This window comes from Salvia miltiorrhiza, unplaced genomic scaffold, assembly GCF_028751815.1.
Source record: "Salvia miltiorrhiza cultivar Shanhuang (shh) unplaced genomic scaffold, IMPLAD_Smil_shh original_scaffold_287_1, whole genome shotgun sequence".
NCBI lineage: Eukaryota > Viridiplantae > Streptophyta > Magnoliopsida > Lamiales > Lamiaceae > Salvia > Salvia miltiorrhiza.
Genome location: NW_026651520.1, coordinates 185,851 through 257,939, shown reverse-complemented (window position 1 = coordinate 257,939; position 72,089 = coordinate 185,851). Strand labels below are relative to the sequence as shown.

At 36.2% G+C, this 72,089-nt stretch overlaps 1 protein-coding gene and 1 long non-coding RNA gene across 4 annotated transcripts; both read left to right on the top strand.

Moving 5' to 3' along the window:
- The first annotated feature begins 24,596 nt into the window (after positions 1-24,596).
- On the top strand, positions 24,597-57,478 carry LOC131003884 (acyl-acyl carrier protein thioesterase TE3, chloroplastic-like). The gene is made up of 5 exons (XM_057930454.1): positions 24,597-24,742; positions 25,061-25,161; positions 40,818-40,912; positions 51,138-51,233; positions 57,368-57,478. The coding sequence occupies exons 1-5, from the start codon at positions 24,600-24,602 to the stop codon at positions 57,464-57,466; spliced, it is 534 nt and encodes a 177-aa protein (XP_057786437.1). The 5' UTR covers positions 24,597-24,599; the 3' UTR covers positions 57,467-57,478.
- A 1,993-nt stretch (positions 57,479-59,471) lies between these two features.
- LOC131003892 (uncharacterized) lies at positions 59,472-61,654 on the top strand. Of its 3 annotated transcripts, none has more exons than XR_009094842.1 (2): positions 59,472-60,044; positions 60,832-61,654. It is a non-coding gene; the product is annotated as an uncharacterized LOC131003892 (long non-coding RNA). The 3 variants fall into 3 exon arrangements; XR_009094843.1 differs by having other exon boundaries at positions 60,533-61,654; XR_009094844.1 differs by having other exon boundaries at positions 59,472-60,622.
- The last annotated feature ends 10,435 nt before the right edge of the window (positions 61,655-72,089 follow it).

Below are 72,089 nucleotides of genomic sequence, written 5' to 3'. Positions count from 1 at the left end.
CGGTTGCCATGCTTAAGTCTATCCGAATACTCCTTGCCATAGCAGCCCACATGAACCTTGAGATTTGGCAAATGGATGTCAAGACCGCTTTCCTAAACGGTTTCCTTGAAGAAGGAAGGGACATCTATATGCAGCAACCTGAAGGGTTTGTGAAGAAGGGCGAAGAGCATCTTGTGTGGAAGCTTAAGAAGTCCATTTATGGACTTAAGCAAGCTTCGAGGTCATGGAACAAACGTTTTGACGAGGTCATTAAATCCTATGGATTTACTCGTTGTGAGAACGAGAGTTGCGTGTACCGTTTAGATGCCAATGGTGACGTGGTTTTCCTTGCACTTTATGTAGATGATATCCTCCTCATTGGCAACAATGTTGAGCTATTATCGGACATAAAGAAGTGGTTATCCGAACAGTTTCAAATGAAAGACTTAGGAGATGCAGCGTACATCCTGGGGATCAAGGTCGTTCGTGATCGCCAGAAAAGGATGTTGAGCTTATCTCAAGCGTCTTACATTGATACTGTGATTGCTCGTTTTAGCATGCAGAATGCCAAGAAAGGCTTGCTACCTTTTAGACATGGCATTCCTCTGTCTAAGGACATGTGTCCTAAGACGCCTAGTGAGGTTGAGGAGATGAGGAAGATACCCTATGCTTCCGCCGTAGGTAGCCTCATGTATGCGATGCTCTGCACGAGACCTGATATTTGCTATGTCGTTGGCATGGTTGCAAGATATCAGTCGAACCCTGGACCAGGACACTGGACTGCGGTAAAGCATATTCTCAAGTACCTGAAGAGGACTCGAGATTATAAGCTAGTTTACCAGTCAGACAGTCTATTTCCTTTGGGTTACACCGATTCGGATTTCCAGGCTGACCGGGATGAGAAGAGATCTACCTCTGGTTATGTGTTTACCTTGGGAGGTGGAGCCGTATCATGGCGGAGTGCAAAGCAGAAGTGCATTGCAGACTCCACCATGGAAGCCGAGTATGTAGCTGCTTCGGAAGCTGCTAAGGAGGCTGTATGGTTCCGGAACTACCTCTTGGATCTAGGAGTGGTCCCTAATTTGCCTAAGAGTATCATAATTTATTGTGATAACTCGGGTGCAGTGGCAAATTCTAAGGAACCCAGGAGCCACAAGGCGTCAAAACACATAGAGAGAAAGTACCACATCATACGAGAAATCGTAAACAGAGGAGATGTGCTAGTAGAGAAGATTGATACATTGGAGAACCTAGCTGATCCTTTCACGAAAAGCTTACCGCAAAAGACCTATGAGAAGCATGCTCGAGGGATGGGATTGCGGTTGATGCCACCCACTTAGAGAAAAACTTTCAGTATAAGTGGGAGAGATGAAGTGAAGTTTTGTAATAGCTAGTATTTAGACACATTGTATACTAAAAGTTTTGCTTTAGTATAAGTGGGAGATTGTTGGATTTGTATACTGAAAGCAAGAACTTTATGCTTGTATACAATGATTCCTGTTATTCACTATTCTTATCTCCTATCTGATTGTGTTCATGATTGCATATGTATGTTCTTTATCTCTGTATAAGTAGATTATATGGTGTGTTGTAGATCACAGAAGACCATATAATTGGAATAACCTTAAGAGATATAATTTGATCACAGCCGAAATAACTCTAGGACAAGTTATTGTTTTAGGCTGCAGTATAGATGGAAGTAGTTTGTCTTGGCTACTTGTCTATACTGGTACGTCATTACGTATTGATAGGACCACAGTTTGAGATGTATTCTTCTATCTGACTTAAGTGAAGAATCAAGATCTCGGTGACTTATAAATCTTAATACTAATAAGTATTCAGATATATATGTTAATTTGTATATCACTTTGACTTACTATGAGCGAGAGTTAAATACTAACTCGAGTACTCTGTATCTTGGGTGATAGCAGTTAATATATGATATTTGATTATCTGTATTAGTACCCGTATCCGGTATAGGATAATGACATCCCCTTAAGGAGCTCAATAAGGTTTATTACGCTAAACCCTGCAGGTTGATTAAGTTCAGGCGTAATAATAAAGATTGAGTGGTACTGCTTAAGGAATTATTAAGAGATTAATTAATTTAAGCTGTCAGAGCTCTAATTAATTAATGGATGTCGGATATTTTAAATACGGAGATTTAATAAGTCTAAATACAAGCCCCGACTCATCACCGGCAATAAAGGGGTAAGTCAGTATCGGTTCTCTAGTGGAATGAACTGATATTTATAAATTAATTATGGTCTGGGCTGACCATGGATGAATTAATTTATTTGAGGCCCATCTTTATTCCTTGTATCTGGTCCCTGGGCTGGCCCAATGTCTCCTAGCCCATGAAGACAGAATTTTCGGCCCTAGCACTGTAATTGGCGCCTCCTCCTTATTTCTGTATTTTTAAATACAGCTGTCAGCTCTCAGGAAAATACACTGATAAAATATTAGGGTTTGAGAGCAGAGGGAGGCGCAGAAAATCGTGAGGTGCCATTCTGTCTTGGGAGTTCTCATAGCTCGTTGTCCATCCAACGTTGGGAATTGAGCGGGATACAGTCGAGAAGATCAGAGCTGGAGTCTGAATCATTCGACGCGATCATCAACCATCTGTGCATCCGTTTCTCAAGTAAGTTTTCCTAACACCTGTGTGCAGCTGTTAAATTCATAGGAGCATGTTAGGAATTAATCGTTGTATGGCAAATTAATAATAACCAAGAAACGATCATCGGGCAATCGGAACGTTAATTCAATTTAATATTCCTTCATATCTATCCCAGTATGTTGAGAAAGCTAGATCCAAAGTTGCATTCGGAGACAACTCGATTGGAGAAACAAAAGGTATGGTGTGCTCAACATGGGTAACGCCAGTATTAGTAATGTTAGCTTTGTTTCTGGTCTTAAACATAATCTGTTGTCTGTGAGTCAATTTTGTGACAGTGGTTTCACAGTGAAAATCAAAAAGGATGAATTCACTGTTAGAAACAATCAGAAGAAGGTGGTTCTGAAGGGATTCAGACAAGGAAGTCTCTACGTCGTTTCTTGGGAAGACAGCCCACCAGAAATGTGCCTCATCAGTAAAAGCAGCTCAGAGCTCAATTGGCTATGGCACAAGAGACTCAACCATCTCAACTTCAAGACGATCAACAAACTTGCTAAACATCAACTGGTAGAAGGACTCCCTTCTATTGTATTCCAGAAGAAGCAAGAATGTGAAGCATGCCTCAGAGGAAAGCAGACGCGGACATCATTCAAGTCAAAGACAGGACACTCCTCTGAAAGGATTCTGCATCTACTTCACATGGATCTGTTTGGCCCGATCACTCCAAGAAGCTACAACGGTAGGAAGTACACCTTGGTAGTTATGGATGATTATTCACGATATACCTGGGTTATCTTTCTTTTCAAAAAGAAGGAGACACTGGAGGAACTGCCAAAGCTGTTGAAGAGACTGAGCGTTGAAAAGGAAGTCAACATCATCAGCATCAGATCAGATCGTGGGACTGAGTTCCTCAATACTGTCATTCGTGAGTATTGTGATGAACAAGGAATCAGTCATCAAACTTCTGCAGCAAGAACTCCACAGCAGAATGGAGTTGCAGAGAGAAGAAACCGGTCTCTAAAGGAAGCAGCAAGGACGATGCTAGCCGAGTCAAAACTCCCCTTGAAGTTTTGGGCCGAAGCAGTCAACAACGCATGCTACACGCAGAATCGCTCCTTCCTCACTCAGAGACATGGAAGAACTCCATACGAGTTATGGAAGAACAGAAAGCCATCGATTGCCCATTTTCATGCTTTCGGTTCTAAGTGTTTCATACACAACAACGATAAGAAGAGGCTGAACACCTTCGATTGCAAGGCTAATCCAGGAGTCTTCCTTGGATACTCCGGAACAGAACGTTCAAGCAAAGCCTATCGAGTGTTCAATACTCAAACTCTATGTGTAGAGGAAACACCTCATGTGATCTTTGATGAGTCTACAGATGGTTTCAGTGAACAAGATGCTGAAAAGAATGTTCAGATCACTGAAGATTCCAAAGCTGAAATCCATACTGACGAACCCTCTACTGTCTTGGTATGGGGACCTGGCAAGGATGAAGATACTGAGATGATTCAGTATCAGAAGATCAACCAACGGTCTGAAGTTCAAACTGGAGCCAATACAGATGGCAATAGTCAAGGGGGAACTCCAGTTGCTGAAGTTCAAGTTGAACACGCAGAAGCCGCCCCAGCTCAACTCTCCCCTGCTCTAGAAAGTGCTCAACATCCCAGAGCTATTCTAACTGAAGAAGCTCCACCATCTCCTGAAGAAATCAAGAAATATCGAAGATGGTTTGAACTCCACTCTAAGGAGAACATCATTGGAGAACCATCAGATGGCGTCAAGACTCGGAGATCTATGTGCAACCTCGTCTTCGACATCAATCAGAACTGCATCAACGAAGATAAGAATTTTAGCTGTTTCTTATCAACTACAGAGCCGAAGGATATTGAAGAAGCTCTGAAGTCCACAGAATGGGTCATCGCAATGCTAGAAGAACTCAATGAATTCAACCGGAATTCTGTTTGGGAGCTTGTGGATCGACCAGACGATGCAAAGGTGATTGGCTTGAAATGGATTTTCAAGAACAAGAAAGACGAAGAAGGAAACGTTGTGAGAAATAAAGCAAGGCTTGTGGCTAAAGGATACAGTCAAGAAGAAGGAATCGACTACGACGAGACATTTGCCCCAGTTGCCAGATTGGAAGCAGTCAGACTCTTCTTAGCTTTTGCAGCTCACAAAGGTTTCAAGGTACACCAAATGGATGTCAAGTGTGCATTTCTCAATGGAGTGCTCACAGATGAAGTCTATGTAGAACAACCTCCAGGATTTGAGGCTGCTGGACCAGAAAAGGTGTACAAGCTGAAGAAAGCGCTCTATGGGTTGAAGCAAGCACCAAGAGCGTGGTATGATACTCTCTCGGAGTATCTAGTTGAACAAGGCTTCAAAAAGGGATCTGTGGACAGAACGTTGTTCACTCTCAAAGAAGGAGAAGATCTCTTGCTTGTTCAAATTTATGTCGATGACATAATCTTCGGATCCAAATCCGAACACATGTGCAATAAGTTTGCTGACATCATGAAGAACAAATTCCAAATGTCCATGATGGGAGAAATGAATTTCTTTCTCGGATTGCAAGTCAAGCAGACTAAAGCAGGAATACTGATCAGCCAGTCCAAGTATGCCAAGGAACTGATAGCTAAGTTCGGTATTCAGCACATGAAGTCAGTCAAGATCCCAATGAACACAAACTGGAAAGTTGATCCAGGTTCAGAAGGAAGCTCTGTCTCTTCGAAGAAGTACAGAGAAATCATTGGATCTTTGCTGTATTTGACTGCGAGCAGACCAGATATCGCATTTGCAGTCGGGGTTTGTGCAATATATCAATCAGATCCTAAGGAAGCTCATTTAGATGCAGCTAAGCGGATTCTGAGATATCTCAAGGGCACACCCAATTTAGGATTGTGGTACCCAGCAGAGGACGACATCAAGCTCACTGGATTTTCAGACTCCGACTTTGGTGGATGCAAGCTTGATCGCAAATCAACCTCCGGAACATGTCAATTCCTAGGCAACAAGCTCATCTCTTGGTTTTCTAAGAAACAGACTTCAGTCGCCACCTCTACAACTGAAGCTGAATATGTTGCTGCCGGAAGCTGCTGCTCACAAATCCTGTGGTTAGTCCATCAACTAAAGGACTATGGGATCGAGGAAAAGGAAGTTCCTATCTATTGCGATAGCTCCAGTGCTATTGCAATCTCCCAGAATCCAGTTCATCACACCAGAGTCAAACATATTGAGATTCGACATCACTTCATTCGTGATCATGTCGAAAAGAAGAATGTCTCTGTGGAATGGATTCCCACTGCTATTCAGAGAGCGGACCTGCTGACCAAGGCTCTTCCAGAAGAGAGGTTCAACGATCTTTGTGCAAAGATTGGCCTCATCAACCCTGAAGAGTGATGCTGTGTTTGAAGATTTTCTCAAACAGTCATGCTGACTGGTGGTCAACCAACTGCTGCTTCTACGATCGTCGACGTAAAAAGCAATGAAGTCCGAGTGCTCATCTGAAGAGGAAGTCATCCTGATGAATCATCCAGGATCACGTGGTATCAACTGACTACTATGTTCAGTTGATCAGTAAGTATTTTAAAATGCTTACCTTTTCAAAATCAGTTATTTCAGTTTAGAGCTTTAAGTTTTTAGTTCAAAATCTTTTCTCTAACTGATCAGTTTCTTTCAAAAACTTTAACTGATTATTGGAATTGTTGGAATTGGAATATCCGAAATAGGACAAGATTTTTATAAAGTGAAAATCTGTTTTGATTGAACTTGTCCTGATCTTTTTGCCAAAAATCCTTCCAACCTTTTTGCCTCTGCAATAAAATTTCTTGAAACGCTCATTGACATGACATATGTAATGATGCCTTTTGAAGTCCCTCGCAGTGACGGCGGACGCGAATTTTTTCTTCAATTGCATTTAAGGCACAGTTTTCGAAAAACCTTTTCATCTTCTACATGGTTCACATCTTGTCTATTTATACCATGTTGTCTTCATAGTGTTTCTGCATCAACTAACAACTCTCCACAGCTTTCACTGTGAGAAAAAGTTTCAATTGTTTCCAAAGTTGCAGAAAAATTGTTCCGACTAAAGGAGAAATCTATGACTGCAAAGTCATGGAGTGGAAGAATGACGCTCATAGTCTTGGTCTTCACCGGACCCTTCCACTGGATCACAACGTCTCTCCGGCGTCAAAGTTTGCTCTACCCTCACTTGTATCCAGCGAAGCGAGCGTCTTCCATTCTCATGCCTGGCGCCAAGAAGCTTCACCGCTTCTGGAGGAGATATACCGTATCGCATATCTCGTGCTCCTCCCTGGCTTGCAACAAACAACGAGATCACTCTTGTTGTTGGCCGGCATCTTCAGCCGCACCGGGTCTATTCTTCACAGACCCTGGGTCGGCGAATCGACGGTGTTAGTCTTCTCAGCTGCCACCGCTTCGATTCTTCCTTCTCACACCCTTCTTCTTCTAATCTTTCTTTCCAATTCACCAACCTGATCCTTCTCCTCATAAGGCAGCCCTCTCCTTTCTTCCAAGGCAGCCTTCTTCTATCTTCCGCCTTCTACGTTTTCTTGTCCTCTTCCACTTCTCCGTCTCCCTCATCTCCTCACCCCACCACTGACGTCCTCCTCTTCTGTTTATCCGGACTCACTCTGTTCTCAAATCTTCTCACGAGGTTCTGAGACTAGGAGTTGGGTACCGTCTGATCATAGCCTCCATCGTCATCTCTCTTTTTGATGTTGCCAAAAAGGGGGAAAGTTGGGAAAGTCAGAAGTCAGAGAGAAACCTTTTCTTGAGGTTGCTCCTGTCCTCTAACTCTTGACTGATGATGGAACAGCAAAGGATCACCAGAAGTTAGAAGGATGACGTTTCAGAAGAGACCTCAATTCAACGGAAAACAAGTGAGAGTGGAACAAACTTAGGAACATTGAAGACACGAAGACAGAAGATGAAGATCAAGAAGTTCAAGGCGCAGCCAAGCAGACTGCTGGAGTCCATGGTTTATCCATGATGTTTTTGTTTTTCTTTTTACTCCAATGTAAGTCTTGCTCTGTACCTAGACTGATGGCTTATCAGTCCGTTTAATGAAATGAACTTCTTATTGATCTCACCCTGAAGACAATGACTCTTTGTCCAGGCTCTGATTTATGGTTTTTCTGTCTTCTTGCTGTTCTGTGTTTAGAACTGTTTTCGTTCTTGCTCTGAGTACAAGTTATTTAGGTTCTGTTGTTAAGGGGGAACAACTTTCACCCCTTGTCTAGAACTTGTACTGTGAGCTCAGTCTTTTTGCTGTCTAGAACTGCTGTGTGGTTTTGGCATCATCAAAAAGGGGGAAATTGTTGGGAACCTTGTGGAATATCCTAATCCTTGTTTTGATGATACCAAAATTCATAGGACTTAAATGTAATAGACTAGAATCGTTTTTGAACTCAAGTGTTAGAGTTCGTTTCTAGTTTAGTTGCGGTGTCAAAGACTGAAGACTGAAGAACGAAGACTGAAGACTGAAGACTGAAGACTGAAGACTGCAGTTACCAACTGAAGTATCAGTTGAAGACTGATTATTTAATACGCGCCATGGACTGATACTAAAGTCAAGTATCAGTTGAACATTCCTCATAGGACTGGTCTTCCAACGTTCAGAGGAAGCCACGTACGCTCAAGTACAGCCGCATTAAATGCAAAGATATCTCAATATCTTATCTCTGCAGAGGTCATTCCTATCTGGTGGTTACTTTTCAGAGATGTCACATCTCCTGTCCATCAAAGAGAGCCGTTTCCACACAGACAAGGAACCTCGAAGATTGAAGCCTCAACCCAAATTCGAATTGCTCTCCAACGGAAGAAATCTTGAGGACGATTTACGCCAACGGATCTATTCAAGAGTTCTCCTACAAATAGCGCTCGAGGATCACTTCAACCTTCACCGATTCAACGACATAAGCTGAAGCTCTGCCGAAATAGCTACTCAGCCTAAAGCTTAAACCGCCCAAAGCTTGAATCGAAGAAGAGAATTCCAAAGCCAAAATCAGTCACTGCTGATTACATACATTCTCTTAGACCCTAGGCATATATTCTGTGTACCCAGAAGCCAAAGGTCAAACTTGCTTCAAAGAACTCGTTCTTTGTAAGTATAGTTGGCACTCGTTTAAACCTCTCCCCCATAAGAGTGTTTGAGTGACTCGGAGTTTCAGAAGGTGTTCTGAACTCTGATAGGGAAGTCTGAGCACGAGGTGTGCTTAGCAAGGAAATCCTGCGCGAGCTGTGTAGGTGCTGAAATCCTGCGCGAGGTGTGTAGGTAGGGAAACCCTACGCGAGGTGTGTAGGTGCTGAAGAGAGAGTTTATCTTCAGTTCACGGTTTGCAGTGCACCAGGGAAGCACTTGCGGAGTGGATTGTTGGTCTGATCAACCAGTCGTGGATGTAGGAAAGAGTTTTTCCGAACCACGTAAAAGTCTCTGTGTTATTTACAGCTTTCAGTTTTACATTCATAACTGTGTTATTTCAATTGATAAAACTGAATGCTGACTAACTGAAAAGAGAAACCTTAATCCAACTATCTGCTCCACCGAGGCTATTCGAAACTAAGTTTAATTTCCGCTGCGTATGATATCAATCTGACTCACTATCCTCTGATAGTAAGGAAGAGAGATATCATCTTCATCTTTGCAAACACGACTAAAGCCCTTACGTGGATCAGTTAAGTTCCAGTAACTTAACTGATAACTCTTTACTGAAGAGCTTTCAGTATCAGTCGTCAACCCTGTTGGTCAATACTTATTTCGGTTAAACAGGTGTCTTGTTTGCTTGTAAAGTTTCGCTTCTATCTCTGACTGAGATCCCTCTGATTGAGGTTTGTAGATAGTCACAAAAATAGCCTATAGGTGTATTCCCCCCCCCCCCCCATACACCTATTCGAGACCCCCCGGACCTAACAATAATTATATTTTATTTTAAATGAATTTATTTTAACTGAATATTGCAAAATAAAAAGAATAAAGAACAATTCATAATAATAAAATTGATATTGTGAAAATCTAAAAAAAATATAAATGAAAAAGAAATAAAAAATAGATTTATTTTCAAAACAATGATGAGAGAGGAGAGAGATTTTTTTTTAATGTAAGTTTTAAATAAATATATTTTTTGCATTCAAAATCAAATATTTACATTAAATATATCAAATTAAAGATTTATCATGATATTTAATTTGATATACATATTAAATATTTTATAGTTAGTCGAAAATTTCACAATTTTAGAAAAACATAAAATAAAAAAAATAAGAATTTAAAAAAGGAAAATAAAAGCAAAATATACTTCCTCCGTCCCACAATTAATGGCCCGTTTCTTTTCGGCATGGGAATTAAGGAGACTTATATTAATAGATAAGTTGTATGGCTCACCTCTTTAATGCTATGGTTAATTAATATTAAATATTGTTAATAAAAGAAAATCTTTTCATCTAAAATTATGCTGCTGCCGTCGGCGCTCTCATCACCGGCGAGGCCGGCGGCGCCGCCGACTTTCCTTCACCTCGTCGTCTCTCCCTACCCCCAAATCCATCTACAAATATTTCAAATAACAATGGATCCATCCACATATCCGAACAAAAATGAATCGATTCACAGAAGACAAATCAAAAAAAAAAAAAATCAACAGAGCCAGAGGTGGTAGAGCCTCTGTTCTTCAATTGATTCAAGACATCCATCTTTCACACAATAAAAAAATCAAAAAATCAACAAAAGAGGGTGAAGGCGGTAGAGGCTCTGTTCTTCGATTTTTCACAGAGCCGGAGGAGGTGGAAGAGGCGGCGAAGATCTGACGGAATTGGAGGAGATGTCGCAGATCCGGAGGCGAGCGAACTGGAGTAGCCCTAATTTTCGTCCTGGTTTCTCTCCCTCCCCCTGCTCTGTCAAGCAACCCAATTTCTGAAGATTAAAGGGGAGAGTGGAGGCGAGCGTGGATCTCGACGCAGAGTGCAGCGTTTGCTTGGCCGACGGAGGGGATTTTCAGTGAAGGCGGCGCAAGAGAAGACAATGGAGACGAGCGAGGGTTGAGGATGGCGGAGGCGTTGGAGCGGCGCTAGAGTTTATGAACGGTGAAGGCGGCAGCGCTAGAGTTTCTGGGTTTGAGGGATCTAGGGTTTTGCGGTTGAAGGAGAGGTTCAGTGATTGTTGGTGGAAGAAGGCGGCGGAGGAGAGAACTCCGGTGACCAGCGGAGGGAAGGTTAATGGAGGAGAAGCTGGCGGAGGAGAAGGCGGTTCAGGTGAAGAAGGTGAGGGTGGAGGCGGGTAGAGAGAAAAGAGGCGCTGCCGCCTTAGCCTTCGCTGCTGCTACTGCTACAAGTCCGGCGAGTCGCGCCTTCGCCGGAGGGTTGAGGTGAGCGAACCGATGAAGGGCGACGGCGGTGGGTGGAACCGGCGAGCTGAGAGATGGTGGAATTGAAAAGATGGAGGCGGTAGCGTGAGATGAATTATAATTTTTAATTAAGTGTTAATTATAACCTAAAAATGAAACAAGCCATTATTTGTAGGACAACCCAAAAAGGAAAACAGGCCATTATTTATGGGACGGAGGAAATATTTACAGATAAACATTTAATTTTATTATAATTACAAAATTATCATTTAATTTTGAAATTAATTTTAAATTAAAAATTATCTTTTGAATATACTAGTGTATCACCCGCGCATTGCGCGGTGATTATAATTTTAGACTCAGGTGGTTAGTTCTCATTCGAGGAGGAATTTTGTTTTTCCGGTGAGCAGTTTGATCGATCTGCCGCTCGCGGTTATGTTGCTGGTTTGCAGCGTTTGGTGGCACGTTCACGGGAAAGGGGTTACGGATAGGTGGCGGATTGGTCTTCGTCAGTTAGACATCTTCATGACGTGCGATACTTTAGTTTGGACTTCAGCTTCTTCCGTCTTTGATGAGCTGAATTCAGGAGTGCTATCTCCTTGCGATTGGGAAGGGTAGGACTATGGGATGAGGCTGAGCAATGGCTTTCCGATGACTGAAGGTTTGAGAAGTCGAGACGCTAACAACTTCAGTGAGATTACAAGAAAGGCGAGTAAGGTTGATCGTGAGCTGTTATGCACGACTGGCTCTAACAGTGGCTTTTTTACGAACAGCTGGGGGGCTTTTTTGGGGCGGTTTTTAGTGGACTTCTGGTTGGAGTTTAGTTCTTGGTTTTCGTGTAGGTTTGTTAGCTGGCGTTGGGATGGAAAGGTCTGCGGCGACGGCATCTCACCGGCCGTTTTGACTATCTCTCCTGACTTCTTGTTGGATTTTTGCGATAGGGTGAGAGAGCTCGGCGACGGCGTCTTACCGGCTGAAACTCTCTTAAGCCGCATCACCTGGATTTTGGGGCAGTTGCAGGTTTTGAGTCTTCATAAAGGACAACTGGTAGCGGGTTGTTTGGAGACGATGAATCCTGCTGAGGCTTTTTGTTTGGTTGGTGCCTCTTCTCTGTTGGATCAATGTCTGGAGGAGGGCCTCGGCGACGGCGTATTACCGGCCGGGGCTCTTTCTATGACAGACGTCGATATGGTTGGTTCGTTTTTTTATCCTTTAGTTGTTTCTTGGGTCTCTCTTGTTTTTGTTTTTTCTTGTGTTGTGAAGCCGGGTTTTTCTAGGGGCGATGGTACGGCCGGAGCTTCTGAGATGATCCTATTTCAGCTTCTTAACACTTTGTTTGTAGACGAGTACTCTTTTTCCTCTCGCTGAGGTTTTAACGAGGCTCGGCCCTTAGTTTGCTCTCTGTGCTTTCAAGGGTTTAGGTTTTTTTCTCTCTTTCTTTTTAATATAATCCTATTTTAATAATATACTTTCTCCGTAAGTACGACACTTTTGATGGGCACAATTTTTAATAAAAAAAGGATCCTACCATTATAAGAAATAAAAGGTTGAGATTAAATTAAGGATGATATTTTTGTAAATAAATGATATTAGTAAGGATAAAAGATAAAGAAAAGATGTGAGACCATGTCTTAAAATGGAAAGTGCTGTAATTTTTGGGGAAAAGTAGCAATTAAACATCTTACATGAGACCTCTACGATGTTTAGCCCTCTATACTCGACAATGCATCAATCAAGCCTCCCTATGTCCAATTTCGTTGCAATTAAACCCCTCCCCCAAACGTCCGTAAAACACCTCATGTACAATGCGCGAAGAATATTATGTGTTGTAAACTTAAATATTTTATTAATAAATACAAAGATTTTCAAATATAATACTTTTATTAAATAATAATGAAAATGTGAAAAATTTTAAAATATCATATATATATTTTTGGATCTTTATATTTAATTTTGGCAAACTCGCGCCCACACTGGGCCCAACCCTCCCCCTCTCCCCCCCCCCCCCCCACCCCCAATCGGACACAGTATAATTTTTTTGTTTTTAAAAGTGTTATATGTATGCATTAAAATTATCATTTCTAATGTATTATCATTTTCTATATAAAATATTATTTGCTTTTATAAAAGAATATCACATGCGAAGAATCATTTGCATCTAAGAAAATTATCCTTTTTTATAATTAGATGTGTCATTTGCATGTATTAAAAATATAATTTGTAATGTATCATTTATTTTTATACAAAATGTCATTTAGTTTTATAAAAAAATAAAAATGCATAGGCATTATCACGATACATCACACAATATATATGAAACACTTTATAATTATTAATATAATACTATTGAATTTTAAATTTAATATTTATAGATATAAAATAATAGCAAATAACAAAATATAAACTTATATAGATTAAAAAAATTAGTTAGATAAATCAAGATAATTTTGAAATATTAATAATCAAAAGATATAGAAACTTATTTTTATACCCGTAAAGATAATTGTTATGATATACTACTAAAAGACATGCATTAGAAAATAAAATTATTTTATTTAACAAATGTAATTCTGAACAAATCAATGGTAATAGAATAGTTAATTGTGAAATAAATCACCAACTTATGCATATTTTGCAAATTCAACTTAATTTTTTTAAATTTTATGTGGTAACTTAATTATGCATATAAAGTATTTGCAAATTCAACTTAATTTTTAAATTTTATGTGGTAACTTATGCATAATCATCTATATTTGACTTTTAATTTCATTATTTTTTTAACATATGTTAAAATTTTAATTACATAATAATTATTACTATTTTTTTTCTATATTGGTTAGTTAACTCTATGTAATTTTAGGAATATTTTAGTAATTTATCATATATAGGCTTATATATTATATATACAAAATGGTGAAGCGAGTCACTATATACAAAAGTAGGGATATTATATATAAATATATGTACTTTAATTATTTTGAATTTAATAATCAGTATGTCCATATATATAATTTAATATTAATATTGAAATAGTAGAATACGGGCACTAACAATTTTCGACGATATATAATTCATAATTGATTTGATTTTGGTATTATTTATTGGATAAAAATGATTTTATAAACTTATGTATAATAAGTAGATGTACTTTAAATTTATAAGTAAATGACTATGCTTGATAACGTGTACGTATATACTCCCTCCGTCCCAATAAAAGTGGCCACTTTTTTTTGGGCACGGAGATTAAGAAAGGGATTGTTATGTTTTAATTGAATGTGACCCACCAAAATTAGTGAGTAATTTTTAGAAAGTGGCCTACAATTGTTGACCAAATTAGTGAGTAATTTTGACATTTTTAGAAAGTGGCCTACAATTGTTGACCAAATTAGTGAGTAATTGTTGACTTAATTAAAGTAAACTTTTGTCATTTTTAGAAAGTAACCACTTTTAATGGGACACCCAAAAAGGAAATGTGGCCACTTTTATTGGGACGAAGGGAGTATATTAAATACTTAATATTCAATTAATTGATTAAAAATATTATTTTAATGTTGAATTAGTTCAACATGTATAGAGAGAGAGAGAGAGAGGCTGACTCTATGTATGTGGTTCACCTTTTGTACTCTCGCTCGAGTGATGTTCCTTGGAGATTTAGGGCGTTTTGGCAGCATACTCTTCGCCTGCTTCGGGATTTTTCTTTGATGGTCTCGCATATTTACCGTGAGGGTAATCAACCGGCAGATATTATGGCCAATGATGATCGGCAGGAAGGCTGGTGGCCTTTTGCAATTGAGGAGATTAGGATTGCGGTTGCAAGGGATATGTCGACGCATAGTCATATCCGTATGGTTATATAAGCAGGTTCGTTGGTTCCCTTAGGCTTTGGTTGGGTTGTTTTCTTTTGTTGTTGGTCTCCTGTTTTCTTTCTTGGTTCTTCTTCTTTCGGTTTTCTTGAGCCGAGCTTCTTAGGGGTGATGGTTAGGCCTGAACTCCTGAAGTTGTCTCTTCCCGCTCCTGAACCGAATGTGAGTCTTTCACAAGTACTCTTTTTCCTTCTAAGGTCTCTTCTTCTTAGAAGGTTTTAATGAGGCTCGGTCTTTTGTTTGCTCTCTTTTGCGCTTTCTTGGATGTTTTGTTCTCTTTTAATTTTCCATTAATACAAGCCTTATTCTCATCAGAGAGAGAGAGAGAGAACACTTTGGGGCGTAATAAAAATGTTCAATTATGTAATATATATATATATATATATATATATATGGTTGAGTTCATCAGAGAATTATCTTTTTATTCATCATGAACAAATCTATATATTTTACGAACAGATCAACATAACTAATGAACAGACGTATTTAGTAAAAATATAGAAAAACTCGCCACCAGCAGGATTCGAACCCGGGGCAAATTACTGTTCATGCGGTACATTGATCTGTTCATTAAAATTATAGATCTGTTCGTTTTTATTCTACGAATTCTCTATTCTCCACAATATTTAGCTTCTCTGTTGAACCCTTCTCTATATATATATATACATATATTACCTTTTTGAAAAAGGAAAACATTTAATATTGATAATATTGAATTACTTTTATGAAATTGAATTAGTTTTGTTGTATGAGATATTGAACTACCTTATTTTGTTTAGAGGAATTAAACTGCCGGCAGTTTTGCAATCAACTAATTTTAAGTGGTTTAGTGGTGATTGTAATTTTTTTCTCATAAATTCCAATTATATCCTTGCAATTGAAATTATTTACATTTACTTTGCTTTTTATATATATAAAGATTATAGATTTTTGCTTTAATCTAATTGGGAATACGACTGCGGTATTAATTGCATTTTTAGTCCTTGAATCATTTAAATTTCCAACGAAAAAATGGAATTAGGACAAAATTTGTAATATTATATGGTTATAATGCATTAATGCTACACATGAGATTATCCACCCTAATATGATATGACATACTTTAGGCTACTAGCAGGATAACTAAAATAGTACTCCAAAAAAGATTGAAAAGTTTTCTAAAATAAATAATAAAAAAAAAAAGTAGCACTTATTAGGATTTCAGTAGCACCTATTAGTACTCCAAAAAAATACTCCCTCCGTCCACCAATCAACTACCCATTTGCCTCTAAAATTTTGTCCACCAATTAACTACCTACTCTGCTTTTTGGACATATATACCCTCCCTTACTTTTTAAATTACTACACTTTACCAATTGGACCCACCACACTCTACCATTACTTGTCTACTTAATCCAATTTTGATGTTAATTAAATGGAGTAGGATATTTTAAATTTCCAGTTTATTTATTTTCTAGAAAATTTTATTTCCAATTTATTTATTTTCGGAATTTTCAGTATATTTATTTATTTATTTTTGAATTTTCAGTTTATTTATTTTCTAAAAAAATTATTTTCCAATTTTCAGTTTATTTATTTATTTATTTTCTGAAAATTTTAATTCTAGTTTATTTATTTTCTGAATTTTCAATTTATTTATTTTTGAATTTTCAGTTTATTTATTTATTTATTTTCTGAAAATTTTAATTCCAGTTTATTTATTCATTTATTTATTTCCAGTTTATTTATTTTCTGAATTTTCAGTTTATTTATTTTCGAATTTTCAGTTTATTTATTTATTTATTTCCAGTTTATTTATTTTTCAGTTTTCAATTTATTTATTTATTTATTTATTTATCTTCTGAAAATTTTAATTCCAGTTTATTTATTCATTTATTTATTTCCAATTTTTTTTTTGAATTTTCAGTTGTATTTATTTATTTCCAGTTTATTTATTTTCCAGTTTATTTATTTTCGAATTTTAAGTTTATTTATTTATTTCCAGTTTATTTATTTTCTGAATTTTTAGTTTATTTATTTATTTAATTCCATTTTATTTATTTTCTGAATTTTCAGTTTATTTATTTATTTATTTTTGAATTTTCAGTTTATTTATTTATTTATTTTGAAATTTTCAGTTTATTTATTTATTTCCAGTTTATTTATTTTCTGAATTTTCAGTTTATTTATTTATTTTCGAACTGTAAGTTTATTTATTTTCTAAAAAAATAATTTTCAAGATTTTAATTAATTAATTTATTTATTTTTGAATTTTAAGTTTATTTATTTATTTAATTCCAGTTTATTTATTTTCTAAAAAAATAATTACCAGATTTTATTTTATTTATTTATTTTCGAATTTTCAGTTTATTTATTTATTTAATTCCAGATTATTTATTTTTGAATTTCCAGTTTATTTATTTATTTCCAGATTATTTATTTTCCATTTTATTTATTTTTGAATTTTAAGTTTATTTATTTATTTTATTTATTTCCAGTTTATTTATTTTCTGAATTTCAGTTTATTTATTTATTTTTCGAACTTTAAGTTTATTTATTTTCTAAAAAAATTATTTTCCAGTTTTAAATTTATTTATTTTTTTATTTTCGAATTTTCAGTTTATTTATTTATTTATTTATTTATTTTCAGTTTATTTATTTTCTGAATTTTCAGTTTATTTATTTGTTTATTTTTCGAATTTTCCAGTTTTCAGTTTATTTAATTAAATAGAGGTTTTTTATAAAAAGAAAAAGAAAAAAGCCTTTGAAAGCACAGTAATGCAGACTAGAGGCACGAGACTCGGAAAGGAGCTCGTCAAACAGGAAACAAAGCAATAACCAATTTAAAAACCATTCAAAAAATCGTCCACCTCCATTTCGTCCGACCAACGGCCTGTGGCGATATTATTCATAACACGCAAACTAGCACTTCCGCTATGATCAATGACGAAGTCCCTCGGCTTCTGACCCATTTCCTCCGCATTTCTGAGGCGGCTTTTAATGCTATCTTCCTGATTCTGTGGAACGCGCGGACGTTCCATACCTTTTGGAGGACGTCCCCGTCGCTTAGGCGGTGCTTGCTCAACAAGCATTTGCATTCCTTGGCTAACCTGCGCCTCTAACCGACTGATACGACTATCAATATCTTCTGGAGCAGTAGTGTGCGAGTCTTTGCTTTGCCCACCTAAATCACCATCCAGTTTTTTAGCCTGGTGACCAACCAACTCTCCAGCTTGCTTAGAATTGCGAGCTTCATCCAAATCAACAACAGCCGTAACAATCTCAGTTGGATCCCCAGCCGGCGTCTCCATCTCAATTTCCTCGTCCACCTCGTCCTCACTACCAGTCGTCTTATGAAGCTCCTGATCAACCGAAACCAACACCGCTGCCTCCGGCTCGTATAACGCTCTCTCCTCAGAGCCATGATCGTCAACCCTCTTGGAATCCAGAACTGGGTTACTGCCAGCCATCTCATGGCCTTCATTCTGGAAATAATGCTGCTGCACCCCCGTCGTCAAATGGCCAAAACTATAAGTGTTCTGTTGTTCCCCCGCTGTTTGCACGATTGGGACAACAACCTTCTTGCCCTGCTCCACAATGTGCCATTGTTTATGAGTCACCACACCAGACTGATTGTTAGGAGCAGCCGTCAGATTTTCCTGAATAGCTACCGGCTCCACACGTCGCTTTTTTTCGACATGTTTCTTGAGAATGCCCAGTTATTTTGCAACGACGACAGTAAAGAGGCAAATTTTCAAAGACAAATTCAACATGGAATGATGTATCCTCACCATCAATTAAAAGAGTAGAAGGTAGATTTTGCGACATATCGATTTCCACAAGGATTCTAGCGAATTGTCCGAAGTCACGTCGTGCCGATGCTCCATCGATCTTTAAGGGGTGACCCAAATATCTGCCAATTCCAGAAATAACCTGTGGGTTCCAGTATTCTATCGGCAGATAGTGTATGCGAACCCAAACGTCCGCCAAAGGGGAATTCTCTTTGAAAGGATCAAAATTTCGAGTCCATTCACGGAGTCGGAGGAGCCCTTTTGAGAGCTCCCAAACTGCCTTTCCCTTTGCTGTAGCCTTATCTTCAGCCGTAGTAAATCGGAGAGTGAAATAACCTTTTCCCAAAGGAATTAGTTGCCAATCAGAGGCTAAACTCCATAATCTCTGAAGCTCCCACTTTAGTTCCATAGTTGATCTTGGTTTGTCTCCTTTCTGAAGAAACAAACGTCCAGTCAAAGCAAATTCAAAGGCCTTAATCTCCTTAAGATATAGATCCTTCGGTATTTTGAGGGAGAACTGATCGCCCTCCTTAGTAGGCCGCAGATCATGAAAAATGTGAGCAGCCAAATCCTGTATTTTCACCGGCTTTTTGCCAGTAGCCTCCGCATAAGAAACTCTATCGTCATTCTTAGGGGTGCTAACGATGTCGGAATAAGTGAGAATCTGGGTGGATTGCTTATCTGTCAGATTTGAAGAATTACCAGAAGATCGCATTCCGACGGTAACCGCGTCGGAATCAGTACCCGACCCCCTGGGATGCAGACGCATACCATGGGAGAGATCAGGTTTAGTTCGAACAGCAAAGTTGGAAGAAACCGGTGGAAGGTTAAGACCCCCCTTGTCTCGACCGATGATCGGCGAACTGGTGGCCATCCGCCGGAAGGGTGGGGCGGCGCGGTGCAGATGCAGGCGGCGAGAGTCTTCCTTTGCGGTGGGCAGGTGACGGCTTCGCCGTTGCTGGGTGCGGTGGCCGTGAGATTGAGAGCTGGGACCCGCGGTGCAGTCGCGCAGCTGAGGGTCGGCGATAGACGGAAGTGCGAGATCCGAGATCTGGGGCAGGCGGCAGCGCGTCTCAGCGGCTGTCGCTGGTCCTCCGGCGCGGTACGACCGGTGCAGATCTGGAATCGCCTCTCTCCTCTCTTCTGCTCTCACGCCAGCTGCTGCTCACGGAACGCGTCTGCTGCTCACGGAGGAGGTCGGAACCTGCTGCACCGGAGGTCTGGAGCTCTACCTGGTCGAAGCCACCGAGATGGAGACGGCGTCGGCAACGGAGGCTGTGCCGGTCAACGTGAGTTAAAGTTTGCCGGTCAATGGAGGCTGGGAGGCGCGCTGCTGCTGCCTGCTTGGCTTGCAGGTTGCAGCGCTTGACGGGGAGGTCCGAGGCGGCGAGGCCGTGGCCACGAGCTACCTGAGAAGGCGCGTGTGGCGTCGGCGGCGACGGCCGAGAGAAGTCAAGTCTGGCGGCCAGCGTGCAGTTAAGGCATTTGAATTTGTTTTCGCTTTTCTCAGCGTGCCAGTTTTCAGTTTATTTAATTAAAGAGTAAAAAAAGAAAGAAAGAAATAGCTTATAAAAAAAAAAGAACACTTTAATAAGTCAAGGCATTAAAATAATGTCAAATAGCTAATGAAAGATTAGTAAAAATAATCAAAATATATTAACACTACCCTTTTAGTCTTTTACACCACTTTTACACCACCTTTTTCAGCTTTCTTAGTTTCCGTGCCGACCATCAAATGGGTAGTTGATTGGTGGACGGAGGGAGTATTAATAGTACTGAAATAGCACCTTTACCTTTATGCTTCAGTTGCACCTAAAATATTATCCCTCATTTGTAGTGTAAATAAGGAATGATTAAGGGTGGGTCAAGTAGGTAATGTGAAAAAGGAAATGAAGGATTTAAAGGGTTAAATTTTGTTTATCTTTTCTTTTCTCATGATAAATTTACAACCAAAGATAACGCACCCTTAAAGAAATAGTGGGAATTAGAAACAGAACATGAAAACAAACCAGATATTGATCTAATTTTAAAAATAATCCACAAAGTGATATACACAACAAAACCAAAAAATTAGAAATAGAACATGAAAACAAAAAAAGATAAATCAAAGAAGTAAAACGGAAAAACCAAAAATTTAAACGAACCCCCATGAATTAGAAATTGATAAATAACTCTGAAAATTTAAAAACAAATGTAGAAAAATAAATTAAAAAACTAATTAAATCTTCAAGGAATCAAGGAATGCAAGAAGACTGAAATTGTTAATTTAAGGGAGTTAATTAATAATTTATTTATTTATTTGCACTTAGATAGAGTTATAAATGAAGGAAGGTAAGAGTATCTGCGTGGCTCGCGCCCATCTCGCGTGAGCCCCCTGCCATGCCGCTGGCGAGCCGAAGTGGTGCGAGGCGCGGCTCTTCAGAGCCCACCGAGCACGAAGAAGAGAGAGAGAGAGGGACGCGTGAGCTTCACTCACAGTCCAATAGAAAAACAGCATATATAATTAAATATATATATATATATATATTGAAAACTCCGAAGTGCTTTAATTTTTATTTTTTGATTTTGTGAAAGAGTCATTGCATCGAACGACATTTTTCATTTTCCTTTTTTTTATTCCTTATTCCTCTTCTATAGATACTACATTCTTGAACCTTAATTTCACACAAATTTGAAGTTTCACCAAAACATGGTTGTAGAAATTCGCCGTCGCTGAGGATGGTGAATTTTTAGTATTCTAAATTTTATTTTAATGTTGTTTTAATTTTTAATTAATGTTGGATTTTATTTTTATTTTAATGTAATTTTAGTTTTTAATTAATTTAATGCTGGATTTTAATTTTAATTAATGAAAATTTTATGTTGTTAAATTCAATGTTTAATTTAATTTAGAAATATAGTAAAAATAAAAAATAAAATTTAAAAGCCAGAGAAGAGGCTTTTAAATGGTGGACACCACTTAAGAGCTCGAGGCTCACGACTGCGGATGCTCTAATGGTTTGCACATCTATAATCTATTAAAAAGACAACTTTTAATTTCAAATCAATTTCAAAATTGAGTGATAATATTGTAATTAGACATTTTGAAGGTTTATTTGTATCCTATATTTTATCTTTTTTTATTTTTTTTTTATTTTATTCATCCGTGAATTAAAGAGTGCAACATATAATTTTCTTTTTATTTCATTTTTTCTTTATCTCCTTATTTTTAAATTTTTATTTCCTTCCTAATATTATGAAAAAAAAAATTATTATAAAATATTTGATATGTATATAAAATTAAAGATTATGTTAAGAGTTTTAGTTTGACATAGTTCGCGTGAGTATTGGATTTAAAACGTCAAAAGTTATATTTGGTTTACAGGTTAAAACTTAAAAAATCTTTCTTCTCTCCTCTTTTTTAGAGTAAGTCGATTTTTCAAATCTTTTCTATTTTCATTTTCACTTTTCCTTATTTTAGCTTTTTTTTTTTTTTAATTCTTTCTGCTTTTTGATTACATCAAATGTTTTTTATTGCGATTTCTTTTTTTTTCTTTCTTTCTTTAATCAGCTAAAATATATTAAAATTATATTTTATTATATTTTTAATTTTTTATATGACTTAATTACTATTTTATTTATAAAAAGGAGTATAATTTTTTTTGCGTGGATTGCACATATGCAAATACAAGTATTTAATTAATTTTAATAGATTGTGATGGCGTGATGCATGCTAATTTAGATAGAGTAACACAAGATGCATTTAGCACTAAGAGTAGGCTATAGCAGCATAAATATATAATAGGAAAAACCAAACCTCATTAATTACACTAGCGACATAAATATATATGGGAAAATCATATCTCATCCAAATAATTAATGTGCCTAAATTATAGTTAAATAGTCGACGCAACATATGAAAATGTTGCATGTATATTAGTATATATATATACTAGTGTATAACCCGTCGAATTTCGACGGGTAATTATTTTTTATTATTATTTAAATTATATAATATTGTTCTTATATAAATTATTTTTAAATTTATTTAATTTGAGGCAATATAATTAAAATTATATTATTCTGAACCATATTTTTAATTAAATGTTAATTTTTTATTAGAATAATAAATATTATTTTTATATAAATTTTTATTTAATAATGTTTTGAAAAAAGTTGATATAAGATTGAAGATTTTCATCTGAGCATCATCTTGTCTAAACTATGTAGGATCATATTATCATCTATCGCCTGAAAGACGATATTTATCGTTTGAATACTAAACTTTTGAGCATCATCTCGTGTAGACTTTAAAATACAAAAAATGAGTTTTTATGCGTCAATTTTTTTAATACCACTATTCGAAGCTTCAAAACTCAAAGTTGACTTGTGAGATTATATGATTTGGAGCTTCCAACATTATAACTAACTTGTAAACATCATTTTGTATGGAACTTGAAAAAATCTTGCCCAAAATTTTAAGCATTATTAGCTTCAAATATTATAATTGGGTTCCGAGAATCATCTCGTTTGGAATTTGAAATAGCAAATTTAACTTATGAGTATCATCTCATTTGAACCTTTAATGACCACAACTAAGTTACAAAAATTATCTCGTGTGCAGCTTTAAAGACCATTATCATCTTAAGTTTGTAGGATCATAACTACTTCTAAACATGTATATTTTAGCCCGTCGAATATGGAACTTGTAAGCTTCTAATATCATAACTAACTTATAGACATCATTTTGTATGGAACTTGAAAAAATCTTGAAAAACTTTTATGCATTATTAACTTCAAATATTATAATTGGGTTCCAAAAATCATCTCGTTTAGAATTTGAAAGAACAAATTTAACTTGTGAGTATCATCATTTAATTGGGTTCCGGGAATCATCTTGCTTGGAGATATTCAAATTGTATTAGTCTCAATCATTCCGCCAATTAAATATAGATTTTTAATTTGGAAAGCAAGAGCTTCTTCTTGTATAAGTTTTATTTTAGTGAAACCTTATAAAAAAAATCAATGTGAAATGAGGTGATTTATATGAATTCTTCACTTGATTCAGATTATTATAAATTTAATACATAATTAAAGATTTGTAATGTATTTTAACATCATATCCTCTATTGTTCTTTATCTAAATTCTTCATTTATGCATTACTAATTTCATAATTTATCTATTATTATTATTATTATTATTATTATTATTATTATTATTATTATTATTATTATTATTATTATTATTATTATTATTATTATTGACGAAACTGAAACAAATAATGTTTTTAGATATGAAAAATATATTTTTCTTCCCTATACAAATAAAATGTACGGATATATTTTATAAAAAATAAAAATAAAATTTTAATTATTTTGATAGACATAAAATAAGATTTTGTTTTAAAGTAATCAGGTTATAGAATTTTTGCCTTATTATTAAAACATGTAAATCAATGACCGAACCCGTTTATAATTTACATACACGTGCATGTCTCAATTCAAACTCAATTTAAAATTGATTTTATTGAAAATTAAGAAGATAAATATTTTATATATATATATATATATATATATATATATATATATAAATTCATACAGTATAATATATTGCAACATATACATATAATATATACACTTTTGAGAAATATAAAATTAATAACAAATATACATCTAATCACTAACATTCAATTAAAATCATTTATTGTATATAAATTATAATTTTTTTTCTTCTCAAACATGTAAATCTAATTTTTATCGAGATAACATAAATAATAGTAAAATTTATTAATTTAGATTATATGTAAGTTAATATTATATATATATATATATACATTTATTATTAATTATATTTATTAAGATTAATGAATCTTTAGATAGAATGTAATAGTTATTAATTAATAAATAATGAAGATTATATATGGTAAATTTTGAAATGGTGAAATTCTAGACATGCCACATAGGTTAAGGCTTAATCCTATTATAAAGAAGATAGTTTTAGACTGTACATATATATCTTGATCAACTAAACAAGATGATGTTGCACCACCCTTTTACTCACATCACCACCACACACACTCCACTTAGCTTCCCCGCCGTCGTTACTGCCTATCAGCCGCCAGCACTGTGGAGGAGATGTCGTCGTCTTGCTTCTGATAACATTAGGGGTGCCAAAGGGTACGGAACTGACACATACTATAACACTACAAAAAAAATTGTCATTAAAAATGAACATTTTCGTCGTTAAATCATCGAACCCATCGTCAAGATCTATTCGTTGATAAAGTTAACGATGGAATATTCCGTAGTTAATATTATATTTTATTTTATAATTTTTCATATTATTATTTTTTTTTAGTGTTCTGTTATTAAAAAATTTAACCGATATACTAACACTCGATCATTAATTACACCGAGGTTTCATGTTAAAAATATGCAATAGTTGATATATTTGCATGGTTTAAGTTTGTACGTGTGGTTTTTGGTGGTTGGCAGGATGATTGGGTTTCACGAAATGGAACTACAAGTTCGAGAGCACGAGTTGAATCGGTTTGGAGTTGTGAATAATGCCGTTTACGCTAATTACTGTGAGCTTGGTAAGACTATCGACTATTTTATTAAAATTTGTGTATTTTATAATGTGGCGAAATTTTCTTGAATATAGAGAGTATAATTTTAGATCAAATTATAATGTGTAAAAATAAAAGGGAAATAATATTTTAACATGTTGACCCCGAGCGAGTGCGTACTGGTGTAGGGGACATAACCCAACAAAAAAATACTTCCTTCGTCCATCAATTCGTGTCCTAATTTCCGTTTTGGTATGTTCACCAATTCGTGTAAATAACTTTTTATTAAAAGTCGTGCATATTTCTCCACTCAACAAATAAACAATACATTTTTTTCTTAAAATCGGTGCCCCTCTCCCTTGGACATGAATTGGTGGACGGAGAGAGTAATTTTTTACCGACAAAAATTTTATTCGTAAATATATAATTCCCCTCGGTAAAATAGATTACCGAGAGATCACCGATTAAACAATGCCGTCATTAATTTCAATGTCGGTAAAATTTATCGAGGGATTTACCGACGAGAAACGACCTCGCTAATTGTACGTCAGGTGTAGGTGTCAGCTAATGTATCAATTTTACCGAGGGAAAAATCCCTCAGTAAAATGTCTAATTTCACAAACGTTATTCTGTCTCGGTAATTTGCGAACATTTTTATAAAAAAAATTATCGAGGTATTTATTCTCTTGGCAATCCTTGAATTTTTATGAATTTCTTGTCACGACAATCTATTTATCAATAAATCCAACAACAAATACAAATAATTGCTTAATGCACCAGAATATAAGATGAAGGCTCATATATGTATTACAATGGGGGAATCAAAAGAACACAATTTTCAACAGTTAGAAACACCTGCACCTCTCAATCTAAAATAGCCTAGCTTACTAGGGATGCAAAAGATCACTAGATTTGAAAGAATTAATTAGATCATTCAACTTGAGCTCGCCTTAACAGGACCTAATGAAATATTTATTCCAGATCAAAAAAAGCACAACATTGTCAAGAGGTGGGGGGTAGGGTGGGGGGGGGGGGGGGAGAGGGGGTTACACGTGGATTAAGAAGAGTCTGAAAATATTAAAATCCAAGTTATCGTTAGGCCAACACTGCTTTATATTATTTCAAGTGAAGTCATCAAACTTCAATAAAAACTAATGTAGCATTTTCTTGGACTCATTGGGGCAATACCTAAGAATCATTATACTGATTGAAAAGTATGTTGGCTTTCATTTTCTTTATTACAATTGCCAATTCGAATATCACTACAAATCTCTTTTTTTAGTGCCATGTAATATCGACCATGTTCACAATAACAAACAGACAGCCTGATTATTTTACTTTGCGTAATGATATATGTTGATAGTACTTATAAAAGAAATTAAATTTGCAAGAAAACCACATGTATGATAAAAGTTAGGCACTTGAATAACTGCACATAGTGGGATATCATATGACTCTGCTGCTTTATTTACTATCACTAAAATTAAAGTTACTATATATGTATACCTAAAGAAGAAGACTAAGATACACCAGGAACCAATCAACATTTGCAGAAATATATTTACTATGACAGTAATTGGGGAAAATTTACATTTAAAAATATATATTATTAATGACTGAGAAATTGAAAAATTTGTGGCTTATGATATACAACAAGTGCTTATTACGTCAAACAATTTACAATATGCTTCACGGTAAATTGACTGCAAATATTTACCTAAAAGTTTGTTCATGTTAAGAGCCCTGATTAGATGTTAAGTAAAGTCCCCTTTAACTCATCTATTTTTGTCACATATTGAATATTTCGCAAGATTCATCATCCAAGATGGAGACCAGATTAAAACAGATCTATAGAGCATCTAGTTTAAAAGATTTGTCTACATATTTTGGTTTAGATTTCTTTAGTTTTCATATCTCCTTTCGAGATTCGTAACCTTAGTCTGCGTTTTTGTGCTCTCAAGGGATTTCTTTTTCTTTTATAATAAACCTCACTTTAATAAAAAAAATAGTTGCAATGGGATAAGCAACCACTACCTAAAAGTATGCACCAAAGAAGCCTCAATCTCATGCAACAAACCAAATACCATAATGGAAAAAGACGACAACTGCACCAAAGAAGGTGCTATATGATAGGCTCAATTTCTCAGTCAGCAATATCCGAAGTAAAGCTAAAAGAATATAGGAACTTCCTAAAGATGCCATAGATTACCCTTTGTTGCTGAAAGCTCATGTGGTGTAGAACATCTAAGAAATCCAAAATATTCTTCAAAAACTCTGAATCACAAAATATCAAACGAAAATTTAACTGTAATCGACTGAAAATTGAAAAGACGGACTAAACGAAACCCTAAATTACAATTTTCCATTACCTTGGCAACAATTAGCGTTTTCAAAACACAGAGAGTTCGCATAGACTTGCAATTAACCGGACACAAACCCTAGGGATTAGATTAAGATAATGGTAATTAATGCAGTGAAAAACCAATGTGAACTACTCCCTCCGTCCTAACTTTTAGTATCCATTTGAGAGTGACACGGGTTTTAACAAAGTCGTGGGGTGTGTTGTAAATAGAATAAGGGTCTCACATTTTATGTGAGTGTTAAAATAATTAAAGTGGAGCAAGTGTCCTACTTACTTTTACTAAAAATAGAAATGGATACTAAAATGTAGGACGACCAAAAAAAGAAAATCGGATAATAAAAGCTGGGACGGAGGGAGTATAAATTTGAACATGAATAAAGTCAAACCATACTGGTGTGAGAAAGAGGGCAGTTTTACAATGACAAAGAGCGGCAACGACCAAAGGCGAGATTATGAGGAAGAAAGGCAATGATATAATTTTAACTTTAATTTTACCGACGGATTCGGTACTTAGTAAATTTGGAAACAATTTACCGAGGGAATAAATCTCTAGGTAAAATTAAAACTGTTAATTATAATTAAATTTAATCAGAATAAAATTAAAACTGACATTTACCGAGGGAATTCTTCTCTCGATAAATCGTTCACTCCGTATTCTCTCGGTAAACTGTCGGTATTCTTGAAAATATATTAACCCTCATAAAATTCTCGCCAAATACTCGGTAATTACCGAGTGAAGGAAATTCGTCGGAAATCCCTGGGTAAATTTTTTGGTAGTGATATACCAGTTACAAACTATTCGTTTATTTTTTAGAGTGTTATGTTCTGAACATATTCAGCTGATAATGAGTCAGTTGGTTTTATACAGATAATTGGTTAAACTGACTGATATCCGAATAAGCATGTTCAACTGTGCAGTACAATTAGCGATCCTACTGACTGCTCGTAAGCTGATCATTAGATAATTGACTTGTGCGAAATGTGATGGTTAGTTACTCAGCTTAGTTAGTATTCAGTTTAAGATCAAAAGTTGAAATCTATTTTCTATGTTGATGCTGATTGCAATGAATAATTGGTCAGTGTGCAGTTAAGATAAGTATATAGATAAACATGTTATACTGAATGTAAATACGAAAAGTAAGTATGCAATCAGTTTATAGTGGTTCCGAGAAATCTCGTTCATCCACTTCACAATCTTTGGTATTCTTAGTTACGAAGATGCAAGTCAGCCTTTAACCAGCCAATACTTCACTTTGTACTACGGAAGTGACCCGTTGCAACTTATGCGGATTGTAACCGTTCAATACCTATCAGAATTAAGTTAGTCTTACAACATTCTGCTTGCTCTATTATTCTCATATTTTAGTATGCACGAACTTGCACCTTATTATTTGAACGACCTTCTACTCTAACACCGATCTTAAGCTGGAGGTGTGATTGAGTATAAAAGGTGAATTTTCAAATGAGCACACGATTACAATAACAACAGTGAGTATAGAATATGCTCTATTTTAGGCTTAGGATACACAATTCATGAGCACACTTTAGGACTTACGTGGCACGTCTGGATTGGTTGCGCCAAGCCTTCAGTCATATGTCATCTACTGATCTCATATCAGTTGATCTCGTAGTACTTGAAGAATACTTCGGTTCTTCAACTGACCTTGAAGACTGTCCGGCTGATCCATCAGCTTACTCTCCAAACTGATATCCTATAAACATAAAAAGCGCGCTCCCTGATATATGAGTTTCAATTTACAAGATTGAGCTTTGGCGTGTCATCATGAGTTTTAGATGTTTTGGGATCTATTCAAAATATCATAATTTTCCCAACCAATTTCCTCTTTTTGATGATGCCAAAACCACTGACACGACATAAAAGAAATTACTAAGTCTAAACATTGTATCATAGTGAAAGATAAATCATCTTTACAATTTAAGCACATATACTGTATAAGAGCAATCCTAAACTCTCTAAGATATCATAGCTAAGCTAAGTATCGAAGCATATGAACTTCAAATGAAGGAATATTAAACTTAATTAATACTCGATTTGCCTGAGGATCGTCTCTTGGATTATCTTAATTCACCATACATCGATTAAACCTAGCATGCTCCTATTAAATTAAGTGCTGCATCTTGGAGTTAGAAATACCTGAAGAATTCCTAAGAATTCATCAATTCGTCGCTGAACAGGTCAGCCAACTTCAAGCCTTCGTTTGAAGCCTCAAACATCCTCTAATCGTATTTTTCCCAGAAATACGACTTCTTCCTTTTCGAAAGAGCTTTCCGTGACCACCTGTTTCGTCCAAATCCGAGTTCTGTAGAGGAAGTTATGGTCGTTCTTCGTAAACTGCCAGAACTTGATTTCCTGCGAAAAACTCTCTAAAACCCTAATATTGTGTGTGTCTTATTCTGAGAGCAGACAGCTGTATTTATAGACTAAATACAGTCCTAGGGCACCAATAACTGTGATGGGCGAAATTTAACTCCTACTATGGCACAGGAGACTTTGGGCCAGTCCAGGGACCAGATACAAGGAATAAAGATGGGCCTCCAATGAATTAATTTCTATGATCAGCCCAGATCATAATTAATTCATAAGTATTAATTCATTCCACTAGAGAATCAATACTGACTTACCCCTTTATTGCCGGTAATGAGTCGGGGCTTGTATTTAGACTTATTAAATCTCCGTATTTAAAATATCCGACATCCATTAATTAATTAGAGCTCTGACAGCTTAATTTAATTAATCTCTTTGTAATCCTTAAGCAGTACCACTCAAACCTTATTATTGCGTCTGAACTTAATCAACCTACAGGGTTTAACGCAATAAACCTTATTGAGCTCCTTAAGGAGATGTCATTATCCTATACCGGATACGGGTACTAATACAGATAATCAAATATCATATATTGACCGCTATCACCCAAGATACAGAGTACTCAAGTTACTATATAACTCTCACCCATAGTAAGTCAAAGTGATTTACGAATCAACATATATATTTGAAATCTTATTAGCATTAAGATTCTATTAAATCACCGAGATCTTGATTCTTCACTTATGTCAGATAGAAGAATACATCTCACTGTGATCCTATCAATACGTTATGACGTACCAATATAGACAAGTAGTCAAGACAAACTCCTGCCATCTATACTGCAGCCTAAACCAACGACTCGTCCTAGAGTCATTTCGGCTGTGATCTTTTTATATCTCTTAAGGTTATTCCAATTATATGGTCTTCTGTGATCTACAACACACCATATAATCTACTTATATAGAGACAAAGGACATACATATGCAATCATGAACACAATCAGATAGGACATAAAATAGTGAATACAGGAATCATTGTATACAAGCATAAAACGTTTTTGCTTTCAGTATACAAATCCAACATCAAATTCATAAGCATGCGATATAAAAAAAACATAGCTAGAAAAAGCTAAAAAGAACAAAAGTCCAAAACTTATCAGTTTGGTTCGTGTCTAAATATCTAGTGAGCTGGTGGTTGTGCCTCGAATCAGTCTATGTTGAAATGCTTGGTCACCACGGTCAGTCGGCATTGGAGCTCATTATTGATCGACAGATAAAGCTTCTATGCTGATTATGATATTATAGCAAAGTCTATCTTGCTGGTCTTGAATCAGTCTTTCCATTTCTTGACTGGACTGATGTTCTCAGACTGAACTGATATCAATGCTTTTATTCAGACTTATTACTTCTCCCTAAGTTGTTTATATCCTAAAGTTATTGTCAGTTTAGGAACGATTTCAGCTAAGATAGAGCCTTGACAAAAAAGAATTGTCGTCAGGATGTGTTGAGCAAAAGGAATGTATTTTCATTTATCTTTGAAGATACATCAATTAAATAAGAAAGAACAAACGTTTACGATGACTTATGTTTTAAACATATTCTAATTAAGCCTCTTTCTTCGTTCCCTTTGATTTGCTTCAGCACTCCTAGTTGTTACCCTAAGCATTTGGCACTTGCTCTATCTTCATGAGTATTTTTTCATTTTTTTTCAATTGTTATCAACATATGCTTTTGCTGCATGAGTTGAATCTTTAAGCTGGCTGCGATTGCGGTACCCGATCATCTCTTGACAATTCTTAGTAGTGATGACTTCCCCTTACATCATTTTTCCATTTTTCGCATTATCAAAAGGCAGTTCTCCGGCGAAAAACCTCATGGGAGAGGAGACATTAGATGCTTGACATGTTGATCTCTGATTTAAGGGGCTGTTTTCTTATTCCTTAAATCAGAGGAGAAAGATCAACATGTGAGACTCACCCTATTTTTATGTCAGCCAATGAGCATCCAATCCATATTGATCCATTGGTGACATTGAACTTGTGGAGCAAAGGAGAGTCAATGTTGGGAAGAGAGTTGAATTCTAGAATCTTAGAAAAAACGTAGAAATTATGCCAGATTCAAATAGGGCTATCATTCCGAGCGCAATCCGCAACCCAAGTGATCTTTACTCTTCATCCTGCGTTTGAAAAAGAGCTTCCTCAAACAAAGCTGGAGAAGAGAATGAGTATACTTTGTCCATCCACTCATGTGCGACTTGTTGAAGCGTTGCTTCAGCTTTTTTTCTACTGTGAAACCCTTGAACCCCCGCCTTAGGCAGATGCCTGTAAGAGTGTGTAGGCGAGTGTTTCCCCTCTTGCGAGGCAGATATGGCTTAAATGATTCTCTAGGAGTAGGAGACCATTTTCCCAAGTAATCCACGTGGATCGGTGATCAACGAGGTGACGCCGCCACCGCCGTGATAGTGTCATGTAATAGGGACTAGTGCCGAGGTGGAGTCGCTGACATGGAATCTCGCATCGGTGACTGGCGGAGAGAATATGCAGGAGAGATATTCGACCGCCGCGACGAAAATTTAATGGAGCGGCGTTGTTGGTGTTAGCCGGATAAATAGGATTTCTCAAAAGAATCTGGTCTCTTTTCAAATCCTATTAATCACATACCTAAGCCACTATCTTAATCTGATAGCAGGTTGTTTTGGTCCCCTTGCTTTGGAGTTTTGGTCTTTATTCCATTTTATATGTGGCCGCAGAAAATTGTGCAGCGACTGAGATTTCGCAGGTATAGTAAAAGCCATAGCGGCAAGCCACAATCGCCTTTAAGCATCGATTTCAATAAAAAAAAAACTATTCAATTCTTATAAGTAGATGCAAATCGGAACACGTCGTAAACCAATCTATTTAAAGATCACGGCGACATCACATCGTTTAGTTTAATACAAATTTAATTTAATTTAATTAAGGGGCTATAAAATAGAGGGTAAAGTAATTATTTTATAATTATTTTAATTATTATTTTATATAAAAGGTTATAAAGAGTAAAATGGAGACTATGAATAGAAACGCCCATTTTGTATGTTGTGAGTCTCTGTGTTAAATTTCAACATTTTTGGAAAAGCCCAAGTCTATGTTTTCAATTTATGCTCCAAGTCTGTCGATTTGAAACCACCCTAATTGAGCACTGATTTTTAAGTACGAATATCTCCTGTACCATAAATCTTTTGGGGTTGAGTCCAACGGGAGAAGTGTTCTACATTCTCCCTAGTTTATAGATTGACCTTTTGGGTCCTCAGTGGACTTTAGAAATGAGAGATATGAATTTTTGAAAGTAGTCGAGTGACCAAGTTCAAGTATGGAAAATCTGGAATTTCAAAATTTTTCTTAGCAAGTATCTGTCTTTGTGAGATCATATCTTATTCGTTTGAGCTCCGATTTTCTTGATTAAAATTGGATAATGATCCTTGCAAGGTCTAGTTTCCAAAATGTCCTCTAGAGCCTCGATTGAAGCTGCGAGATAGAAGTGGTGTCTATTTGAAAACAGCCCATAAGAGCTCAAATGTTTGAAAAATGTTCTAAGTGTTGGAACGTGTATTTTATCTTATTAATAAAGTCAAGAACCTCAAACACAATTTTATTTTATTATTTTTTTTAGAAAAAAAAGTGAAGAGATTAAAAAAATTACTGTTGCCTCTCTTATATACATACACATATACATATAAAACCTCACCCTAGTTGTAAAACAATAAACGACACCAGGATTTACGTGGTCATTAAGACCAACATCCACGGGAGATCTTCGAGTGTTTTCACTATATCGACAGTGTTTACATATTACAAGTGAACTAAGATTGAAATCCCCTAACTCTAATGCTAGACCATCTATTTAAAGGTATGAGAGTAAGCCCTAAGGCATTTAAGCCCATTCCTTAGATAATTCGGCCTAAACCCCTTTCATAAATTGACCTTGGTTTGAGTCGCCTGTGCTGGCTTGACTGCGCCGAAAGCTCCGTTATTTCTTGACTGCGCAGGTGCTTCGGGTTCCTTTTATGATCCCAAGTCTCCAATTAAACTTGCGCTGGTTAGCTTTATTTAATAATGATAATAATAATTTAGGCAAAACGTTCCTGTATTGTTAAGCACAGCTAGCGCTGATGAGTATTTTAGCTCTCATCAGAGTCAATTTTCAAAGATTAATCATTTGAGTTAAATTGCGTATGTATGATGAGTCAAAACATGTTTGTGCAAAGTTTTAAAGAGCATTAGTGAGTTAACCTAGCCAAGTCATCAAGATAAGTAAGATGAGTATAAGTAATGCATAATCTCCAGTTTTGATTATATATTAAGAGTCCAGGAATAGGTTGACCTAGAAAATCATAGATAGACAACAGTTTCCATTATATATAGCATGAGCAAGTATTAAGATTCGTCTTGTAGAGATTGATCCATAGGACAGTGCCACAGCTTGAGTTCGCTCCCTCACCACAGATTTGACTGGTGAGTTATATTTGCGAAGTAAGTTTGAGTTAGTAATTAAGCCCACTCTTAGAAAATTAAAGAAAATAAGTTTTATTTGTGAATGCATGTAAAGTTTGGTTGTTACAAAGTTATAAGTGGTGGTGCCCACAAAAGGGTCGGGTCGTGAATCAAGACGATTGGCTATGACCCCGACGGAGGATCCAGAGTGTGTTCACAAGTAAAAGTCTAGGTATGAGATTTGATTTGGTCGGATCTCCCATACCTAGAACCAAGCAGGTAACATCAAACCAAGAAAATGTGCGCAAGATAAAGGAGCTCAGGCCCACAAGTATTTTAGAATTTATAGTAATTATTTTTTTTAAATGTTGCTATATTTTCCAGCAGACATGCATTTCACCAAGCAAAAATTTCTTTAAAAGCAAAAGTTCTAAATAAAAAGGGCATTAACTTCACAAACTGCACTACTTCTCAGCCCAAAGTTTAAATGTAATACCCCTTTTTCTCATAGCTAAGTTTATAGTAATTTTGATCTTAGGATTTAAGATGATTCACGACGGATTAAAAAAAAAGAATTTATTTTAATTCCAACAATTGATTTGCAAAACCTTTTGAAAAATTTATTTATTTAAATTTATTGCATTGCATATTAATTTAATTAAACATTCAAGCATTTACACGAGCTTTTAATTCGCAAACCCTAAAGAATTTTTACATTTCACATAATTTAACCCTGAAGTTTTAATTGTCCAATCAACTAGCCGCCCTACCTATATACCCTACCCTACATACTAGCCGCCCAACCTACCTACTAGCCGCCCAGCCTAAAAGAGACTTTCAATTCCCAACACACCTTTGCTTAAGGCAAGTCCTCTGCCAATTCAAGATGGAATGCAGCCAAGCTCTCCTTCACATATATTCCACCCAAGTTATTTTCATAAGGCCAAGTTTATACAAGTGCATTTATCAAGTTCTTCCTCACCACAAATCCAACAATCAATCAACTTCAAAGTTTCAACAGATTCATTCTTAAAGGTTATACCTTTAACTCAGTTAGCATCTCAACTCTCTTAGAGATAAAAACAAGAAATACAACATATGCATCCATTTCATCTTTTCAGTATATATATATATATATATATATATATATATATAGGGGATGGCTAGAATAAAAACACTCTTAAGTGTATAAAATATACTCTCTCCGTCCCATTATTTATAGCCTGTATTCATTTTTGAGCTGTTCCAAGTAACAAGGTTTGTTTCCTTTTTGGGTCATAATTAGGGCTTAATTAAAATTCTTAATCAATACACTTTTATTCTCTCTTTCATCCTACCCACCGCCTCTCTCTCTCTCTTCTCCTTCTCCACACCCATCGGTCTCTCTTTCTCCCCATCTCTCCCACCTTTCTCTCTCGCAGCCACCGCCGTCCAAACCCTAGTAGTGGCACCGCCGTTCGTCGGCCAACCAGATTTCTCCACAGCCAGATCTGTCCATCGCCGTCCACAGCCAGATCTGTCCGCTGGTGACCTCCACCGCCCCTGCACTATCCCCGTCGCCGCCTTCTCTATTACGCCGTCGCCTCCTCCACCCACGCCGTTGGAGATGTTGCCTCTCCTCACAGACGACAGCAGCACCAAGGAGATGGCTCACGAGGCGGACCTTCATCTCCAACCGCGAGGATAAAAGACCTTCATCACGATGGCATCCGGAGCAGTCTCTGAGATCTCAAGCGTCATTATTTTTTAGGAGGATCTTTAGATCGAATTATTCTTGGTTTATTTGCTTTTGTGGATTTGGGAATTTTGGGGATTTTGGTTTATGGCTATGTGAATTCGAGAAGGGGTGCTGGATTTCGGGAAGTCGGCAGCGCCGGAGACGAAAGAAAGTCGGCGGTTCCGGCGATGCTTCACTGTTTGTGTTGAATTTGGCATGGGGGTGATGAAAAGGATTATTTAATTAATAGCAATTCAGGTTTAATTAAAACAACACTAAATATATACTCCCTCCGTCCCAATAAATGTGCCCACTTTGGTTTTCGGCACGGAGATTAAGGAGTTGTAGATTAGTATTTTAAGTGTGTGGGTAAAGTAGGAGAGAGAATGTAATAAAGTGATAAAGTAGGAGAGAGAATGTGATAAAGTAGGAGAGAGAATGTAATAAAGTGATAAAGTAGGAGAGATAATGTGATAAAGTAAGAGATTGAATGTGATAAATATTTCCATTTTGGGAAAGTGACCACTTTTAGTGGGACAAACCAAAATGGAAAGGTGGCCACATTTATTGGGACGGAGGGAGTAATTTTTTTTTAATTCTACACTCCTTAATCTCCGTGCCGAAAAAGCACCTGCCATGAATAACAGGACGGAGGGAGTAAATGATTTTCACCCAAGTTCATCAAGATCTACGATTGATTCGTAACTTGTTGGATGAATTCGTGATACTGAGTTCAAATCCTAAAGGTAACAAAAATTTATTTTTCGCAATTCATAACTCTGTTAGATAAATTCATACGTGTTCTACATAAAATTCGTATATTAAAAAACGTTTATATTTTATACACTTAAAGAGTGTTTTATACAACAATAAAATTCAATAAAAATCATTAGCTTTGTTTTTACAACTAGATACAGATTTTGCTTAAAATGGAAGAAAAGTTTCAAGCTTTTGAATCGGGTATGTGTTGTGTGTGTTGGGCTAAGTCGAGCGGCGTCGGAATGGTGGCGAGCTTGCTGCCGGCCATCCGGCCAAGTGTAGGAGAGAGGGAGGCGCCGGAGCGCGCAGGGAAGAGAGAGAGGGTGGCGCGGCACGGCACGGCAGCTTTGCTGCTGCTGCCCGGCCAAAGAAGGAGAGAGAGAGAGGGAGTTGGTGGCTAGGGCGCCGGCAGCAGCGGTGCGGAGCCACTGTTGTCGGAAAGTAGAGGAAGCTCGAGAGGGAGCGAGATGAAGGGAGGCGGCGGCGCCTCACCCTCGCCAAGAAGGAAGACGGAGCGGTGGCTTGTCGCTGCTGCAGTCGCCGGAGCTCGAGCAAAGAGGGATTTCGGTGGGCTCGGTGGCGGCGGCGGCTCTCTTGCCGTCGACAGAGCCGAGCACGCGGCGGTGGCCATGGTGGTGGTGGCTGTCGCCGGAAATTTTGAGAGAGGAGGCGGAAGCTTTTTCAGTATGTGAGTGTGCGTGTCGGGAGGTGAGGAAGAAATAGAGAGCAAGGGTGAGGGAGAGGGAATTCAGGGGTGGCGACGACGGCGGCGGCAGGAAGACGGCGCTGCTGCCGTCCGCCGGAAGAGAGACGATGGAGAAGGGAGGCTGCTGCACAGTAGCAGCTGTGTGCGTGTGTGTGTTTGTGTGTTGTGTGTGTGAGGGTTTGTTTAAAGGGAAGAGAAAGTTTGGGCTATGCCCTAATTATTTTTGGCCCAAATATGGGCTGCCAGATATTTTAAAGGAGATGGGCCTTTGTTTTTATTTAATTAAATTTTAGACCTTTTATTTCTTTTAACAATGGGCCATTGTTTATTTATAATGTGGGCTGCGAATTCTTTTAAATAAAAGAGTATGGGTGCCCTTATCTAATTGTTGGACTTACTTTTTAATTTAAAGTATTGAACTTATTTTATTTAATTATTTACCTAAGTCTAATTAATTTATTAATTAGACCTTATATATAGGTTTGATTAATTAATCGTTTTAATGAATGATTGCATAATATTATGTGCATATATTAAGTACAATTACTTATTATATGAGTTGAGCATGAAATGATTTGCATTATATATTTTGCAAATAAAATCATTTATTATTTAATTGGTTCGATTTATAAAATCAATTATTGAAGAAAAATGAGTAAGGATATTGTTGGTGTCCTTAACTCAAGAAATTTAATTTTTAAATATTTATTCATTAAATTTTGAAAATCCGGCTAAGCGAATCATAGAATGTTAAGCGTTTCACTATGAGGTTAAGATTAGATTCAGGAGACCTATTAAGATTATAGATTTCTTGTAGGCATCGGGGATTAGGAGGATTGAGATTGCTATTTCGATTCAGAGTTAAGTTTAAACGACAGACTTGGTCAATACAGGTGAGGCTTTATTTACGAAATGTATGTTTGAGCTAATAAGCTCACTTTTATGAAATGTTAAAGTGGATGGTTCATGCTTAAAATATTTTTGCTCTCTATTGGTTATTGCTTCTACCAGGACATTGTTGGCTTCGCCAACTATAACTTTGTTAGCTCTGCTAACCAGAATTGTGTACGTACACCAGAACCTGTTATCTTGAGAGATTCGATGATAACCAGTTGTAGAGAGCACGCCCAATAGATGAGCTAGGAAAAGATGAACTCAGATTATTTTAGTATGCATGGAATGACTCGTTTTAAAAACATTCTGTGTTATACTGTTTAAAGCATGAACTATATTTTCAGTAAATGGCTTTCAAATGATTTTAAATGGCTCAACCCACTGAGTACACTAGTACTCAGCCCTGCAAATGTTTTCAAAACCTTTTGCAGATTGGGCAGCTGGTGGTGACGTGCGACGCTGATAAAGGGTTGTTGTTGTGGATTTTGAAGAAATACTGTGTTTACTTTCGCTGAAAGAAATTCACTTAGTGAATATTATCTGATGCCTAACTATGTTAATACTTTTATTCGTATTTTTTAATATGAATTTCACTCTCCATCATTTTTCTAGCGATTTTTTTCCGCATCTATTATATGCTTAGTATGAGATGTTGACTTGGTCTCAGACCTTCGAACTTCCGATCCTGATAGGTAGAATAGTTATGTTATAATGTCGTACTTGTTATCATTTAAATACGGCATATCTTTCTATTAATGAGATGATGCCCAACCCTCAGGGCACATTACCCATTTTATTCAAGTAAAGCTTAGTAGTCCCGTCACATAGCCCATTTCTTATCCTCCCAAAAAATCAGGGCTGTTACACTAAAAATTTTTCACGGATTGATGAGGAGCCGTGTGCAGTGGAGGGCAAGGGTGGTGTTGGTTAAAAGCACGAGCAGTACAAGAAGGTCAAGGTTATCCTTGACTAGTTTTCCCTCGGGTTGAACTCGTGTCCTTAAAATGAGTTCACCTCCAGTATTCTCCTATTAAACTAGGGTTTTGAGTATGCACTGCGTGGCATTTAAGAACTAATGTTATTTTGTTAAACAAATTGACCAATTAAGTTGCTCTCGAGCACTCAATTTTCCTTTTTATGAGTTAACCAGATTTGACCGCAGTCTTCATACTCCGCGTCAGATAGAGTTCGTTTGAGCAATCGATCTGAGTATCGGTTAATATTTTCCACTAATTAACTAAGTTTTTAGAAAAGTTAGACGCTGATTAACCTAGTTCAGTTAAAGCACCCATAGTGCACGTGTTGGCCTCTAGATAAGTCGGGCTGTCACAAGATGGTATCAGAGAAGGGTTGCTCAAAAGGATACCCATGAGCCCAAGTGATTCTTCAGAAACTCTAAAGGACCACACTAGCCTTCCTTTGCCCTGATTCTAGAGTAACAGGTACAACTTTTTCAAGTAACTTGTCAAGAAATTGTGTTGTTAATGCCAAGTATGAGCAGTATGCAATGGATGATTATAATTCTAGATAAATTATGAGTATTCTTGCATAAGGAGGGAAGCATCCCCTTACAGTTATAAGTTTGTTTGTTTGTATTTTTTTTTTTTTTTTTTTTTTGTAAGTAGGTAAGCATCCCCTCATAGTTATGAGAATGCAAAGTATGTGATAAATGCTTTTTAAATTCAAAGTTAAATTATAAGTTATCTTTTATAAGGAGTGTAGCATCCTCAAAGTTATTTATGGTTAACCAATCACGAGTAAGGTATAGTATGATGCTCAAGGTTAACTGAGGTCTAAGAGAGAAACAACCCTAAGTTACTTATGGTCGAAACTCTAGACAACCAAACTAAGATACACGATCTAGGAGGATAGTTCCCGTAGTTTAAACTTAGTTCGAAATTTATGATTGCATTTAGTACTTGCTTTAAGTTATCACTATCAGTTACAGATTAGAGCCTTATGTTATAGATAACACAACCACGTAGGACCCATGGGAAGAGTGCCGCTAGGAGGTATATCCTAGCAGAGCGAGTAGAGAGATACCAGAACTTTGAGCGAAGGGTGACGATGAATGTCGAGCAGTGCATCATCAAGATGATGACTTAATGGAAGAATATCCCCGAAGATGGGTGCCTACTAGCAAACTACGTGGCAGCAAAGAATATGATCGACATGACAATCTTCCTTTCATAAATAATTGTATTGATTACTCCATTCCTCTTTTACACTTCAAGGAGAGATAACATTATCGCACCAAAAATAGAGGGATAATAGTATCCCTTTCTTGAAGTGAAAAAAAGGAATAAGAAATGATAAAATTCACTTCTGTGGAAAATGAGAAAAGAAATAAGGCATTTAAAACAAAAAAATATTATCACTTATTTTGTCATTATAAATTTATCAATTAAAAACAACACATCCTAATTCTATTGTTATTTGGTGATCGAACAGGTATGTATCATATCTCCTACATGGTTGGTTTAAACGATGATCACATAGTATTAGCACTCTCTGAAGCGTCGTACAAGTACATCGCACCTTTAAGGGTATGAAAGATAGACATTCTTTTTGGGGGCAGTTGAAATTGTTGAATTTTTTTCAACTATTTGGGTTCATGTTGCGTAATATTTATAATCTATAATATATTACAAAGGTAATTTTAATTTTAAAATAAATTTTAAATTAATTTTAAAATTATATGACAATTGAAATTGATGGTTTATTTATAAATTAATTTTTTGTATATTTTTTTCTTTATCTTCTTATTTTTCTATTTTATTTCTTTTCTAAAATTATGAAATTCAGCTAATTCTAATATATTTGATATACATATCAAATTAAAGATGTTGGGTCCCGGAGGGTTGTAGAACAGGTGTATGGGGGGGATACACCTGTTGGCTATTTTCTGAAAACTCTTGTAGATAACTGAAATAGTATCAACTGATACTGAAAGAGTTTGACTGAGGTCAACAAATAAAAATAATTTCAGTTAAGCGACGAAGCTTTGACTGATATCTACAAAGTGCTTCAGTCAGACTTTGAAACAGAGGAGTGTTATCAGTCTTACTGATTATCTGAAAATCTATCAGTTAGACTAATAACACTAGCAGAGGAAAATTTAACTTTTGCAATAGCCTTTGATTAACACGTTGTCACGTCATAGTTTCACTTTGCAATTAATCAGTTTCAGTTATAAACAAATTTGTGCACAGATAAGAAGGTAAAACTGAAAGCGATAAATGACAAAGGATTTTTATGTGGTTCGGAACAAGTTCCTACGCCCACGGTCAGTTAAACACACTGACTATCACTTTAGGCTTGTGCTTACGGGTGCACAGCAAACCTTAGACTGAAAATATAATTTCCAGTACCAATACTCTGGGTTGGATTTCTCGCTCACTCTTAGCACGCTAAGACACAACAATGCCTTTACCAGTGGGGGGCTAAGATCTCTTGGAGTCAGAACACTGGTCTGAACTCATCTCTACTAAAACACTCTTTTCGCTTAGTTGAAAGGAGATTCGAAGTACCCACTAGATTACAGAGAACAGACTTTCTATAATCGGAAACTTAGGCTTTGGATATTACAAAGTATTTGCCTAAGAGACTAAGAGAATGGACGATCTTCAATATCTCTACATTTAATGCGGCTGTACTTGAAAGTGCGTGGCTTCCTCTTTTCTCAGGAGATTCAGTCCGAGGAAGAATGTCAACTGATACTTGACTTGAGTATCAGTCTGCTATATCCATGTGGCCTGCATTATTACTTAAGCCATAACTGATTCTGCAGTAAGCAACTCGATCAGTCAAACATCAGTATTTGACTTGGCCTTTTCACAGCAGTCTTCAGTTGAGGTCTTAAGTCTTCAGTCTTCAGTCTTCAGTCCTCAGTCCTTCGGTCTTCAGTCCTAGAACACTAGTTAAACTAGAAAATGAACTCCAACACTTGAGTTCGAAAAGTTCTAGTCTATTACAAAGAAAACCTAAGGATTTTGGTATCATCAAAACTAGGGCTAGGATATTTCTTTAAGTTCTCAACAATTTTCCCCTTTTTGATGATGCCAAAACCATACAAACAGTTCTAAGACAAGAACCGACAAAAAATAAAAAGGCAAGTTACTAAACAGGGTGAATACTATTCCCCCTTAACAAGATAACCTAAAAACTTGCACACAGGGGAAAAATATAACAAAAATAAGAACATAACGAAGACATAGCTGAAATAAGTAATTAGAGCCTGGACAAAAAGACATTGTCTTCAGGTTGAGATCAAAAGGAGTAATATTTTCATTTCAAAATAACTGATGAGAAATCAGTTTTTGGTACAAATCAAAATAAAGTCAAAGAAAATACACGCAAACATAAAATTCGGATTTGTGTTGCAGTCCATCTATCTGCTTGTTTGACGTTGATATTCATCTTCTTGTTGATCTTCATCTTCATGTTCCTATACTTGTTTCTTCCACACTTGTTCTCCATTGACTCAAGGTCTTTTTGGTTTATCTACTTCCTGATCTTCTGGTGATCTTTTTGCTTTACCAGCTTCAATCTCTGAAGGTTTTTCTTTGCCTTCTTTCCCCCTTTTTGGCAACATCAAAAAGGAAGGATGACTGATGTTGGAAGCAGTGATCAGACGATACCCAGCTCTGTTTCTCAGAAGCTCGTGAGAAGATTCCAGAAGAGTTGGAGTAGATATGACTCAGAAGAGGAAGGCGCCAGTGGGTGAGGGAGAAGGGGAATATGAGTATTTGTGGAGGTGAAGGTGGGGGATATCGGTGCGTATGCAGAGCTCTTGAGAAAAGAACTATGAAAGAGTGGCTATGCATACGGACCTTAGGGTGAGAAGAGGGTTTAAGAGAGAGGAAGGGGGAGAGTATGTGAGATGGGTGTGAGAAGGGAATATCGAATCAGTGATAGTCGTGAGGAGTAACACTATCGCTTTGCCTGCATAAGGTCTATGTTGAGAAGACTGTATGGGGCAAGAGATGCCGGCGGACAACGAGTGAGGGCTCGTTATTGTTGCCATTATGGGAGGTGTGCAAGATACACGAGATAAGCTTGATAACCAGTTGAAGTAACTATTGGTATTTGTTACCTCAACTTTTATCCTCCCGAAGCTTAGAAGCTTCTTTGCGCCAGGCATTATGATAGAAGACACTCGAATCTCCGGATACAAGTGAGAGAAGAAAGAAGCTTGATTTCGGAGAAGGGTACCAATCTAGTTGAATGGTCCTGTGTAGACCAGGTAGGCGAGCATCATTTTTCCATTCCATGACTTCTTTGTCATTGGTCTCTCTATGGTCGGAACAAGATTTTTTTTTTCTGTAAAAAGAAAGTATTCTCACAGAGAAGTTTGTAGAAGATGTTAGGTTGTGATGAAGAAAAATTTCAAGGCTTAAGGCATTTAAGTACTAAAGAAGTGAGAAAACGACGGGTTGTTCGATTCTTGTGCCTTAAACCAATGTTAAAGAAAAACTTCATGTTCACCATCTCTGCAGGAGACGTGTGCCTCAAAAGTAGAAAGAATCTAATCATTTTATAGTGTCAAATCAGTGAAATTTGCAAGATTTTATTGCAGAGGCAATGAAAAAATGCAGGACTATTTAAATGTTTTATTTTTTAATGTAACTTAAAATACTTATCCAGCAAGGATATTTTCAGTTTCAGTTTCCAACAATCAGTTTAAAACATTTAAAGTAACTTATCAGTTAGAAAAGTGATTTTTATCAAGGTGAGGGCTTATAACTGATTATGCCGAGACAGATGAAGGTTAATGCATAAATTAAGATTACTTACTAGTTGACTGATCATTGTAGTCAGTCGATACCAAGTTTTCAGTTGAACCGTTGAAAGATAGTTCCCCCTTAAAAGAAGATACATCTTCCTAGGTTGCCACGTCATCAATTGAGAAACTATAGTTGACCGATCATCAGTTGTTGAGACTTCAGTAGAGATCTTCTTTTCAGTGCATCGCTTTCTTTGATCAGCTTCAATCTTCAGGATTTAGTAAACTGATGCTTCTACATAGATCATTGAATCTATCTTCCGAAAGTGCTTTGGTCAGCAAATCGGCTCGTTGAATGCTTGTGTGGATCTTCACAACTGAAACATCCTTCTTTTCCACATGATCACGGATGAAGTGATGACGTATCTCGACATGCTTACATCTGGTGTGATGTACTGGATTTTGTGAGATTGTAATAGCACTGGAGCTGTCGCAGTAGATGAGAACTTCTCTTTCTTCAATCCCGTAGTCCTTCAGTTGTTGGACTAGCCATAGAATTTGTGAACAACAACTTCCCGCAGCAACATATTCAGCTTCAGTTGTAGAGGTGGCAACTGAAGTCTGCTTCATTGAAAACCATGAGATAAGTTTGTTGCCTAAGTATTGACAAGTGCCGGAAGTTGATTTCCGATCAATCTTGCATCCTGCAAAATCTGAGTCTGAGTATCCTGAAAGCGTGAAGTTGTCATCAGCTGGATACCAAAGACCTATATTGGGTGTGCCTTTGAGATATCTTAGAATGCGCTTTGCAGCGTCCATGTGAGCTTCTTTGGGATCTGACTGATATCTTGCACAAACTCCAACTGCAAATGTTATATCTAATCTGCTTGTTGTTAGATAAAGTAGTGATCCAATGATTTCTCTATACTTAGTTAATGATACAGATTTTCCTTCAGTTCCTGGATCCACTTTCTAGTTGGTGTTCATAGGAATCTTTACAGACTTCATATGTTGAATGCCAAATTTTTTTATCAGTTCATTGGCATACTTTGACTGATTGATCAGTATCATTTCCTTGGTCTGCTTTCTCAACATATTGCGTTAGATATTCTTTGTAGCCTGTCATGTGCTTCGAGCAGCCACTGTCCAGATACCATGTTTTGATTAAAACTTTAACTTCTTCCTTCTTCTTATGTTTTCTAGTTTTGCCCTGCAAGGAAAAGTCATTTTAGGTACCCAATCAATGTTTGGGTCCTTTAGCGTTAGTGTTTCTTTTGAAACCCAGATCTGCTTCAGTACTGGTCGTGGCACTAATCATTTGCGGTTGACTGATCTTCTGACTGAAGTTGTTGGTACTTCAGTTGGCACATGAGCTTTTATCGGTTGAGCTTTCTTTGTTGAAACCTCCTTCTTGTAGTAGTTATGTGTGTTGTGGACTGGAGGTCTTCTTTGCTTCATTATATATCTCCCTTGAGATACAGGTGTTGATCTTGACTGATGGGGTCTTGACTGATAATGTGGAGCATAGAACTGATTTTTTGTCTGAGTTGAGACTGATAGGGTCCAGTCACATGATGTTGTGAGAGATATTAGACTCGCCTGGACTTGTTGGTGTCTTGTCTCCATGGTTGTTGCTCTCTCCTGAACTGAACAGACTTCAGTTTCTGATTGATCTTGTTCTTCCCCCTGGACTGATGAGAAAGACTTTGTTTCATTGCTCCATTGGCTTGATGTCGTTTCAGTCCGGATATTCCTTCCCCATACTTTGACTGAAAACGGCTTTCTAATTTTTTCAGGAGGATGTACTGATTGGGTGCCTCCTTTGCTCTTCTGTAGCTTTGTGGAGGAGGAACATTCCTGTTCACCATCAGGTTTCTCTTCTCTACTTCTTCCTTCTCATAATTTCTGGAATCTTCTGGTGTATTGTTGTCAAATACTTCAGTTATATCCTGAATCATGATTCATTTTCCCTTATCCGCAGAGATCACCTTTCCTCCAATACTTTTCACTAGGGCTTTTGATGGAAAGTTGTCCATTAATGGAGATTTCTTCATATAGTTCTTGACTGTTTGCTCCAATTTTTTGGTAAGTCTCTTAATTTCATGAGAGGCCTTCTCACATTCTGTGGTTGATTTCTTGAGTTCGGCTTTCAGTTGGTGATTCTCCATTATCAGTTCGTCAAGACAGTTTTCATCTGGATAGTAGATGACTATTTCTTGCTTGAATTAATCTTTATTAATCTCCTCTTCCATTTTCTGATTCTGTTGCATGAAGTTCTCGAACATTGCTCTTAGCTTTCGATGATCAGTCATGAGCTGATCATACTCATCAACTTCATTGTTTGAGTTGCCTCCAGATTCTGAGTTATCTCCTATAAACAACAAGGAGTTATGAGTATTGAGAGTTCTGGAGTACGAGTTTACCTCAGGCCCATTCATTCCGTTGTCGTAGCTGTTGTCTGTATTGTCAGCCACGCTTTCAGCATCCTTGGCCATGATGGCTTGGCTCTCGTCGTCTGAGCTGGTGGAGTTGCAGATTGATGAATCAGTTGCATATTTAGAAGATCCAGCATCTCCAGCTAGCATAGCTTTCTTCTTCACGTACTTGCGATCCCTCTTAGCCTTTAGCTCTTTCCATTCTTCGTGCGATAATTCAAGGCAATCTGATCTGTAGTGCCTTTTTTTTTGCATCCAAAGCATTCTACATCCTTGAGATCTATCGCGGATGATTTCTTTTCTCCGCTCCTGTCTGTGGAGTGTCTGGACTTGTGCTCTCTTTCTTTTCCCTTGAAGTGCTTCTTGTGAAACTTCTTGTATTTGCGAAACTTGGATTCCATTTTGTTGAACCTTTAAGTCAATAAAGCATATTGACTGAAGAAGTTTTCTGGCTTCAGTTCAGTCGGTTCCCTCGACTGCTACTTGCTTTTCTTCGCTGAGGCTTTCATTGCAACTTCTTTTGATGCTGATGGAGTATCTTCGTCTGATCCTCCGACCTTCTTGATTTCTTGATTTATCTTAATATCAAATTCATTTGCCACGAGATCTGAGAAAAGCTTATTAGTTGGAAGCATGTTGAATCCAGGTTTGTTTTGATGAGCAACTGCGTAAATTTGCCATTCGCCTCGCGAAAGTGCTCGCAGAATCTTTAGGTTGATTTCTCGTTGGGTACACTTGTCCTTTGAGATGGATTGAACCTCGTTCAGGATTTGGTTGAATTTGTACTCCATCTCTTCAACTGATTCGTTTTTTAGCATCAGGAAGGTGTCGAACTTTTGACAAGCTATAGATAGCTTATTTTCTTTTAATTCCTCTGATCCGATGCACATTCCTTCGAGAATATCCCACACCTCCTTTGTTGTCTTACATTTGATGATCTTGGTGACGTGTTTGTCTAGGACTGTTTCTGAGATGATACTTTTGGCAAGATTATCCAGCTCATCTTGCTTTCTTTCTTCAGTGGTGAAGTCGGCCTTGGATTTGATCTGGACTTCATCATAAGGATCTTTGTGGTGTCCAGTGGTATCTTCTTGACCACTTCTGTGATGACGATTGGTCCATTAGTGATGACTTCCCACATCCGACAGTGTTGAGCAGTGATGAAGCTTTCCAATCGAAACTTCCATATGTCGTATTTTTCAATACTAAACGTCGGGAGTGATGAGGCTCTGCTGTAGTTAGGTTCTATGGCATAAGGAAAAGAGATATAACAGATAAAGAAGACAAGTAGCACTCAGAAAACAAAAAAGTTTAAAACCCTCTTTAGAAAAGGATCTAGTTCAGTAGAACCGGGTCAAAGTAAATTTTTCTTTCGAACAACCAGCTTTGATACCAATTGTTAGGTCCCAGAGGGTTGTAGAACAAGTGTATGGGGGGGAGGAATACACCTGTTGGCAATTTTTCGAAAACTCTTGTAGATAATTGAAATAGTATCAACTGATACTGAAAGAGTTTGACTGAGGTCAACAAATAAAAATAATTTCAGTTAAGCGATAGAGCTTTGACTCATATCCACAAAGGGCTTCAGTCAGACTTTGAAACAGAGGAGTGTTATCAATCTTACTGATTATCCGAAGATTTATCAGTTAGACTAATAACACTAGCAGCGGAAAACTTAACTTTTGCAATAGCCTTTGATTAACACGTTGTCAGGTTATAGTTTCACTTTGCAATTAATCAGTTTCAGTTATAAACAAATTTGTGCACAAATAAGAAGGTAAAACTGAAAGCGCGCGATAAATGTTAAAGGATTTTTACGTGGTTCGGAACAAGTTCCTACGTCCATGGTCAGTTAAACACATTGACTATCACTCTGGGCTTGTGCTTACGGGTGCACAGCAAACCTTAGACTGAAAATACAATTTTCAGTACCAACACTCTGTACATGTTGGATTTCTCGCTCACTCTTAGCATGCAAAGACACAACAATGCCTTTACTAGCGGGTGGCTAAGATCTCTTGGAGTCAGAACACTGATATGAACTCCTCTCTACTCAAACACTCTTTTCGCTCAGTTGAAAGAAGGTTCGAAGTACCCACTAGATTACAGAGAACAAACTCTCTGTAATCGGGAACTTAGGCTTTGGATATTACAAAGTATTTGCCTAAGAGACTAAGAGAATGTATGAAATCAGTAGACTGATTTTGGCTTTGGATATTCTCTTCTTCGATTCAAAACTTTGAAGGTAGTGAATGGCCGAGTTGCGAATTTGGCAGAGTTTCAGCTTGTGCATTTGAATCGGTGAAGATTGTAGTGTTCCTCGAGCTCTATTTATAGGAGAAGTCTTGAATAGATCCGTTGGTGGAGATGGTCTTCAAGAATTCATCCGTTGTGATAGTAATTTGAATTTGACTGAGGCTTCAATCTTCAAGGTTCCTTAATTTGGTGAAGGACGGCGTCTCAGGTACAGGAGGTAAGGCGCCTCTGAAAAGTTATCACTAAAAAGGAATACTCTGCAGAGAAATGACGATCTTCAATATCTCTGCATTTAATGCGGCTGTACTTGAAAGTGCGTGGCTTCCTCTTTACTCAGGAGATTCAGTCCGAGGAAGAATGTCAACTGATACTTGACTTGAGTATCAGTCCGCTAAATCCATGTGGCTTGCATTATTACTTAAGCCATACCTGATTCTTCAGTAAGCAACTCGATCAGTCAAACATCAGTATTTGACTTGGCATTTTCACAGCTGTCTTCAGTTGAGGTCTTCAGTCTTCAGTCCTCGGTCCTCAGTCCTCTGGTCTTCAGTCTTCAGAACACTAGTTAATCTAGAAAATGAACTCCAACACTTGAGTTCGGAAAGTTCTAGTCTATTACAAAGAAAACCTAAGGATTTTGGTATCATCAAAACTAGGGTTATGATATTTCATTAAGTTCCCAACAAAAGATCATGACAAAAGCTTTAATTTTATTATTTTAGGGTTATTGGCTCTTAAATACACCAACTTTGGGGGTAGTTTGGTTTTGCACATGAACTTTGAAATGTGTAAAAAAAAATACATGAACTTTAATGTTGTTGCAATTTTATCACAAATTCAAATATTAGATATTCAAACTCTATAAAAATCTTATGATTTTCGGGTTTAGAGATGTCTTGTACAATATCGTTGAGAGATGTCCTATACGATGACATTTTTTAAAACGTACGATGAATACACGTCGATATTTTGACTTGCCACATCATCTTTAATTTGAGAAAAAAATGAATTTGTGACATCATATCGCACATCTCTAAAAGATATCATATAAGACATCTCTAAACTCGTAAATCGTAAGATTTTTATGGAGTTCAAATATCTAATATTTGAATTTGTGATAAAAATGCTATAACATTAAAATTCATATATTTTTTACACCTTTTAAAGTTCATGTGCAAAACCAAACTAGCCCCAAAGTTGATGTATTTAGGCGCTAATAACCCATTATTTTATGTAGATACTGAGTTTAAAATGTAAAAAATATATTTATTTAAACTTTAAACTAAGGAAAATTTTCTCTCCCTCTCATCCTTTTTTCTAATAATTCTATTTTTTTTTTTCATTTTTTCGTTTAACTTAATTTATTTTCTCAACTTATTTTTCATTTTCATATATCAGTTTTTATTATTGTAAATTCTTTATTTTCTATATTCAGTTAAATTTATATTTTTATTATATTTATAAATATATATATATATATATATATATATATATATATATATATATATATAGGAATTGGTTCAATTGAGAAGCTCAAATGTGTTGAGAAGTTGAGAAGCAATGTAATAGATGAACATGTTAGTATATTTTGATGAACATGGTAATTAGACACTATATAAATAAATTCTTTGAACATACCAAATACAACTGACGAACATACGAATCTATTTAATTTATTAAAAAATACGTCACCGCCAATGATCGAACCCCAGATCAAACTCGTGTTCATAAAAACTAATTGGCATGTTCATCTATTAAATTGCTTCTCAACTTCTCAACACATTTGAGCTTCTCAATATAACCTAACCCTATATATATATATTAAGAAATATAAAAATATTTCTCGTGCATAGCACGGATGCAAATACTAGTTGATCTTTAAATTACCTGTGTTAGCCCTCAATTATTTATTTATTTTTTTCAAAATGATCAAGTTTGCGATCTTTTATTTGCAATTTATTGAGTATTGCTTTAATAGTTTCTAAATTACCTGTGTTAGCCCTCAATTATTTATTTATTTTTTTCAAAATGATCAAGTTTGCGATCTTTTATTTGCAATTTATTGAGCATTGCTTTAACAGTTTCTAAATTAAATAATTTATGCATTAGTATAGATTGAATAATTAATACTAAGACAATAAATATGTTATTATAGGTGAAAAAACTATTAGTAGTATCTGAATCATACTCACTGAAAAACTATTGTATCTTAAAAAGTCCATTAGTTATTTTTATTTTCTTCTTTTCTTATAACAAAAAAAGGGGGATATCCTTAAAAAACATGGGGATAATTAAGTGTTTTGTTTTTATTTATTTTTTGAATTTTAAATTTTAAATTTTAAATTGTGATTACAGAAGAAAGATAAGTTCTTGTTGAAAGGGAGGATGTATGACTACTCTGCTACCCGGATGTATTTTGAATACTTTATCTTAAAGCTTCCAAATCATGAGGTTCGAGCTTTGTCCCTTTATACTCATATATATTTGTGGAACTTGATTTTTATATTTTCATAGTCTATGGTGTCAAATCCAACCACTTCCTTTCCCCCAATAATAAATAAATAAATAAAAAGACTATGGTTTCAATTTGGTTGAAACGACTTTTTTGTCATATGTATTTATTTGGATTCTGATATCTCATAAATTATTATTGATATCATTAATTTCACAAATTACAAGCTTGTTTTATTTATTTCCCCTTCAATAAATATAACAAATCAAGCTTTGATTTATACGTACTTATTGAAAATAATATCTCAATACCAATTTACGGGGTATTAGAATTAAACTAACTATATAAAACAAAAAGATAACACTAATGTGAATTAAATCGTGACCGATGCTCACAGAAGACACATAACATTTCTCTACATTAATATACCTTAGTAATAGTTCGTATCTTTATATATATAAAAAGCAAAGTAAATGTCAATAAATTTAATTTGAATGGTAATTTTGAAATTGAAAAAATAAGTAGTTATAAAATAAAATTCAAATTCAATTTTTTACTCCACTTAAAAATGAAAACAAGGAAACTGCCGACTAGAATACAAACCGCCAATTAAGTTGTATAATATACTATTATTTAAATTTTTATTTATTTTGTTTTCTTATTTTATAGATAGAATGTGTTTTTCTCATTTTCAAGTAGTTATGTACAATATAAAATATGTAATCTACATCTTGAATGAAAGCTCATGAAATGGCCTTTAATTTGATACGTAAAATGTAAAAAATGGCTTTAAAATAAGCAGGTTATGATAATTTAAAGTTATAATACACAAAATAATCTATATTTATAAAGAATAATATTTTCCTTCAAAATTAAAGAATTAAAATGTTATTTTCCTTGAAACTAGAAACATATTAATACTTTTTCTAATTTTTTTTTCTTAAGCCTAAGATTTTGCTTTTTTTATTATTATTTTTATTTTTTTATGTTTTTAATTAATTTTCTTTTGATACTACTTACACGCTTTATGCTCTTTTTTCTTCCTAATTTTTTATTTATATCATTTCAATTTTCATAGTATGTAATCCCATTTATTTTACATTGAAAAATTGTTAATGGCACACAATGTCACTATTATAAGAAGATAATATTATATTATAATTTATGTCAAGAAGGAAACCATAAAGTTGTCACCTTATAAAAGAATGTTTGCGATTTTTTAAGATAATAATTCATGGATCTATTTTTGTTGAATTGATTAATTATTTGTTTCAATCAATAAATATTAAAATAATTATAAATTAATTATTTAATAAAATTAATTAGGAGCAATTAAATTTTAAAAAATAAAGGGTATTGATCAATTATTTAGCAGTTAATTTGTCAAAATAAGTTGAAAATGAGTGAAGTTTATAAAGTGAAATAAATAAGATTATGTGTAAGATTATTTACATGAAAAAATTATAAAAATGTGTTATCAAATATTATTATTTTTTTAATTTTGATTTTAATTTTCAATATTTATGTCATCATCAAATGAAAGAAAATTAAATTCAAGTTAAATAATCCAATTTTTTTTTCTATCCATACAATTATCTTTGATATGTATAATAAATTAAGTTTGGATATCTGTATATATCTAATAATATTTTGAAAAATATGTGTTTAGATATGGTCTGTGAGGGATCAATATGCTTAATAGCAATTGTTTTCATCGCTTGAATTATGAAGATCTTTAATTGAGTCGTATTTATTTTCGGGCTGTACCAATGAAATTGAGTCGTTCTTTTTTTTAAAAAAAAATTAAAGCTACTTTTTCATTCACTCTATTTTTCATTTTACTTTTTCATTCATTTCTTCACTAAATATTAGCTCCTTAAATCTCGGGCCAAAAGAAACGTCTCACCTTCGATGGGACGAATGAAGTATTATTAATCATCATAAAGTATATGGATAATTTATGTAATGTAAAATCACAATCACCGCGCATCGCGCGGGAGGTACACTATTTCTAATTCAAAAGCAAAAGTAATGAAATTTGACAGCTAAGTAATGAGGAAAGTTTTGGTTAATTAGGTCAATTCCTTTGGTTTGGGTGATAAGGCATAATTAATAAAATAATTCATCTTAATCAAGCATTAGGTTTGCATGATTGAGTCTGTGATTGATAACTTGGTCCACATCTAATCATTCAAATGAGTGATTATTTATCACTCCAAAGTTGAATGGATTATTTAATCACTCTTCTAATCTGATAAATCTTATTAATCATATCTATCACATCTACCAAATCACACGTCTCATCTCCACGGTGTTAGACTTTCGAACTAATTAAATAATTTGGACCAAAAAAAAAATCGGAACCCTCATTCTTTTGCTCAATTTGAACCTAACCCTTTGATTTTAAGTTGGTATGACATCCCAATAAAATATCACTAGATAAACATACTAACCTTATTCATGTCCAATCATGTTATATACGATCTTTCTTCGACAGATGCCTATATATATATATATATATATATATATATATATATATATATATATATATATATATAGGGTTGAGTTCAACAGAGAATTATCTTTTTCGAGAGAACGAACAAATCTATATATTTTACGAACAGATCAACATAAGTAATGAACAGACGTATTTAATAAAAATATAGAAAAACTCGCCACCAGCAGGATTCGAACCCGGGGCAAATTGTTGTTCATGCGGTACATTGATCTGTTCATTAAAACTATAGATCTGTTCGTTTTTATTTTGCGAATTCTCTATTCTCCACAATATTTAGCTTCTCTGTTGAACCCTTCTCATATATATATATATATATATATATATATATATATATATATATATAGGGGAAGACTAAAATAAAAACGCTTCTTAAAATATAAATTAGGAACCATTTTCAGCCCTTAGATCATCAAGATCTACGGTTGATTCATCACCTTGTTGGATAAATTCATGGTCCTGAGTTCGAATTCCAAAGGTAGCAAAAAATTATTTTTCGCAATTCATACCTTTATACAATTTATTCGTGCGTGTTATACATAAAATTCATGCATTTTTGCTGGTTCGTAATTCTTAAAATAAGGGTGGTTTATTGAATGCTGGAATGGAAATTTTATTAAAAAGAAAAGGAAAAAAGAGAGACCAGAAACATAAGGAAACAAGCAAAATAACCCGCAAGAAACCCCGGGTAACCAAAAAAGAAACGAAGACTAAGAGAATATTTTAAGCGGGTCGCCCTCGTCTAAAACATCGTCCTCTTCATCGTCCAACCAATCGCCCCATTTTTTCTTCATTTTTGAAGAGGCCACAACCGACATAGCATGGGCTGCATCGGTAGAGTTAGAGGAGTTGATCACAAAGTTTTGCAGTATCTGTCCTCCAGACTGAGCAAACTTCACTTTATTCAGGAACTCCACAGGCGAAGAAGTGTCAAGACCAGGGCCATGCATATCATCACTGCGTGCTGAATTTTGGAAATCCGAAGACATGCCATTGATTATGAAACGACGGAGCCTGTGCTTGATAGAAGAATCAGAAACTCTCCCCTTCTTGGTGATAGCCCCTTTCGGACGCCCTCGTGTACGAGAAATGGGTCTTGTCGTCCCAGTCAAAGTTAGCACAGCGTTGTTGTCAGTCATAACAGCAAGCGGCTGAACAACCAGAGGTGCAGAAGTCCTCTTGTGTTCCTGCTCAACTATCTCAATTTGGCTCTTTTCGTCATCTGAACCAGACTGTTCTATATCCTTTCTACCCTGACTGTCCTGAGGGATGCAAGCATCTGAAGCTCGGCCTCCATCAGAAGGCGGCTTGTCCATGTTATCATCACCATCAAGAGAAACCAACACAGCAAAGGGATTGGATGAGGTAGGATCTGAAGACTGTCCAATCTCAGCTAAAGCTTGTGCAGCCCTTGCTGGAGATTCCTGATTTCCGGTGTAGGGACGAGGATCAACCCTATGGTCATCCACCTTGTAGTGAACACGTTCCCGGCCCTGATGTTCCGAAAAGCCCATCGTGGTCGTTTTACTCTTTCTGCATTGGTTAGCAGTATGTCCCACAACATTGCAAACGGAGCAGTAAAAAGGCAAATTCTCATATCGAAACTTGACAGTAAAGTCAGTGTCGCCACACTTAATATCTAAAGCCTCAGGAATATCAGCCGAAACATCTAACTCAACAAGAATTCTAGCAAAGTGACCCACATGAGCCTGTGCAGACTGACCATCAATCAAGATAGGCATTCCCACTTCTCGTGCGACCCCGGAAAGAACCTCTGGGTGCCAATATTCATGCGGCAAGTTAAATATTCTAATCCATACCTGAACAAGGGTAGAAGACGTTTTGTAGGGATCAAAATTCGGCACCCAAGCCTGGAGATGTAGTATACCTGAGCGTAGACGCCAAGTCGTTTTAGTGAAAGCCGCTGCCTTATCCTCGTCGGTTGTGAAATTAAAAGTGAAGAAACCTTTTCCGAGAGGATGAATTGACCAACCGGCAGACGGTTTCCAAAGCTGCTGAAGTTCCTCCCAAAGATCCGCTGCAAACCGAGGTGAATCACCTTTGCGGAGGATCAGTCGGCCGTGAACCGCATGGGCGAAACGCCAGACTTGTCGTTGGTGGAAAGAAGGGTCCAAAACAAGGCAACGCTTGAGATCCACCAACTCCGGCCGGAGGATTGAATAGTCATGAGCGGGGACGTCCCTAGGTTTGGAAACTTGCTTGGTCGGACTGCCATCCCTAGCCTTCAGCTTATCTGCAAAAGAGGCATTCGGCTGAGGAGGAGGCGACACCTTCGGACCAGACGGGGGGGCCATCGAAGGGTTCGGAAGAGCAGCAACACCCGAACTTCGATCCAGAGGAGCGGTCTTGGAGTTCTCTCCTACAACGAAGGATGAACGAGGAGTATTTGGGAGAAAATTTGTAGAGACGACCGGCAGGTTGAGCGCACCTCTGTCGCCCGGTGAACTGAGACCACCGGAAGCCAAAGATGGCGGCGGGAACCAACCAACGCTGGAGGGGCCATTGCCGCCGTTTGACGCCATCGGAATCAGCGGCGTGAGGTTCGGCTCCTCCGCCAAGGCTCGCAGCCACCACTATGTGAATCTACCTGCCGTCGCCCCCGCCTCCGTCTCAGTCGCGAATCGGTCCAGATTCCGCCGTTAGAAGAGGGCAGATCGGGCGAAGAGCTCGCGAGGAAGAGGTGGAGCACGCGAGGAAGAAGCTCGCAGCAGCTGCTGCTGCGCCGCTGTGAAGAGTGCACAGCAGCAACGGCCAGGCTGCGGTTCTTCAGCGGACGAGCAGCAGATGCGGCGGCGCGGCTGGCGTCGCTGCTGTCAATCCGCGGCGAGGTTGCTCCGAGCGCGGATGGCGGGCTGACGGGTAGTCAACGCCGGGCTTGTGCTGATTGCTTCGGTTGATAGAGAGAGAGAGAGAGTTGAGGCAGAGGTGTTGCTGTCACGGCGGCAACAATTCTCGCCGTTAGAAGAGAGAGGGACGACGGCGGTGGAGGCTGCCGCCTGTTGCGAGATCGGGTCAAAATTGGAACAGGAGAAATCGCCCAATCTCAGACTCTCCTCAGGGTGGTTTATTGAATAACCGCCCCCTATATATATATATATATACAAAGAGAGAGAGAGAGAGAGAGAGAGAGAAATGTTCAATTAAGAAATTAAATAGTTTGCGAAATTACGAAACATTGAACATATCAATAATTTTGATAAACATAAGTATTTGTTGAAAATCTCGCACTCCAAGATTCAAACCCCAAATCAAAATACTTGTTCAATAAAATTATTGACATGTTAATCAAAATCATTGATCTATTTAACGTTTCGCAATTTCACAAAATATTTAATTTCCCAATGGAACCTAACCCTATATATATGTGTGTGTATATATATATATATTCATATAAACATCAAAGCAAATGTACATAATTCATGTCTCGAACCTTAGTATTGTTTTTATAAAAAATTTCCTCAACATATTTTTATTTGAAAAATATCCCAAGCAAATTATATGTAGGTTGTCATGCATGATTAGCATTTGAAAATTGTGATATATATTAAGTGATGTGTTAAATTAAATTACATTTTTCCCCTCTGATTGTGTGTGTAGCCCATTCTCGAGAGTAAAGCCACTGGGGTTGTGCTTGATAAGAATTTGCGTCCAGTTCGTATTCCTCCACTAATCGCATCTAGAATCCATCAGTTCTGACTCAAGGGAAACAAAAGAGATAATTATGCTAAACTTGTTGTAGATTCTTGTTTATGATTTTCTATATAAAGTTGAAGAGTCAATGGAATCATATACTAATCTTTTATCTTTATCTTTTTATATATAAAAAACAAAATAAATGTAATTTAATTCAATTGCAAGGATATAATTGGAATTGGAGTGATAAAATTATAAATAAGAAAACCGCCAACTATCATGTGTTGAATTGGCAAATATTGAACAGTTGTATTCCAAACCCGCATTTTTTACAAAACCGCATCTAATTGACATAATATGAACTTTACAAATGGTCAAGAACAATTGAGTTCCAAATATTTTTAATTTTCGTTTTTTTTCAATTCTATTTTTTTAAATTACATATGTTTTATATATTAAAATTATTAATAGAATATTGCGTAACTATGCTAAAACATTAAATGGTCAAGAACAATACACATGCATAAAAGAATTATATTTGTGTCTATATATATATATATATAATTATATATTTTATTTATTTGTTTTACATATTGAAAAAATATTAATAGGAAATTATGTAATTATTATAAATTGATAACATATATACTATATAATATATTTTGTTTTAAGAACTATTAACTCAATAATTTCCATCTAACTAATTAATTGATTATTAATTAATTCTTAAAATTTTATATTTCCATGTACTTTCTCACTACTCTCATCCAAATAATTAAATCTTACTATATAAATTAGAAAAGTGAATAATTCCTTTTTCAAAATAGGGATAGTATAATAATAATTATCAACTAATATATATTCTCTTTAAAATTCTAAAGCCAGATATTAATTAATATCAGCTGATGTATTTTTACAAAAAGCGTGTAAAATATTTTGATTTTTTTTATTCTTTATACAGAACACATATTTTATATGATAAATCTTATTAAATTTGTATAATTATAAAAACTCCTTATATAAGTGATATTATATCTATATAGACACATGTTATTTTTTTATGAATTGCTTAAGTTATATTGAAATATTTTAGATCACTTTGCAAATAGTAAATTTGGTATCAAATTTTAATTTTATTATTTTATTTTAATATTATACATATATATTCACAATTTACGTGATGAGGATGAAATTAAACACTTAAAATATTCAATTATGACTTCAGTGAAAATGTGAAACATGAAGAAAAAGTCACAGATATGAGGTTAAAGGGGAATAAGAATAAAAGTAGAAAGCGAGAGATTTCTATTCTGACTACAGAGACGCAGATTTGAAACACGTGACAACCAACGATTTGCACTTCTCAAATGTTATTATTTGGATGTTGAAACCAAGTTAAATGGATCTTGGTATTGTATCTCAACAATAGATCAATTATAAACAAGTCCTTTCATACGAGGAAATCAAATAAACAAATGATATTTTCTTTTCTAAGTTTTTTAAACACTCAATTTCTTAGTTCTTAGCTCGATTTTCTTCATTTTTTCATAAATTTGTTGTTGAGCTTAAATAAAGCTCAACTCTACATTACGCGAGTCTAAAATTCACATTCACCGCGCATAGCGCGGGGGTATACTAGTATATATGAAAAGCAAAGTAAATGTAAATAATTTCAATTGCAAGGATATAATTGGAATTGAGTGACAAAAATTAAAACCAATTTTTATCGCTGATTCCATTTCCCAATAAAACCGCATCACTATTTATCTTTTGCTTTCTAAATGATATAAGCATAACTTATTGTTTTTATTTAATTAAAATATAAGTTTGTTAATTAATCAACTTGTATTTGTAGGGCCGCCAGTTACATTTTTTTAATAACAAAATTGATTAGTATATCTTTAAACAAACTCAACAAATTTAATATTACCAATATTAATATAATTGACTCTTTTAAACAATAATATTAAATAATTGAACTTTTAAAGTGTTGTCAATTACTACCTCTCAAAACAAATTGAACTAATCAAATATATAATACGGTTAAGGAATCCTGCGCTCTCCTTAATCCAGGGTCCTACGTGGCATGTCTAAGAATTCACCATTCAAAATCCCTGCAATTCTAGAGTCTCTAGCTCAATTCTCTATCGCTGACGTGGCAATATAATTCCACGTAAGTTATTTATATTATTCTCACTTTAATTAAACTATTTTATTTATATTATACACCACATAACACAAATCGACAGCTTCTCCACTCAAGTGGATCACTCATAGGATTTCTTCCCTTCCCCATTAGAATCTTAAACCCTAATCCATGGCGCTTTCAGAGAAGAAGAATATGCGTCATCGTCGTCATCGATTCTACTCGGTAACGAAATCGACCGGGTGATGAAATCTGCGATTCGCTTCGCCGTGCCGGCCACCGTCGTTATCGAGATGTGCCACCTCTCCCTTTACCTACTGCTCAAGCCCCAATTCGTCCCAAATCTGCAAAGGTGACACACGAAGGTGTTGGGTCGCACACGCACATATTCGGCCTTCATCTTCCCCTATGCGATCTGCCACCTCCCTTCCCCCACCGCGATTGGCCGCGTCGGCACCCTCCGCGATCTGCGGTGATTCTTCCTACGCAGCTATGGTAAGAATTAATTAGTTTCCTCATTTAATTCCTACACAGCCATTGTAAATATAGAATGATTATAGTAAACTTTAGAAATAAATTTTTTTATTAAGTAATTGTGCAAATGAAATCTTTCCATCTTGATAATTGTTTATATGGCAATAGAATTTTTTGCCATCTCTCCAAGCAACTATCTTCTTAAAATTTGCCAAATATCACATCATATATATGCTTTAACTATATAAAGATAGTCATAGCACATGATTTTCACATAAACTGAAGCTAGAATTACGACTAACAATTTACTCCTTCGATTTTCTCTCTTCGGTGATATTTGGGTCGAATTCCTTGGTGAGCTCCACTCTTCATGTTTGCTAGAAATCAGTTCTTTTAGTTCTGCATACCATATGTTTGATAAAATGCTTGAGAGAACCATGGGATTTTTTTCTTCTTCACTTTCTGGAGATTATCTCTTGCTGATTCTTTTCTTCTTCTTTTTGTTGCAGGGATTAAAATAATAATCAAAGTAGGAGCTTGAGATTAAATTCTGCCCTTTTTGTCGCTCAAATACAACTTTTAAGTAGACGTTCTGTCATGTATCAATCAATTGGATTCTTTTTGATTGATCAATTCAAGAATTTATTTGAAAATTCTAAACAAATCTTGAATGTTTGATTTTTTTTTGTATGTTATTGTTAGTAACACATAGAAATATTGTAATAGATCTCTGTACTGTTATTATCTATCATGCTATAATTATTCTGTTTCAATGATTTTTAATGAATATGTTGTCTTCAATGTGCAGGCATTTGTGAGTGGTCTAATCAAACATTTTTCAGTAGCACCTACACCAGAAATCAAATCAGAAGGTGTGTGAGCTTGGATTTACTGTCGGAATTTTGTGTCCATTTTTGTTAGTGGGTTCCTTTTAACTAAATTTTTTCTTAAATTTGTTGCTCATGTTGATCATGGGACAACCACTCTCTCGTGGATGTTATGTTAAGGCATTCCAAGGTACATGTTCTTGGGGTCTTGCTGAGGACTAATTTGTCGTAATTTATTAGTAATTTATAGTCGAATGTTGTAGCTTAGTTTCAATATTTGTTTTTCGAGATTAAGTTATGTATGAGAGGCTCCCAGTAGAAAGGTATTATGTGAATGTGGAATGATGAATGTTGTCTCCTGTTGCGTTTGTGCGGGTTTTTTCGGGACAACCAATTTATACAGGATTGGATAATGGATTCTAATGAGTAGCTTGGCGGCGATTGAGATAAGGCAAGAGGCGATCATTGAGGAAGGCGAAATCTGCTCCGATGTTGGTGGACGCGATGGAGGATGGGAGAAACAAAGGGCCGTGCTTTCTCTCCGTCCTCAATCGTGCACATCTAATATTATGCGTTCTCAGATTGACCTTATTTGGCAGTATTTATTTGGGATCTTGGATAATTTTGCTATCATTCAAACAATTTGCCCAAATTTTATTTTATTACTTAGTTCATTCTGCTACCAGATCAATCTCAAAGCCTTTGAACGTGTAATTTAATTTTTTATTGTGTCAAATGTTGTCTATCAAATTATCAGCTCGATCTCACAGGGTTTCCATGGTTTCAACTATCCATTCTCCATCAGTGTAGAATTTCCTAATTTGTATTATGTATTTCATTGTGTGTATGTGTTTAGGGGCATCTGAGATCAAGACATTCAAATAGCCAACTTCTCGTGGGAGATTATTCAATGATTTTTATTTGTATTCTTCATTTTTAATTGATCTACATTTGTGGTACTTTAAAGGAATTGCATGATGACAAATTATCATCGATTGTTTTATTCGCATTAATTTCTTATTCTTTCAAGCGTGTTAGCTTATTTTTTTTTCTATTTAATAGCTTAGCTTTTTTTTTATTTCTGGCTATTCTTAGTTTATTTTTTTTATTTTCTATTTTTTGCATTAAATTTGTTACTTTTACTCTAAAGATTGGTTGGTAAGCCTTAATTAAATATAAAATTTATACAGTACATGTTCTCTGCTTAAAACAAATCTATACACGTTCATTTGTAATTCTACAAACTAAAGTATACTCGGTATTGACACTATAGTCAGTATTCTCTAAAATTTGTTGTAGTTTCGTGGTGATTTATTTGTTGAGTGGTTGATTGCATTTGTTGGGTGATTGATTGCAAGACGTCGACTTCGAGAAACAGTAACGCTCCTACCTCTCAAACCTCGATGGATATCCGACAGGTAGTGGGTGGCGGGTATTCGACGGGTAGCGGGTGACGGATATTTGACGGGTAGCTGGTGATGGGTATTTGACGGGTAGCAGGTGGCGGGTATCCGTAGGTTGTGGATATGGGTGGCAAATAGTAGTGTACAAAAAGTTGAATTTTTCTCTAAAATTTATTGCAGTTTCGTGGTGATTTATTTGTTGGGTGGTTTATTGCATTTGTTGGATTGTTGATTGCATGATGTCCACGCCAAAAAGCAGCAGCGCCCCTACCTCTCAAGCCTCAGCGGGTATTCGACGAGAAGTGGGTGGCGGGTATTCGACGGGTAGCGGGTGGCGGGTATCTGCGGGTCACGGATATGGATGGCAAATTATTTTTTGAAATATACGTTTCGGAACGTATATGTATGTCATGTTAACACTTATTTTATTGAATAATATTCATTATTTATAAATATATTATGAAATGAATGTTCACTCTTTTTTTTTTTTTATAAATTATAACATCAAATAAATCCCGTCGAATTTCGACGGGTTACACACTAGTTAATAGTAAATGAATTTTTACTGAACTAATTCAATCTGAATAAATTTCAATTTCAAAGATATAAATGAAATTTTTGAAAAAAATACCACTACTCTAATTGTCTAATACCAATTACCGAAAATGTTAAAAAAGAAACTGATTTTTTAAATTTCTTTGAAAGAAAAATTTATTTCTATCCATTTTTTGGATGTTATTTAAGTTTTGTGCTTCTTAAAATTTATTTTTTAATTATAATATTTTAATTTTTTAAATTGTGTATTCATATTTTTTTTTTGAAAAATAACTGGATTGTGTAATTTTAATTTGTTTTCTTTATTATTTTACACAGAACATGTCTTATTTTTTTGTGTGGTTTCATCTTAGATAATATATATATATATATATATATATATGTGTGTGTGTGTGTGTGTGTGTGTGTGTGTGTGTTATTTTTTATTTAAATTACATTGGTTATATTAAAATATTAGATCACTTTGCAAAAAATAAATTTGATATCAGAATTTAATTTTATTAATTTATATTAATATTATAAAACATATATATGCACATTTTGCGCGAGTATTATTTTATTAATTTTAATTTTAATTTTAAATATTTATTTCATCATTACATGAATGAAAATTCAATTCAATATTAAATAATCCAATTTTTATTGAATAAAAAGTTAGAAGAGATAAAGAAAATAATTCATAATTGAATTTGTTCATAATTGTTGTTGATTTTTAAAAATGACAACTCTTTTATTTTCTATTAATGTGTTTTTATCCATACAATTATCTTTGATAGATACTATTAAAGTATTAAAATAAGTTCAATATTATTATGCGTTTATTAAAATTTCAAAATATGTGTTGAGATATGTTCTGGGATAAATAAGGTAAATTCATGGCTTTATTGAACTAATTATTGGTCGAGGATTCAAAGGTCATAGGCTGCAAAAATTTACTATTACTTTTTTGTAATTCATCATTTTTCACAATAAAGTTATAATGTTACATATCGAATTCATAGTCAATTTATTTTATATTTGTTGGGAACCTTGTGGAATATCCTATCCTTGTTTTGATGATACCAAAATTCATAGGCCTTAATTGTAATAGACTAGAACAGTTTTTGAACTCAAGTGTTAGAGTTCGTTTCTAGTTTAGTATGCGGTTCTGAAGACTGAAGACTGAAGATTGAAGGACGAAGGACGAAGGACTGAAGACTGAAGACTGAAGATACTAACTGAAATATCAGTTGAAGAATCAGTTTGGAACTGATTACTTAATGCGTGCCACAGACTGATACTAAAGTCAAGTATCAGTTGATCATTCTTCCTCGGACTGATCTTCCAACGTTCAAAGGAAGCCACGTACTCACAAGAGTACAGCCGCATTAAATGCAGAGATCTCAGGATCTTATCTCTGCAGAGGTCATTTCTATTTGGTGGTTACTTTATCAGAGACGTCACATCTCATGTCCCTCAAGAGAGCCGTTTCCACCAGACATGGAACCTCGAAGATTGAAGCCTCAGCCCAAATTCGAATTGTTCTCTAACGGAAGAAATCTTGAGGACGTTCTACGCCAACGGATCTATTCAAGAGTTCTCCTATAAATAGCGCTCGAGGATCAATTTTAATCTTCACCGATTCAACGAAATAAGCTGAAGCTCTGCCGAAATTGCTACTCAGCCTAAAGCTTAATCTCCCCAAAGCTTGAATCGAATAAGAGAATTTCAAAGCCAAAATCAGTCACTACTGATTACATACATTCTCTTAGACCTTAGGCAAACCTCTGTTCACCCAGAAGCCAAGGTCAAACTTGCTACAAAGAACTTGTTCTTTGCAGTATAGTTGGCACTCGTTCAAACCTCCTCCCAAAAGAGTGTTTGAGTGATTCGGAGTTCAGGAAGGCACTCTGACTCTGTGAGTCTTAGCGCGGGTTGTGCTAAGCAAGAGAAATCCGACGCGAGTGAAGCGTGGGTACTGAAGAAGGGTTTACTGAAGAAGGGTTTTCTTCAGTGGTACGGTTGTGTGCACCCGGCAAGCACACGGTTTGGTTTGCAGTGCACCTGTTAAGCACTTGCGGAGTGGATTGTTGGTCTGATCAACCGACTGTGGATGTAGAAAAGGGTTTTTCCGAACTACGTAAAAGTCTCTGTGTTGTTTACAGCTTTCAGTTTTACATTCCTACTTGTGTTGTTTCAATTGATAAACTGAATACTGATTAACTGCAAAGAGAAACCTAAGACCAACAACGTGCTCAACCGAGGCTATTGCGAAACTAAGTTTAATTTCCGCTGCGTATGATATCAGTCTGACTGATCTATCTTTTGATAGTCAGGAAGAGTGTTATCATCTCTGTTTTAGCAAACACGACTGAAGCCCATAAGTGCATCAGTTAAGTTCCAGTAACTTAACTGATAACTCCTTACTGAAGAGCGTTCAGTATCAGTCGTCAACCATGTTTGGTCAAAACTGTTTTCAGTAAACAAGTCCTTTCATACGAGGAAATCAAATAAACAAATGATATTTTCTTTTCTAAGTTTTTTAAACACTCAATTTCTTAGTTCTTAGCTCGATTTTCTTCATTTTTTCATAGATTTGTTGTTGAGCTTAAATAAAGCTCAACTCTACATTACGCGAGTCTAAAATTCACATTCACCGCGCATAGCGCGGGGGGTATACTAGTATATATGAAAAGCAAAGTAAATGTAAATAATTTCAATTGCAAGGATATAATTGGAATTGAGTGACAAAAATTAAAACCAATTTTAATCGCTGATTCCATTCCCCAATAAAACCGCATCACTATTTATCTTTTGCTTTCTAAATGATATAAGCATAACTTATTGTTTTTATTTAATTAAAATATAAGTTTGTTAATTAATCAACTTGTATTTGTGATATGAACTTGAGCTCGCTAGATCTCTAGATCTGGAATCAAGAACTGAATTAAAGATAACGAGAACTGAAATAACGATAAAGGGTGGAATTTTATCCCAAAACCCCTGAATCTATTCTACGTCGTTTCTAGAGAGCGGATCCCTAACCCCAACGTATGAATGATGCAGCAACTCGGGGATGCTGAATGACACACGACGAGGGATGATGAACCCGCCGATACGCCGATAGGTTGGATTTGCTTGGGCAAAATCCAGGAAGAACTCGAAGTTCTCAAGAGAGAATAATCTCACAAATTTCATATATCATCAAAGTTGTTCTTTTTGTTCCATACAGCCGCCATATATATAGGCAAAATAAAACCCTAATCTAAAGAAGGAAATAACGAAAACAAAGGAAACCCTAATGTAAAGAAGGAAAAATAACGAAAACAAAGAAACAAATAAACTTGCTCAGCAAGTTTTGACAACTTGGGCGAGAACGCCAGCCTGGAAGACGCCCCTCTGGAAACGCCCGCTCCTCTACTCTGGGAATTCCGCTCTGCTCTGACAATTCCGCTCCTCTGCTCTGGAAAGCCCGCTCTTTGATTTCTCTGCTCGGGCAGACTCGACTTGATTTCTCTGCTCGGGCAGACTCGACTTGATTTCTCTGCTCGGGCAGACTCGACGTGATTTCTCTGGCGGGACGATTCCTCTGGCGGAAACCTGGAGCTCTGATACCAACTGATATGAACTTGAGCTCGCTAGATCTCTAGATCTGGAATCGAGAACTGAATTAAAGATAACGAGAACTGAAATAACGATAAAGGGTGGAATTTTATCCCAAAACCCCTGAATCTATTCTACGTCGTTTCTAGAGAGCGGATCCCTAACCCCAACGTATGAATGATGCAGCAACTCGGGGACGCTGAATGACACACGACGAGGGATGATGAACCCGCCGATACGCCGATAGGTTGGATTTGCTTGGGCAAAATCCAGGAAGAACTCGAAGTTCTCAAGAGAGAATAATCTCACAAATTTCATATATCATCAAAGTTGTTCTTTTTGTTCCATACAGCCGCCATATATATAGGCAAAATAAAACCCCAATCTAAAGAAGGAAATAACGAAAACAAAGGAAACCCTAATGTAAAGAAGGAAAAATAACGAAAACAAAGAAATAAATAAATTTGCTCAGCAAGTTTTGACAACTCGGGCGAGAACGCCAGCCTGGAAGACGCTCCTCTGGAAATGCCCGCTCCTCTACTCTGGGAATTCCGCTCTGCTCTAACAATTCCGCTTCTCTGCTCTGGAAAGCCCGCTCTTTGATTTCTCTGTTCGGGCAGACTCGACTTGATTTCCCTGCTCGGGCAGACTCGACTTGATTTCTCTGCTCGGGCAGACTCGACGTGATTTCTCTGGCGGAACGATTCCTCTGGCGGAACGATCCTCTGGCGGGAGGATTCCTCTGGCGGGACGATTCCTCTGGCGGAAGGATTCCTCTGGCGGGAGGATTCCTCTGGCGCTTCGATTCCTCTGGCTAGTCGACTTCGCTGCTCTGGCATTTTGATTCTTCTGGCTAGTTGTCACACCCCAATTCTTGAAGGAATAAACTATAATCGAGGTGCAACTAAAAATCATAGAAATAAACAAGGGAAGAACCTTGTGAAATTCAGATAATAGGATAAAAAGGTCGGGAAACACCCTTTGAATGAAGAAAGATAGAAATCAAGTGATACTAATCAATCAACAACATTCTAAACCTCAGGATCACAAGTTTGGTTTCATGCTTCTGATAACCAACGTTAAATAACATAGAGCTAGAAGTTGAGAGTCTACGCTCGATAAGAAACATAATTCAGAATTTAACATAAAGGTCTTAAGTTAGATAAACAAAAGACAATAAGAGCTAGTGCAACAACGGAAGACAAAATACGGAGTTGAACCCTAGCCTTAGCTCTGCCCCATCAGCACCGACCAATCAACCTGAAAACATTTGAAAGTAATTTTGGGCTAAGTACTAATGTACTTAGTGGGCTAGCATTTTTATAAACATTTCATAATCATAAGAGCAGTTTATCCAATTATACTTGACATGACTTAGAAGGTTTTAAATTGAAATAACTTCTAAGCATGTTAAAACATTTTATTATATTGCGCGCAATTGTCACACTCCCTTTCCGTTACTCGCTGTGATCCCGGACCTTTTAGCCACCGACGAATCCATTTCTCCCGCTTTACTTGAACTGAGGGCGTAACCCAGTCAAGTTCCCATTTGGGACCCAATGCTCCGGAACACATCCCGTCGAGCACCCTTATAACGCCTCATACATGATTAGTGCCCGAATGGAGATCAACCCACCGAGTCAGCTAATAGGTGTACACAATTCTCAAATAACGTGTTAGGTCAAGAGAGAACCTCGATCGATTCATTGTTGCGAGCCTTAAACAGAGCAGAGTGCACAAAAATATTTTATCGGATAAACAGTTTGCATTTTATTGAAACATTTAAGCTCAATAGCTAAATCATACATTTGTAAAATAAGCCCACCTGATTAGGCAAAGCCTGTCGTTTAATCTTAACTCTGAATCGGAATAGCACTGCTAGTCCTCACGATCCACAAAGCCTACAAGAAATCTATAATCTTAATAGGTCTCCTGAATCTAATCTTAAGTCATAGTGAAGTGCTTATCATCCTATGATTCACTTAGCTGGGTTTTTAAAATTTAATAAATAAATAATTAAAAACTAAATTTTGAGCTAAGAACACCAACAATATCCTTGCTCGATTTTCTTAAATAATTGACTTCAAAATAAAACCAATTTAATCATAAATAATTAAATGCAAAAATGTTTGATGCAATTTCTTTCATGCTTTAAAACATATAATAAATAATTACACTTAATACATATACACATAATAATAATATTATGAAACTCAATCTTTAAAAATAATCAAAATAAATAAGTTTTGTCTAATTAAATAATTAGGAAATTAAATCATCAATCAAATATGTAAGGCAAATCAATTACTCCCTCCGTCCCGCGAGTCTTGACACGTTTGGGTTCGGCACGGGAATTAAGGAGTTGTAGATTAGTGTTTTAAGTATGTAATTAATAAAGTATAAAATTGATAAAGTAGGAGAGAGAATGTAATAAAAGTGATAAAGTAGGAGAGATAATATAATAAAGGTGATAAAGTAGGAGAGAGAATGTAATAATTATTGCCCAAAAAGGAAACGTGTCAAGATTCGTGGGACAGCCCAAAAAAGAAAACGTGTCAAGATTCGTGGGACAGAGGGAGTATAAAAATTTGCAGCCCATTTCTTAAATTAAAAGGGCCCAACTTCTTTAAAAACAAAACAGTCCAGACAAAGCCCAAACCCCCAACTCTATTTTCTCCCCTTCTTCTTTCTTAAACAACTCACGCACACACACACCTCACACAACACACGCACACCCCCACACAGTCGCCCAGCTCCCCGGCCCTCCTCCGGCGCAGCAGCAACCGCGGGGAACCCCGGTCAACGCCACGCCACCCTCTGACCTCTCTCTCTCGTCCCTCTCCCACGGAATACACACACGACGCACCACCTCAGGCCGCCGACTCTCTCTGAAATCCGGCGGCCACAGCGGCATTGAAACCACCGCCGCCGCCGCTCGCCCAAACCCAAAGCCCTAAATCACCTCACTTCCCTCCTAACCTTCCTCTCTCTCTAAATCCCACTGGAACCCTAGATCCCCAAAATCTAGATTGACTGCGCCCTACCTTCAATTTCCGGCAGCGACGACGCCACACACGACGCCGTCTCCGCCCCATCTCTCTCTCTCCCTCCCTCTCCCTCTCTGGCTTCGACAGACAGCAGCTGCCAGGCCGCTGCCGCCGCCGCCGAGCTCCGACCCAGCCAACAGAACACAAGCACCCTCGGCTTCATTCTCTCTCTCTCTACGCGTTCTGGCCAGACAGCAGCTCTGAGCCACCGCTAGCCGCCGCCTTCCCTCTCTCCCCTGACTCGACTCTCACCACAGCAAGCATACACTCAACATTCAACAGTCAACAATCAAGGCTCAAGTTTAGCACATAATCAAGTTCGAATCTTTTTCCAACTTACAGGTCTTGATTTATTATGTAAAAACATTGTGAAAGCACAATTATGTAGTATACAGGTTTATGCAGTTGGTACTCATGCTTGTTGGTTTGTAAAATCTTAATGGTGTTTAAATCTTGCTGCGTCAATGAAAGAGATTGAAAGAGGGGTTTAAACGCAAAACCTTGATTCAATGAGTTCTGCTATGGTGATCTTGTTTCTGCAGAAAAGATTTGCAGAAAATGGTTAAGAGCTTGTTCTTGTTGATTCAAGAGAAATAAGGGGAGAATGAGATCTTTACCTGTTTGAATTTCGTTGCTGGGGTGAGGAATAGATGAACAAGGGAGATATTTAAGGGAGTAGGATGAACAGGTTAAGGTACTTGCTGCAGTAGAAAGCATGGTAGCAAGCATGGGTGAAGGAGTGAAAAAGAGGAGCTAAGGCATGGGTGAGCATAGGTGAATAGAGTGGCTGAGGGAGCATGGCGTGCTGGTGCTGCTGTACTTGGCAATGGTGACAGCAGCAAATGTGTTTTGTGGATTGGGCTTATCATGGAAGTTGATTGGGCTCATTTGGAAAAACATAAAAATGGTTCTTGGGCTAGTTTATTTATCAAAATTATTCATGACTACAAGACCCAAATAAGACTTAATAAAACCCAACACATTCAAATAACATAGACTTTAATTAAGTCACGTAGTATTAAAAATAATATTAGCATATAGAATTAATCACATATTCATATAATTCAATTTATGCAATGCACAAAATTTCAAAAGACTAAATTTTTATAAAGGCTTCTGAAAATAAATTTTGTTGGAATTTAAAATATAAATCATTTTTCATTTTTCCGGCGTAAATCATCCTAATCTAAGTTTAAAATAAATTCTAAACTTAATATAAATAGGCGGGGTGTTACACTAGTCGACTTCGCTGCTCTGGCATTTTGATTCCGCTGGCGAGCTTGATTCCGCTGGCGAGCTAGATTCCGCTGGCGAGCTTGATTCCGTTGGTCTGGCCTTTTCAGCTCTTGTGAGTTAGCTCTGTTCTGGCGTGAGTTTGGCTTTGTTCGGGCTGCATCAATTTGTAGGGCCGCCAGTTACATTTTTTTAATAACAAAATTGATTAGTATATCTTTAAACAAACTCAACAAATTTAATATTACCAATATTAATATAATTGACTCTTTTAAACAATAATATTAAATAATTGAACTTTTAAAGTGTTGTCAATTACTACCTCTCAAAACAAATTGAACTAATTAATAGTAAATGAATTTTTACTGAACTAATTCAATCTGAATAAATTTCAATTTCAAGGATATAAATGAAAATTTTGAAAAAAATACCACTACTCTAATTGTCTAATACCAACTACCGAAAATGTTAAAAAAGAAACTGATTTTTTAAATTTCTTTGAAAGAAAAATTTATTTCTATCCATTTTTTGGATGTTATTTAAGTTTTGTGCTTCTTAAAATTTATTTTTTTAATTATAATATTTTAATTTTTTAAATTGTGTATTTATATTTTTTTTTGAAAAATAACTGGATTGTGTAATTTTAATTTGTTTTCTTTATTATTTTACACAGAACTTGTCTTATTTTTTGTGTGGTTTCATCTTAGATAATATATATATATATATATATATATATATATATATGTGTGTGTGTGTGTGTGTGTGTGTGTGTGTTATTTTTTATTTAAATTACATTGGTTATATTAAAATATTAGATCACTTTGCAAAAAATAAATTTGATATCAAAAATAATATTATAAAACATATCAACATGGATTTCGTGGTGGTGAAGCACGGAATGACCAACACCTAAACTAGAAACTAGAAAGCAATAAACGACACACGGATTTACGTGGTTCGGCCATCAAGACCTACGTCCACGGGAGGTTCTTCGTTGGTTTCACTATCTCAAGAGTATTCTACATATTATAAGTGAAGTGCTAGAATGAATTAATCCCCCCTATGCTAATGCTAAAGCTCCTATTTATAGCTGTGAGAATGAACCCTAAAGGCCTTAGGCCCACGAACTCTAATAATTGGATTTAGGCCCAAAACATAATACAATGATCTTAGTCCCCAAGCTGAACCATCATACGTGGCTGCGTGGAGAGGCACTTTGACTTCTTCGGCTGGTTTGGGTAATGAAAATAGAACTCCTTCGTTGCCCGTGCTGAGTAGTTCCCTTGAACTGTGCTGGCGAGTCTGTGCCGCCAAGTAGTTTGTTGCGCTGCTCTGTTCCGCGCTGTTCTACTCTGGCTGCGCAGCGCTACTGCGCTGCTCTGGTCCGCGCTGCTCTGCTCTGGCTGAGCAGCTATGCTC

Bases quoted from the DNA above. Each gene is read 5' to 3' on its own strand.
- LOC131003884 (XM_057930454.1), top strand. From the start codon at position 24,600: ATGATGTTGCACCACCCTTTTACTCACATCACCACCACACACACTCCA. The intron at 25,162-40,817 runs GTAAGACTATCG...GTGATCGAACAG, and splicing joins CGCTAATTACTGTGAGCTTG to GTATGTATCATATCTCCTAC. The intron at 40,913-51,137 runs GTATGAAAGATA...TTGTGATTACAG, and splicing joins AGTACATCGCACCTTTAAGG to AAGAAAGATAAGTTCTTGTT.